The following is a 72,089-nucleotide window of genomic DNA, read 5'->3' on the forward strand; positions in this document are numbered from 1 at the left end:
TCGTTGTCTACTGTTACTCCGCCTCCGGTCACCTTGACCCATTGGCACTTGAACAATGGGATCTTCAAAGTAGGTGCATATTCTAGTTCCCATATTTCATCTATGCGTCCATAATATGTCTGCTTATTCCCATTCGGGTCTGTGGCATCTATGCGGACACCACTGTTTTGGTTGGTACTCCTTTTATCTTGGGCTACTGTGTAGAATATGTTCCCATTTATCTCGTACCCTTTGTATGTGACGATATGCCATGATGGTTGCATAGCCAATAAATACAGTTACTCATGGATGCTCTCATCACCTTGACATTTTTTTCGCAACCAACCGCCGAAAGTTTCCATGTGCTTATGCGTAATCCAAGCTTCAGTCTTCCCTGGAAACTCGGATCGTAAGAGATCCTTGTGTGTTTCAATATACGGATCTACCAAAGAGGAGTTCTGTAGAACTGTGTAGTGCGCTTTATTGAAATAATCATCATCCGTACCAATATATGTTTTCCTCCCTAGTGTCCCCTTTCCGCTTAGTCTCCCCTCATGTCTCGATTCAGGAACACCAATCGAGTCAAGGTCGGGAATAAAGTCAACACAGAACTCAATGACCTCTTCTGTTCCATAGCCCTTGGCGATGCTTCCTTCTGGGCGAGCACGGTTGTGAACATATTTCTTTAGGACTCCCATGAATCTCTCTAAGGGGAACATGTTGTGTAGGAACACAGGACCGAGAGTGAAAATCTCCTTGACTAGGTGAACTAGGAGGTGTGTCATAATATCAAAGAAGGAAGGAGGGAACACTAACTCAAAGCTGACGAGACATTGAACCACATCATTCTGTAGTTTAGCTAGATCAGTTGGATCAATTGCCTTCTGAGAAATTGCATTGAGGAATGCACATAGCTTTACGGTGGCTAGACGTACATTTGGAGGTAGAATTCCTCTTAATGCAACTGGAAGTAATTGCGTCATGAGAACGTGACAGTCATGGGACTTTAAGTTACAGAATTTCTTCTCTGTCACATTTATAATACCCTTTATATTCGAGGAGAATCCAGATGGTACCTTGATGTTGTTTAAGCATTCAAACATGATTTCCTTCTCCTCTTTGCTTAGAGTGTAGCTAGCAGGACGTAAGTAATGGCGTCCATCATCTGTCTTCTCTGGATGCAGGTTGTCTCTTTCTCTCAAACAACGCAGGTCCTGTCGTGCTTCAAATGTGTCCTTAGGCTTTCCATACACACCCATAAAGCCTAGCAGGTTCACACAAAGATTCTTCGTCAGGTGCATCACGTCGATCGAGCTACGGACCTCCAGGACTTGCCAATAGGGTAGGTCCCAAAATATGGACTTTTTCTTCCACATGGGTGCATGACCGTTAGCGTCTTTCGGAATAGGTTGGCTTCCATGTCCTTTTCCAAAGACGACTTTCACATCATTGACCATATCGAGTACATCCTCACTGGTTCGGTTGCGAGGCTTGGTCAGGTGGTCTGCTTTCCCTTTAAAATGCTTACCTTTCTTTCTTACGAGGTGATTTGCAGGAAGAAATCGACGATGGCCAAGGTACACGACCTTTCGACATTTTTTCAAGAATACACCTCTAATATCACCGAAACAGTGTGTGCATGCATTATATCCCTTGTTTGACTGTCCTGAAAGATTACTTAGAGCAGGCCAATCATTGATTGTTACGAACAACAATGCTCGCAGATCAAAGTGTTCCTGTTTGTACTCATCCCACACACGTACACCTTCTTTATTCCACAAAATGAGAAGTTCATCAATAAGTGGTCTCAGGTACACATCGATGTCATTGCCAGGTTGCTTCGGGCCTTGGATGAGCACAGGCATCATAATGAACTTCCGCTTCATGCATAACCAAGGAGGAATGTTGTAGATACTTAGAGTAACAGGCCAAGTGCTATGACTACTGTTCTGCTCTCCAAAAGGATTGATACCATCTGTACTTAAAGCAAACCTTAAGTTTCTTGCGTCATTTGCAAACTCCGGGAATTCTCTATCGATTGCTCTCCACTGGGACCCATCAGCAGGGTGTCTCAACATATTGTCTACCTTACGGTCTTCTTTGTGCCATCGTAACAATTTTGCATGTTCTTTGTTTCTGAACAGACGTTTCAAGCGTGGTATTATAGGAGCATACCACATAACCTTGGCAGGGATTTTCTTACGTGGACGTTCGCCCTCAACATCACCAGGGTCATCTCGCCTGATCTTATACCGCGACGCATGGCATACCGGGCATGCATCCAATTTCTCGTACTCTTTGCCACGGTATAGGATGCAGTCATTAGGACATGCATGTATCTTCTCTATTTCTAGCCCCATAGGACAGACAACTTGTTTTGCTTCGTAGGTAGTGGCGGGCAATTCATTGTACTTCGGAAGCATCTTCTTTTGGATTTTTAGTAACTCTCCAAATCCCTTGTCAGATACACCATTCTTTGCCTTCCATTGCAGCAATTCTAGTGTGGTTCCCAACTTTTTCTGCCCTGCATCACAAGTTGGGTACAACAATTTCTTGTGATCTTCTAGCATCCGCTCGAACTTGATCTTCTCCTTTTCACTTTCACATTCTCTTTGTGCATCACGAATGACCTGACAAAGATCATCAGCCGGCTCATCTTCTGCGGCTACCTCTTCTTCAGCTTCTCCCATTGCAGTATCATTGAAGCACGCACCATCAGGAATAATATCATTGTCGTCCCATTGTTCTTCTTCATCTTCTTCCATTACAACACCGGTTTCTCCGTGCTTTGTCCAACAAATATAGTTTGGCATGAAACCCGACTTGAACAAGTGTGAATGAAGAGTCCTTGAGCAAGGATATTCCACCGTATTCTTACATATGGCACATGGGCAGCACATGAAACCGTCGCGTTTGTTTGTCTCGGCCGCACGTAATAAAGAATGCACGCCGTCAATGAACTCTTGTGAGCGGCGATCAGCATTATACATCCAATGACGGCTCATCTGCATTACATGACATAAATATCATATTAAAACCTAGATCATAATTAATTATTTATACAACATGCGTGCCACCACAAAAGATACAAATTTATGAAAGCATCGCTACAATGTAGACAATCCCAACTACCACTAAAAGAACTAAAGCTAAAATACATTTCAGGAGCACAAGGATTTCGCGACCAATCTCAACTAAAACAGACAGATCCCCCGATTGTGCAACATCTTTGGGCTTCTTCGGCTGGATCACTGCCTCATTAGCCGCCGTATCTGCCTGTTGTGCAAGATATTTTTGCACGAGTTCAACATACTCTTCCTCCCAGTAGAAGCCTGAACATCGTCCACTGCCATCCCACTGAAATTAAAACAAAAAACTAGAACTTTAATCACAACCATCATGAAAATAGGTATAAACTAACCATAATCATTAAATACGATAAAATAACTCACATTGCGATCCGGACACTTGTAGAAGATACGATCCTTGTTGGGACCCTCCTTCTTCACTCGGTACTCCATCACAATCTTCATCTCATCACGACACTTGCCGCATGGAATGAGAGGAAGGCCCGGCCTAAGTCGCTTTGGAAACCCATGAGAGGCCGAGGACCCGGAAGCAGTTGCCATCTACTCTCTATACTCATTTTTTAATACACTATAAATTTCTTCTTTTATAAACAAATAAAATTAACAAACTATAAAATTATCTAGATCTCTAAACAATGATATTTTTAATGGTCATTGTGTTCTCGTCTTTTACTGCGGCAGGTAAGTAATTCATATGATATTTCCGCAAATTAACAGAAGAATGGGAATGTACACACATAACAGACTACTACGACGATATCGGGACGTGTGAATAAATAACCATCCGTACTAGTTGACCTTGCTTACGTGATCATCTCGGCGAGCATTTCTCCACCGGACAGCACCGTACTTGGTCAAGGAAGAGCTCCGATTCTATGAGGAAGGGAACACGGTCTCCCACGACCGTTGTCGCTCTCCCTCGTAGAATCAAAGCTCCTCCTTGATGTCCGTTATCGCTCGACAGAGAACATGCTTGCCGAGCTGAACACGGTCCGCAAGTTCAACTAGTACGGATTTTCTATAATTTTCTAACTATTTTCTAAGTTTTTATTTATATATACTACGTTTAGGTACGGTGATTGACAGACTACTACGACGATATCGGGACATGTGAATAAATAACCATCCGTACTAGTTGACCTTGCTTACGTGATCAGCTCGGCGAGGATTTCTCCACCGGACGGCACCGTACTTGGTCAAGGAAGAGCTCCGATTCTACGAGGAAGGGAACACGGTCTTCCACGACCGTTATCGCTCTCCCTCGTAGAATCAAAGCTCCTCCTTGACGTCCGTTACCGCTCGGCAGAGAACATCCTCGCCGACCTGAACACGGTCCGCAAGTTCAACTAGTAAGGATTTGCTATAATTTTCTAACTATTTTCTAACTTTATATTTATATATACTTTAACCTTCTTTCATGTAAATATGCAAGCTTAAAGTGATTTTGAGCTCAAATTGCTTACAAATGAAAAAAAAACCACAATAAAGAACCATAAATATATATAGTGAATAAAATGGCATAAGAAAATGGTAAAAAATGAGAGTATGAGATTGGTAACCTTTACAACTGAAGAATCGACGGAGGAATCGAAGAATGGATGGAGGAACAATGGAGGGAGGGAGGAAGCAAGAACACTACTGCAGTGAGCTTCAAAATGTGCTGAGCTCGGGCTCGGGGAGGAAGGAGGAGACGGCCGATTTATAAAGGGAGAACATTTAGTCCCGGTTGATAGATCCAATCGGGACTAAAGGTAACTTTCCAACCCCGGGCGCAGCCACGACCCGGGAGTAGACCTTTACTCCCGGTTGGAGCCACAAACCGGGAGTAAAAGTATACCTTTAGTCCCGGTTGGTGGCTCCAACCGGGACTAAAGGTCCCTGCCACCTCTGTCTGGCGCAGTAGCCGTTGGGCAGGGACCTTTAGTCCCAGTTGGAGCCACCAACCGGGACTAAAGGTATTTCTAGTCCCGGGGGCAAAAAATTCCGGGACTAGAGCCCATTTTGGCCGAGGATCAAAGGTCTGTTCTCTACTAGTGGGTACTTTGTATACCGGTCGTCAAAGTTGAGAGGTTTGTCGTTTATATGTATTATATACATATGCTACGCGTTAGCATCTTAGCGATAATAGGTTTTGATGTAACTTGTAAGCTATGGCTAGCGATCAAAGTTCGGGCTTGTCAGCGCCCGGACGTCCGGACGTCCGTGCCTGCAGTCTGTTTCCCACGCCATTTCACAAGTTCACACGAGGCATGCGCCGTCCTGAACATCACCAGCATCGAGAAGAGGGAAAGGGGGCGATGCATGCCCAACCAGCGCTAGGAGGAGGAGGAGACGCCGAGGCGAGGCCGCAGAAAGCGAGGACGGAGATGCAACACCCGATCTACTTTTACTTTGAAACATTAAGATGCAACACCTGCAACATACGACTGAAGGCAGATGAAACACTTGAAACATGCATCTAAAACACTTACAAAAACACCTGAAAAACAATTGAAAACAATTATAAAACAAATGCAATATCCAGATAAAACACTTGCAACATATGTGTGAAACATATACATCATCCAAATAAACACACTTGCAACATATGTCTGAAAAACAGATGAAACATAGAGAACAAAAGTTCGCGACATACGAGCACAACCATTGCAACATATGCAACATCACGATCTACTTTTACAACATCCGTATGAAACACTTGCAACATACCTAAGAAACATCTTAAACACTTAAAACATACGCTTGCAACATGTGTTTTTCATCCTCTCGTTCTTCTTCCGGACGACGCAGAGCAGAGCGAGGAACGACCGGTTCCAGCCAGCTGGCGGCCAAGGATTGTGGCACGACCTGGCAGTAGCCAGCTACGCCTGAGCCTGGCTTGGGCCCGGCCAGTGACACCCCCCTCTTCTAGCCGCTTGTCCACACACGGCGGCCGGAAGGAGCCGCCGATCTCGGCGAGGTCGGAGAGGATGCCCGCAAGGAGTGACGGGGACGGTGGTGCGGGGACGGGGAGCGGCGCGCGTGATGGTGGCCCGTCAAGGTGGGAGGTGGGGAGGCGGTGTTTGCCAGGTTGAGGAGCGGGTGCAGGAAGCAGCACGTGTGCTCTCGTATGAGCAGGCAGCCGCTGTGTGTTTCCCGTCGGCCCTGTTCGCTTATCTTATAATCCGTCTTTTTCAGCCGGAACAGTATTTTTCTCTCACAATAAATCAGTCGGAATAGTGTTTCGGCTTGTTTTTTCAGCGAAGCGAACGAAGCCTAAAGGAAGGAGAAGAGGAGTTGATGTTCGGGCCCACGTGTAAGAGAGAGGGAGGGAATAAGTGGGGTGGCCGGTTGGGCTGATGGCCATTTGGCCTAGGCAGAGGGAGTGAGCGCGGAGCGGTCTGTCCGGACGAACTACCGCTTCGTAGCATTACCGATCAAAATTTGAATCCTTCGTCGTTGTTTTCAGATCTGAAGGGAAAAGACGAAGTACACACACAAAACGAAATTTGGTGCCTGCATGATGCTTTGCTAAAAGCATGTTATTACAAACTCACATTTCCTATTGTGTGACTTATGACTTTCTGCTGGTAGCCAAGATCATGCTAATTAATTATGGATTAAGCACTTGCCAAAATTCATTTTTTTAAACCCAATATATACACAGGTGCTCACATACACGCACGTACACACACCATATCTCTATAGCACCTCCGAAGAATTGAGCTAGAGTAACAAATCTTGAGATTGACAAAATCACCATATACATCTCGCTGTTAACGCATTACCACTAAAAGAATAGCGCCATCAAATCCTAGAATAAATTCATAAAATATTAGCACTTGCGTCAAGTCAAGGATTTAAACTCAAGTGAGCAAAGTCTACCACAAGGTACCTAACCAACGCAAGCATGCTTGTGGTGGTATTTAATTTTTATTTTAGGTGTTGTTTCTCGGCTACCTTGGTTTTGCATCGAACCATTTGTAATCGACTGAATCTCATAAACTTGTCCTGTATTCTTACATTATATATGGACGTCCAAAAACTCTCAAATTACATATTTATTCACAACTTAAACTTGTTATGGGTGTCCTGATATATCCAAACTGTTATGATCAGCCTATATGTGGTATGCCACTGATCTTGTGGCTTCATGACCAAGTTTAATGTTTCCTTTATTTTTGAAAATAGAATTCAGTTGATAGAATAATACAGATAACTATGGATAGGTTATAAATATCCAAAAGAGCCTAAAAAAATTCTAGAGATGTGTTAAGATGAAAGGAGCTAAAATAAAGTATCCAAGCTCAATAGTAAACATGTATTATAAGATTCAAGCAGTAGCAAACCCTAGCGCTCGAATGGAGTCTGGACAAAGCTCAAGGCACTGACGAGATCATGTGTTTTTAAGCTTGTAGCAGAGCGCGATATGATGAAAACCTTAGTGTGCGTCAGTACCAAAGCCTAGGTGGGCATCCCGGGTCACTGAGCTCCATGTCCGCGCTACTGTTTCAAACAGACCCACAATATAAGTAGGAAAATGGAAGCTCCAAATATACAAGAATAAACTATAATAATAATAAAAATTTAGGAATATTGTATTTTGTCTGTGGCTAATGGTAAATGTGGAGTGGTATTGTTGATTGAAGTAAGATCCAATTTGGCACGGCTCTGGCTCCTTGCTACATTGCGTGGAGGAGTTGAAGCCATGCAAGAGTGGCACACTGCAATGTCTTGGTAATGCAATTTGAGAGTTTGTGACCCCCTACCTCACACCCAAAATGACAAGCCAAAACAAATTTAGGGATCACTAGTTTCTTAGCAAAACGTGCTAGAATTTTTTATTTCTTTTTATTTTTTTAAACTAGCTAGGGCCTTTGTTTCTTATGGATATATGTGTTGGATTTATTATGGGCTAGGCCCATTTATATATCTAATAAATCAATAACTCTATGGCTTGTAATTGTGGGTATTATTATTTGTACCGGATTGGAAGTTAAAAGGACGTTGACTCAACTTAAATGATTGGAATAGATCCATCTAATTTGAGAAGTTGAGAAACGGACAAGGGCGTGCCACACGCGCGCGCGCCGCCGCCGCCGCCGGCCGGGCCGGGCTCGGGCCGGGGCGTGGCAGGCGGGCAGGCGTGGTGTGGTGTGTTAATTTTTAGCACCCACTAACTCGACCTGACGCTTGATCTCCTGAGACTCTCGATCTTCCCGACGCATGCCTCCGAGGCTTCTCGGCTTCCCTTGCGATTCTTCCAACTCCAGATAAAAGAGAGACTCATTCCAGAAACATAGTTCAGTTGTTCGAAAGCTTTCCTCATCTTGTAACTCTACGCGCACGGAGGAGTGAGAGGGCAGGTGCCTCCGAAGCCCTTGTCGTTCGGGACCTTGCACGGGGGATCGGCAATTAGGTTTTTGGGGAGCGTCTACGCGACTGCCCAAGAGTCTCCGTCTCCGTACGTCGTCTTCTTCCCAATCACCGTCATCGAGGATTCTTCTCCGTCGTCTTCTTCCCGATCACCGGCATCTCCTTTGTCGAGGATTCTTCTCCTACAGCATGTCGACTTCGGAATCACGGATGGGAGGGTATGATCGTTTCATCTTCTCTCAGTTTGTTCCATATGTCCAGTCTTACCGTTTTATAAGATGTCTTATGTCTGTTTCTGTCAAATATATGCTCCATGTATGTGCTTTATTGTTACAGTCATGTTGCTTCATATGTAGCCTTATGCTTGTTGCAAATATGAGATGTATATCATGCCAGTTTCTCTCTGTTATGATTTATGAATCAAGTTCATATGTTTCTGATTTTCATATGTTTCACATGATACATGATCTAGCATGTATTTTCACCATGGATATAATCGATATCATGATTTCAATGATTAATATTTCTTTATATGTCATCATCATGCTGTTAAATTATGGAATTAAAATGATATGGAAATTGTCTATTATTCTAACAATCCAAAAACCTAATTATAGGCATTTTTCTATCAGAGGTTTTGCTGCTGTGTTAAAGCCTGATCCTTTTGATGGTAAAAACTTCTTGGTTTGGAAAGCTAAGATGGAATTGTGGCTCACTGCAATGTCATGTTATCATATCTCTGATGGCAAACCTGCTAACTTGTCTCCTGAGGATGAGGCTAAGTTTAAGGCTGATGACAACCTCTTTCGAGGTGCAGTAATTAGCGCACTTGACCCAAAATTCCAGAAAAGCTATATCATCCTTCCTACAGGGAAAGAGCTGTGGGATGCACTTGTGGGAAAGTTTGGAGTTACCGATGCTGGTAGCGAGCTATATCTCATGGAACAGCTGTATGACTACAAGATGGTTGAGAACCGATCTGTAGTGGAACAGGCTCATGAGATTCAAGCACTAGCTAAGGAACTTGAGCTCTTTCCATGTGTCTTACCTGACAAGTTTGTGGCTGGCGGTATAATCGCCAAGTTACCACCTTCTTGGAAGGACTTTGCTACCTCACTCAAACATAAGAGACAGGAGTTCAATGTTGAAGAGCTCATTGGTACTCTTGATGTTGAGGAGAGAGCGAGAGCAAAAGACAATGGAAAGAGTGTTGAGACCTCTACTGCTAATGTGGTATAGAAGAGAAACTCTGAATTCCGCAAGTATAAAAAGAAGAAAAACCAGAACAAGCAAGAGAACACAACTAAGCCTGTTCAAACAGCACAGTTTAAAAAGAAGAACAACAACAAGAGAGATGGAGGCTGCTTTGTTTGTGGCAGTGAACAGCACTGGGCAAGTGAGTGTCCTGAGCGCAAGTTTAAGCAGGAAAAGAAATCAGCAAATGTTGTCACTACTGATACTGGAGAAGGAGCAACTAGGTATGGTAATTCTTTACCATTTGTTCTTTTAGTATGTAATTCACCTGAGTGGTGGATGGATAGTGGTGCAAATATTCATGTGTGTGCTGATGTTTCTCTGTTTTCTTCCTACCAGGTCGAGAGGTCTGGCGCCTTGTTGATGGGAAATGGGTCGCGTGCTCATGTTCTTGGTGTTGGTACGGTCATTCTGAAGTTTACTTCGGGAAAGACGGTGCCATTGAAGAGCGTGCAGCATGTGCCCTCCATCAAGAAGAATCTTGTTAGTGCATCTATGCTATGTCGAGATGGCTACAAAATTGTTCTAGAGTCGAATAAATGTGTTGTGTCGAAACATGGTTCTTTTGTTGGTAAAGGATATGATTGCGGAGGCTTGTTCCGCTTATCACTGCATGATGTGTGTAATAAAATGGTGAATTGTGTTAATAATTCTGATGAGTCGGATTTATGGCATTCACGTTTCTGTCATGCAAGTTTTGGCTATCTTATGCGGTTAGCAAATCTAAATTTAATTCCTAAATTCAATTTGGTCAAAAAGTCTAAGTGCCATGTATGTGTTGAATCAAAACAACCCCGCAAGCCTCACAAGGCTGCTGAGGCGAGGAATTTAGCACCTCTAGAACTTGTCCATTCTGATTTGTGCGAAATGAATGGAATTTTGACTAAAGGCAATAAAAGATACTTCCTCACGTTTATAGATGACTCAACCAGGTTTTGCTATGTGTATCTCTTAAAAACAAAAGATGAAGCGTTTAATTATTTTAAGACCTATAAAGCTGAAGTTGAGAACCAACTTGAGAGGAAAATAAAGCGGTTAAGGTCCGATCGAGGTGGAGAATACTTCTCTAATGTCTTCGATGAGTTTTGTGTGGAACATGGTATTGTTCATGAGAGGACACCGCCATTCTCACCACAATCCAATGGGATTGCTGAAAGGAAAAACCGCACTCTAACAGAGTTAGTGAATGCCATGTTGAGTACAGCGGGATTATCTAAGGAATGGTAGGGTGAGGCGATTTTGACAGCATGTCATGTCCTGAACAGAGTTCCAACAAAGAACAAAGAGATCACATCATTTGAGGAATGGGAAAAGAGAAGATTAAATCTCTCATATTTGCGCTCTTGGGGTTGCTTGGCTAAAGTAAACGTGCCAATCAACAAAAAGCGTAAACTTGGGCCTAAAACTGTTGATTGTATTTTCCTTGGTTATGCATTTCACAGCGTTGGTTATAGGTTCTTAATTATAAAATCTGAAGTTCCTGATATGTATGTTGATACAATCATGGAATCTAGAGACGCTACATTCTTTGAGAATGAATTTCCAATGAAGAATACACCTAGTGAAACAAGTCATGAGACTATAATTCCCCATGAACATGAACTGTCTATTCCAACAGATCATGCTGAAGATTCTCATGTGCACATCCCTGAGGAGGATGACACTATAGTCACTCGAAAGAGCAAGAGACAGAGGGTTGCAAAATCCTTTGGTGATGACTATTTAGTGTACCTTGTGGAAGACATACCAACCACCATAAGAGAGGCATATTCTTCTCCTGATGCTGACTGGTGGAAGGAAGCAATAAGGAGTGAGATGGATTCTATTATGTCTAATGGAACTTGGGAGGTCGTTGACCGTCCTTATGGTTGTCAACCTATAGGTTGCAAATGGATTTTCAAGAAAAAGCTTAGGCCTGATGGTACAATTGAGAGGTACAAGGTAAGGCTTGTGGCCAAAGGATATACTCAAAAAGAGGGTGAAGATTTCTTTGACACCTATTCACCAGTTGCTCGATTGACTACAATTCGCACCTTAATTGTTGTGGCTGCCTCTTATGGTCTTATCATTCATCAGATGGATGTTAAGACAGCTTTCCTGAATGGAGAGTTAGAAGAGGAGATCTATATGGATCAGCCAGAAGGGTTCATTGCGGATGGTCAAGAGAACAAGGTGTGCAGGTTGTTAAAATCATTATATGGCCTAAAATAAGCACCTAAGCAATGGCATGAAAGGTTTGGTAATACTTTAACATCTAACGGTTTCTCTGTGAATGAAGCTGACACGTGTGTGTATTATCGATATGGTGGGGGTGAAGCTGTTATGCTGTGCCTATATGTTGATGACATCCTGATCTTTGGATCAAATCTCAATGTGATTAAGGAAGTAAAGAAACTTCTATCGAGCAATTTTGAAATGAAAGATTTGGGAGAAGCTAATGTTATTTTAAACATCAAGCTTATTAGAGAAGGTGAGGTGGGGTAACTCTATTACAGTCCCACTATGTGGAAAAGGTATTAAGTCGCTTTGGTTTTAGTGACTGTGATCCTGCTCCCACGCCTTATGATCCTAGCATGCTATTGAGGACAAATCGAAGAATAGCAAGGGATCAACTGACATACTCCCAGATCATTGGCTCACTCATGTACCTTGCGAGTGCGACAAGGCCTGACATCTCATATGCTGTGAGCAAGCTGAGCCGGTTTGTGTCAAACCCGGGAGATGATCACTGGCGTGCTCTTGAGAGAGTGTTGCATTATTTGAAAGGTACTATGACTTATGGTATTCATTATACTAAACATCCAAAAGTGTTGGAAGGCTATTGTGATGCCAACTGGATTTCTGATACTGATGAGCTGTATGCCACGAGCGGATATGTGTTTCTGCTTGCAGGTGGCGCTGTTTCCTAGAAGTCTTGCAAGCAAACTATCTTAACAAAGTCTACAATGGAAGCAGAACTCGCTGTATTGGACACTGCTGGAGCTGAGGCTGAGTGGCTTTGTGATTTCCTGTTGGATTTACCGGTAGTTGAAAAACCGATACCGGCTATTTCAATGAACTGTGACAACCAGACTGTGATCACAAAGGTCAACAGTTCCAGGAATAACATGAAGTCCACAAGGCATGTTAAAAGAAGATTAAAGACTGTCAAAAAGTTAAAAACCTCCGGAGTTATAACGTTGGACTATGTTCACACGTCGAATAATCTGGCAGATCAATTCACTAAGGGACTGTCACGAAATGTGATAGAAAGTGCATCGAGAGAGATGGGTATGAGACCCACATGAATGTCTACTGTAGTGATAACCTGCTCTATGTGATTGGAGATCCCGTGAAGTAGAGTGGTGAAACAAGCTATAAGTAGATTGAGAGGAAAGTTCTCTATGAACCTATCTCTGATGCATATCTTTCTTTCTGTAAGGTAGGATGGTGTTTACCTTAATGTATTTCGAGAGTCTAATAAAGATGAGATGTTGTCCTACAGAACATCTTTTGAGAAGTACACCTATATGAGTCAGACTACTGGTCACAGTCTATGGGACCTGGGTTATCCCTAAACACTCATGAAAGGTATAGAAGTGTGACTTATATGCTTCAAATAGCGGGGATGCTTGTTGCAACCTAGTACCAGCAAAGAACTTGAGTGAATCTCACCTCACACAAAACTGTCAATTCAAGGCATAGTCCATTGTTCAGTTGTGACTGAGTGAAACTCTTGTTCTAGGTGGATGTTCAACTTAACAGTCTCCATCGAAACACTGGTATATCAAAGAATTGTGATTCTGGAACTATATAGTTACAAACCCTAGAGTTTGGTGGGGATTGTTAGATTTATTATGGGCTAGGCCCATTTATATATCTAATAAATCAATAACTCTATGGCTTGTAATTGTGGGTATTATTATTTGTACTGGATTGGAAGTTAAAAGGACGTTGACTCAACTTAAATGATTGGAATAGATCCGTCTAATTTGAGAAGTTGAGAAACGGACAAGGGCGTGCCACACGCGCGCGCGCCGCCGCCACCGCCGGCCGGGCCGGGCTCGGGCTTGGGTCGGGCCGGGGCGTGGAGTGGCGAGGCGAGGCGAGGCAGGCGGGCGTGGTGTGGTGTGTTAATTTTTAGCACCCACTAACTCGACCTGACGCTTGATCTCCCTGAGACTCTCGATCTTCCCGGCGCATGCCTCCGAGGCTCTCGGCTTCCCTTGCGATTCTTCCAACTCCAGATAAAAGAGAGACTCATTCCAGAAACATAGTTCAGTTGTTCGAAAGCTTTCCTCATCTCGTAACTCTGCGCGCACGGAGGAGCGAGAGGGCAGGTGCCTCCAAAGCCCTTGTCGTTCGGGACCTTGCACGGGGGATCGGCAATTAGGTTTTTGGGGAGCGTCTACGCGACTGCCCAAGAGTCTCCGTCTCTGTACGTCGTCTTCTTCCCAATCACCGTCGTCGAGGATTCTTCTCCGTCGTCTTCTTCCCGATCACCGGCATCTCCTTCGTTGAGGATTCTTCTCCTACAGCATGTCGACTTCGGAATCACGGACGGGAGGGTATGATCGTTTCATCTTCTCTCAGTTTGTTCCATATGTCCAGTCTTACCGTTTTATAAGATGTCTTATGTCTGTTTCTGTCAAATATATGCTCCATGTATGTGCTTTATTGTTACAGTCATGTTGCTTCATATGTAGCCTTATGCTTGTTGCAAATATGAGATGTATATCATGCCAGTTTCTCTCTGTTATGATTTATGAATCAAGTTCATATGTTTCTGATTTTCATATGTTTCACATGATACATGATCTAGCATGTATTTTCACCATGGATATAATCGATATCATGATTTCAATGATTAATATTTCTTTATATGTCATCATCATGCTGTTAAATTATGGAATTAAAATGACATGGAAATTGCCTATTATTCTAACAATATGAAGTCTCTTCACTTTTTATTATGCATGCAAGACCTTTTATTTCTATCTCACTGAATGCATGCATGATCCATTGATGAGCTGAGGGAGGGATCTGCCGACCAAATCCCCAATGGGGCACAGGGGGAGCTCAATATGTTGTTTCATGGGCGCTTTTGTTCCACATGCTGCGTGTCTAGCTTTACGGGTTGGCAATGGCGCAATAATGCATTGCATGCATGCACATGTTCTCCCCCGCGCGCGGCGCAAGCGAGCGAGCTTGGGAGAAGTTTCATGCATGCCTGCTTGGGTGCATGCTGTGCGAGAGCTTTATTGGTAGGCCTAGGTTGTCCGTCCTGTAAAAAAGATAGAAACCACGCACAAAGGTAAGCCGGGTTCGAAAAGTGATGAGGGAGAGAGAGATGAAATGCACTACTATTCGGCTACAGGCAATGGGCCTTCTTCTTTGGAGCTTGCCTCGTTGCCTTTGCTCTTTTGCAGCTTCGATCTACTGCTTTGCGTATTGGGATCATTCACTAATTGATGTGCGAGTGGTGTTCTTGTTTGTCTCTATGCTTGTTACCGATGGATCTGCTGGCCGTGGCTCTAATTAATCTCTGCTGCTAACTTCATGCAGAACAGAATTAATGAACAGCAGCAGCAAACAGTAGACAATGATCTGCTGCTAACTTTTTGGAATGTATATAGGCCCTGTTTGCTGGGCTGAAATTGGCTGAAAAAGCAAGCTAAAGCTGAAATGTTGTGAGAAAAAAATGTTAGGATTGATCTCCCACCAGTTAGGCCCAACTGGGCCTTATCCTCGCGCCCTGATCGGGGGCGCCCAACCCTACATGGTTGGTGGGCCCCCGTCGCACAGCGCTATAAAGGAAAGGTGGGGGCCGGGGCTCGCAGTACGAGGTTCACCGCGCCGCCAGTCACTCCACCGATATCCTATCCCTAGACCCGATCTTGAGAAGGGGTGCTGCCAGCGACGGGAAGCACCACCGACGCCAGCAACGCCACCCGACGCACACGCCGCTGCTGAGGACGCCACAGCGCCGACTCCCTCTGCACCGAACGTCGCTGCCGGCACGCAGATGGCGTCCGTCAACAAAACCCCGGCCGGAGCTTCGATAACTACGGCATTCGATGGTTTGCTACCTATCACCTCTCTCTCTCTCTGCCTCTCTGTGATCCTGAACATCTATTACTACTACGCTAAGTATCCCGATCTGATGAATATACGTAAAATGAAAGCTAACAATGGTATCAGAGCCGTGGTTCAACAAGAAATCAGATCGGGGAAGTGAATCCGACCGATCTGATGCGGATCGGGAAAGAAAATAGAAAACCGAACCCTAAGACCTAACCCTAATTCCGCAAATCAAATCTGAAGAAGGGATTGAAGAAGGGAAAAGGGGAGGGTCGGATTCCGAGAACCCTAGACGCAAATCCGAAAGAGAGAAAAGGGGACGAAGACAGAAAGAAGGGTCGAACCCTAACCCTAATCCCAGTTTTCCATTCGGATGAACGAAAAGAAAGAAATCAAAGGCAAAGAAAATGAATCGGCAAGTACAAACCCTAACCATAACCCTAGTTTTTTCCCCATTCGGATAAACCCGAAAAGAACAACTCAAAAGAAAGGGGAAAGCAGGGCTAGGGTTAGGGTGCATCGGATGAACCTCTTCGCCGGCGCGGGAGAAGAAACCGAGCCAGGGGTGCGAGCTCGCCGAGCTCGGCCAAGGAAGCGCCACGGCCAGGCCGCTCGACGGCGGCGTGCTCACCTGTTGGGGAGCACGCGCGTCGGCGAGGGGGCCGGCGACGGCGCCAAGGCTCGCCATGGCCGCCCGCTCTGCTTTCCTCGCTCGCGGCTGCTCGGTGGCGGCTGTCTCCGCTGTGGCTGAGAAGAGAGAAAGAGCGAAGAGAGAGAAAGGGGAAGAGGCGAATGACCTAGGGTTTCAGGCCCCCCGCGCGGCGTTGGTTTTGATCCGGCCGAAGACGGCGCGCGACCGTCCGATCAAAACCAACGGCCACGGATCCACGGGCCATCGCCGGTCCAGGCGGGCGCGAGGGCGCGCGGCGCTTTGCCGGCCCAGGCCCAGGTTGCGGCCTGGGTGCGGCCTGTGCGCGCAAGGACCGCTGGGCCGAGCCGGTTTCAGCGCGTTTTGGGCCGCGCTGGGCTGAAATAAAAGAAGGAAGAAAAATGAAATTTTGTTATTATTTTCCAGGAGTAATTTTAAATGCATATTTTGATGAATTTGAATGATTTTGATACAATTTTTCTGTGCAAATTTATCCAACGATATTTTGTTCAGAAAACAATGAATTTTTTTTTGCTTCTGGAAAATAATAATATGAAAGATTATTAAAGTTTCCGCTGTGCATGATAATTATTGTTCTCTTTGATTAAATTTGAACTAACGGGATAATTTAATTTTAAGAGAAATGAATTTCTGATAATTTTGATGCGATTATGATATTGTTATTTTCTGACCAACGTTATTAATAACAATATTATAATTTTTTGATCCATGAGAAATTATGCATTAATTTTACTTCTGCCCAACGGTGATGTAAAATGTTTGCATAGATGAATTAAGTTTTAATTTGACCAACGTTGAGTTAAAGCATGGAATTTTATGTATAAATGTTTCTTACTTACTCTGGTGTGATTTTAGGAGGCAAATGCATTGTGAACATTGCCAACATCCCGACACTCAACGGAACCAATCACTGTGTGTGGCGGGAGAAGTATGAATTAGAACTTGCGTTGGGAGAGGTCGATTTTGCCATCACCTCACCGTGTCCTACTGAGCCAGAGGACCCGATGAGAGGTGACAATGAATCTGACGCTGATTTCGCTTCTCGAAAGCGTGATCATGCTGAAATAAGAATAAAATATAACCTTGAATATAGGCAATGGACTCTCTCCAACCACAAGTGCATATTGGTAGCCAAAGCCACCATAGAAGAACAGATAAGGGGCTCAATCCCTAAATGTGCTACTGCCAAAGAATATCTTGAGAAAATCAAGAGTCAGTTTACTGGGTCTACCAAGGCCACAGCAAGTTCACTGATTAAGAAGCTTGTGAATGAGAAATTCACTGGTGGTAGCATAAGAGAGCACATTTTGAAGATGAACACCACGGCATCTAAGCTAAAAGAAATGAATTTGAAGGAGGAGGATTTCCTGATTCATTTGATTTTTGCTTCTTTGCCAAAAGAATATGACACCTTCATTGTGAACTATAATATGCAGCCTGAAAGATGGGGCATAGAAAGACTCATCTCAATGTGTGCTCAAGAAGAGGAGATGATAAAGTCCTCACAAGGTGAATCTGCTCATTTTGTGAAGGACAACAAAAGAAAGAACTTTAATGGCAAGAATTCTAAACCACAAGGGAAACCTAAGTGGGATAAGACCTCTTCCTCCAGTTCACAGGGAAAGAAACCCCAGGATTCTGAGAATCAGCAGTATGGTGAAGCTGAAAAAGATCAGTGCAAGCACTGCTTCAAGAAGGGACACTACAAGAGGGATTGTCCAGACTTCCTGAAATCTCTGCTAAAGAAAGATGATGAATTTATTACATTTATAGATGAATCCCTGTATTTATGTTATGATAAATCCACTTGGTGGATTGATTCAGGAGCAACTACTCATGTTGCAAATTCCTTACAGGGGTTAAGTGGGACGAGAACCTTGCAAAGAGGAGAAAGAACGATTAAAGTTGCAAATGGACTGCAAGCCAATGTTGAAGCCATTGGAGATTTTTCTTTAGAATTGAATAATGGTTTTGTACTTAGACTTAAAGAAGTACTTTATGTTCCCTCTTTGCGTAGAAATTTGATAAGTGTTTCGAAACTTGATGATGATGGAATTGATTGCCATTTTGGTGATGGCAAGTGTAAGATACTGGTTAATAATAAATGTGTTGGTCTTGCCTTCTGACAAGACAAGCTTTATTTATTATCTCTTGCTGAAAATACGAACAATGTATGTGATGAGAATGTGAATGATTCCCCATCTATGGATGTAACTAAGAAGCGGAAGAGAATTGATACTATCTCTTCAAAATTATGGCATTATCGCTTGGGCCATATTTCGAGGGGGAGAATGGAACGATTGGTTAAGGAATCAATTCTCCCGCACTTAGAATTTTCAGATTTAGAGCAATGTATTGATTGCATCAAAGGAAAGTATGTCAAGAAAAATAAGAAAGATGCCAAACGAAGCATAGGAATTTTAGAAATAATCCACACAGATATATGTGGTCCTTTTCCTGTGAAAAGTGTGGATGGTTATGATTCCTTTATAACATTCACAGACGACTACTCTCGTTATGGCAATATTTATCCAATTAAAGAAAGATCGGAAGCATTGGATAAATTCAAAATAGTTAAAGCTGAAGTTGAAAATCAGCACAATAAGAAAATCAAGATAGTACGATCAGACCGAGGTGGAGAGTACTATGGGCGACATACCCCATATGGCCAAATTCCTGGACCATTCGCAAGGTTCCTACAGGAAAATGGCATAGTTGCTCAGTACTCCACACCGGGGGAGCCTCAGCAGAATGGAGTGGCTGAAAGACGTAACCGTACCTTAATGGATATGGTAAGAAGCATGATGAGTTACTCCACATTACCGATTAGTTTATGGATGGAGGCACTGAAAACTGCCATTCACATACTTAATCGAGTACCAAGTAAATCGGTGCCTAAAACACCGTATGAATTATGGACAGGAAGGGAACCCTCACTTAACCATTTGCGTGTGTGGGACTGTCCAGCTGAGGCAAAAGTGTTTAACCCAAACATAGGAAAGTTAGACTCCAAGACAGTCAGCTGCCATTTTATTGGCTATCCAGAAAGATCGAAAGGATATCGCTTCTATTGTCCTGACAGACATATGAAGATTGTAGAAACAAGACACGCTGTGTTCTTGGAGGATAACATGATCAGGGGGAGCATGGTAGAATGAGAAATCAGCCTACAAGAGAAGTGGGTATATGTACCCACTCCGATGGTTGAAGAACCATTCTTCACGCTACCTGCTGCTGTTGCACCGACAGTGCAGGACACTGTAGTGCCAACACCTGTTGCAAGTTCTCCCGTGGCGACAATGAATGAACATGAGGAACCTATCCTTGAGGAATCTATCCTTGAGGAACCTATAGAACCAAATGTTGCACATGAGGAAGAACAACAATAGCCAAATGTGGAACAAGTGCCAGAGGCACCTAGAAGGTCTCATAGAATAAGAAGATCAGCTATTACTGATGACTATGAAGTTTATGAAACAGAAGAATGTCAGATGGGGGATGATCCCACCTCATTTGAAGAAGCCATGAGAAGTGACCACTCATCAAAGTGGCTTAAGGCCATGGAAGATGAATTGAAATCAATGAGTACCAATAAAGTTTGGGACTTAGAAAATATTCCTAAAGGAGCCAAAACAGTAGGCTGTAAATGGGTCTACAAAATAAAATATGACTCCCAAGGGAATATAAAAAGATTTAAAGCGCGACTTGTGGCGAAAGGCTTCACGCAAAGAGAAGGGATTGATTACAATGAGACATTTTCTCCAGTCTCATGTAAAGATTCCTTTAGAATTATAATGGCACTTATAGCCCACTATGATTTGGAGTTACATCAAATGGATGTAAAGACGGCTTTTCTAAATGGGGATTTGGAAGAAAATGTTTATATGGCACAACCGAAAGGTTTTGTCGTAAAAGGAAAGAAAAATATGGGATGCCGCCTGAAGAAATCAATCTATGGATTGAAGCAAGCTTCAAGACAGTGGTATTTGAAGTTTGATAGAACGATAAAAGGTTTTGGGTTTGAAAAAAATGTTGAGAACAATTGCGTTTATACAAAGTTCAGGAATGGAAAGTACATATTCCTAATTTTGTATGTGGATGATATCTTGCTTGCTAGCAGTGATATCAATCTACTAATGGAAACGAAGAAATTCTTGTCCTCAAACTTTGATATGAAAGATCTCGATGAGGCCTCGTTCGTTTTGGAAATAGAGATTCACCAAGACAGGAGAAAAGGGGTTATAGGATTATCGCAAAAGGCATACATAGAAAAGGTCCTGAAGAAATTTAGTATGCATGCGTGCAGTCCTTCACCTGCTCCTGTAGTCAAGGGCGATAGATTTGGGGAACATCAGTGTCCCAAGAACTAATATGAAATTGACCGAATGAAAACGGTACCGTATGCTTCAGTTGTTGGAAGTTTACAATATGCTCAAGTGTGTACACGCCCTGACTTAGCTTTTGTTACCGGGTTACTTGGCAGATATCAAAAGAATCCAGGAATTGAACATTGGAAATTAGTGAAGAAAGTCCTGCGTTATTTGCAGGGTACGAAAGGCCTCATGCTTATGTATAGAAGATCTGATTCCCTACAGATAGAGGGGTATTCAGATTCTGATTATGCGGGAGATGAAAGAAAATCCACGTCATGATATGTAATTACTCTCGCAGGAGGGGCTATATCGTGGAAAAGCTCCAAACAAACCGTGACTACATCCTCGACAATGTATGCCGAGTTTGTAGCATGCTATGAGGCAATGGGGCAGGTGAATTGGCTGAAGAAATTCATACCCGGATTGAAAGTGATTGATGATATAAATGAACCACTGAGATTGTATTGTGATAACAATCCAGCGGTACAGTATGCTCACAATAATAGGTCAAGTGGTGCTGCCAAACACATTGACATAAAGTACTATGTTGTGAAAGATAAAGTTCAGGATCATATAATAAATCTTGAGCATATAAGTACAGAGAAAATGCTCGCGGATCCACTCACAAAGGGCTTACCACCCAACGTGTTCAGAGAACACGTAGCCGGCATGGGTTTAAGAGAAAGCCTATGATTCCCGAACATACGAAGGGCCCAAAGAAAGTTTACATTTCAAAACGGAGAAGTGTATTGTGGTTGTTAGTCCAACGGCACTAATTGCTGTGACGATGGGACAGTTCTACGCACTAATCTATGATGAAATAGGATGAAAGCAAGAAAAATATGAATTGAAAGTTTTGAGTATGAAATTAAAGAACGAAGAATAGATGAGAGATCAAGGGGGAGAATGTTAGGATTGATCTCCCACCAGTTAGGCCCAACGGCCTAACTGGGCCTTGTCCTCGCGCCCTGATCGGGGGCGCCCAACCCTACATGGTTGGTGGGCCCCCGTCGCACAGCACTATAAAGGAAAGGTGGGGGCCGGGGCTCGCAGTACGAGGTTCACCGCGCCGCCAGTCACCCCACCGATATCCTATCCCTAGACCCGATCTTGAGAAGGGGCGCTGCCAGCGACGGGAAGCACCACCAACGCCGGCAACGCCACCCGACGCACACGCTGCCGCCGAGGACGCCACAGCGCTGACTCCCTCTCCACCGAACGTCGCTGCTGGCGCGCAGATGGCATCCGTCAATGAAACCCCGTCCGGAGCTTCAACAACTACGGCATTCGATGGTTTGCTACCTATCACCTCTCTCTCTCTCTGCCTCTCTGTGATCCTGAACATCTATTACTACTACGCTAAGTATCCCGATCTGATAAATATACCTAAAACAAAAGCTAACAAAAAAAACACTGTTCAAGCTGAAAAAAGAATTCGAATAAACCGGCTTTTAAGGCCGAACGGGACTATACGGAAAAGATAAAAAAAAGCTACTACTATGTATGTATGTATATATATATATACTAGCGTATGTATATATAAATATAAAAACTTCTCTGCTGGTTGCCCAAAGTGGTAGAGACTGCATTGCCCCCAGCTGTTAACTCACCACTCTTGCATTGCATCGATCAAGGTGATCGATCGACGATGCTAGTAAAAAATCAACAAGCCCTGCGGCGCAGGGGCCATAAAAAGATGCATGATTCTATTTTCCCTGGGGATCTCTGCTGCATGCTACACCGGCCGTGTGTGTGCTCTTGCTACCTGCATCTGCAGGGTGGGGTTGCGTTCTCCTAGAGAACACACCTTAGTGGCGAGAAAAAGATGGAGGGTGAGGTGACCCCAAATCAGTCACTGGCTAACGGCCCGACTGGCTGCTGGCGCCAGAGCCAGACACCGTACCTGCATGAAATCATCGCATGGCGTCTGCATGGGGTAAAGCAGCTGCCTCTTTTTGCCCGGGCGATGACATCACCATGTGTAGGCCTTGTCTGCCATGGGATTTTGGGAGGGATCCTCGACCCTTGTGGTGTGTTAGCAACCTTACAAACCTCAGCTCAGCTGATTTTGGTGAGACCCTCATGTTAATTAGCTAGCTAGGGATCATGAATCTAATTAAACCTTTTTGCAGAAGTACGGTTTGTCAATTCCGATTCAGGCACATATATGGTTCTCAGACATGTGTGGATGATGAGTGCGAGTGTGGGACCATAATTTAGTTATGTTGCTGATGAAATTGAGAGAAATTAAATGAAACTGATCTATTGTTCGAAATAGATTACAAAACAACTCTGTTTGAACTACCAAACAGCGAACTGAAATAGAGTACATATATACTTTTTTTTTGTTATAATGCAAGACTTTATGGGCTATATATATCTTTATGGAAGAAATGTACTACATATAGGGGGTCCGAGGTCCTGTCAAGATCTTACTGAGCAAATAAAGTGATATCGTTGGTTATCAGATTATAGAGAATATAGGTCCGAGGTCCTGTCAAGATCTTACTGAGCAAATAAAGTGATGTCGTTGGTTATCAGATTACAGAGAATATAGCATGCCAAATCCCACTTTTGGGTGCACGCAGTAGCTTTTGGTGGAGAGCATGGTAAAAAGAAGGCAGGGCATGCAGGGTAAAAATTAAAAGGGAAAAAGACTGCACAAGATCCAACAAGTACATCCGAGTGCGTGGGTTTTGCTTTATGTGGGGGAAAAGCTGGGACCAAAGGGGACATGGAGCATGTCAGGCCACCATTAATATGGGGGTGTTTGGTTGCCCCTCCTAAATTTTACTCCATATCCTATCGAATGTTTGAACACATGCATGAAGTATTAAATATAGACTAATTACGAAACTAATTGCATAGTTTGTGACTAATTTGCGAGACGAATCTTTTAAGCCTAATTAGTCTATGATTTGACAATGGTTGCTACAGTAGCATGTGCTAATGACAGACTAATTAGGCTTGAAAAATTCGTCTCGTGGAGTACTGACAGATTATGTAATTTTTTTTATTAATATCCAAACACCTCATGCAACATCCTCCCGACACACCTCCTAAATTTTAGTAGCAGGACCCAAACACCCCCTATATGTATACATGCATGCATGTAAGCTCTACCAAGGTCAGCTTTTTTTTGGTTTTGGGGGGGGGGGGGGGGGGGCCTTGTGCTCTCCACTAACTTAATTCTAGCCTGCTACTACTGTTAGTCTGCTACTGCAATATAATGCTGCACCAATATATGCCACTGCTACTGATCTTACCATATGCTAACCAATGTCACTGCTACTCGTGAGCTGGTTATATATACTGGTATATATGAGAACCTGAGGCAAAGAGCCTCTCCTTTTGGACAATGATTTATGCATCATGGTCCTTCAACGTTGCCCAGCAGCAGCTAGACGCCTAGACCACACCCTGTGAAAGAGAAAGGAGAGCCTTTCGCCATTAGCGGCATATAGCATGAACCAGAGACTCCGATCTACATGACAAGGGTTTTTGCCCATTTCCATCTTGGTACTGTTCTTTCACTTTCCTATGCCTAGCTCTCTCTATCCCTTGCTTTTTTGCGCTTTCAAGGAAACCACTGCTCCAAAGTCACTACTTTGGGCACATCACAAGACTGCACAGTACAAGTTCCTGTGTGAGTTCATGTAGGGTGTGGTGTGTTGTCAACATTTGCAGGCTTCACAGTTGCTCATTTCATTGGAAAAAGGAAGAGAGATGCTGACCTTACACCTGTCTCAAGTTAGCTTTATATATATCTTAACACATGGGCGGACCTACAGTTGTGCCCTAGGTATTCCTGGGCATACCCAACATTTTTAAGAAATTTTTTAGTAGTTCTTGGAGGTATATACATGTACAATATAGTTAAGGTCTCAAAATTGTAATTCTTCACTATTTTCTCGCTGTAATTCGCGTCTAACTGAAAGCAGCCCATAGGCCACACCTAGCCGGACGGCCCAATGGCCCATCTGGCCTTCCCACTCCCAAATCCCCAATTTCCCACTCCTCAAACCCATCAGGCTGTCTGTAGGGGTAGGGCAGCCAGCAGCTGGACCGTTCGACGGACGCGGAATCGCGCCGCGGCGCCGGCGCCCCCCTCCCCCCTGGTAGCTGCGGAAGCCAGAGCTACTCGCTCGGCGCAACCCGACTGCTCCAATTCTCTGCTCCGAAGTGCGACTGTCCGACCTCGATTTGATTTCTTCGTTCAGAGGTAATCAAAATTCAAATCTCTTTTGCCTTTGCTATGTTTTGTCAAATCTAGAGGTGAACTTTTTATGTTGTTCATCCAAATATTTTCTTGCCATGGGCATACCCTACTATAAAATCCTGGGTCCGCCACTGCCTGAGTAAGGGCCAGAATGCTGGTCATAGGGAATGTGCAATATGTCACGTTCAAGCGTTGGGCAGCCAGCTCTTATATCCTAAAGCCTGATTTGAGAAAAGAATTGAATATAATACATTATCACGATGAAGGTAGTACGTATTACACCACATAGTACCTAATTACAAACCAAGGTTGGCACAACAAACAGAGGTAACAGTGAAAAATATCACTACTACATAATAAACAACCTTTAATTTAGTGCCTCTACCTTTTTTTCCCAACAACGGTTTGATCAAAACAACACTCTTGGCTGGGCGAGGCGAGGCGAAGCAAGGCCAACCTCGCTCACAACCAAGCACGCCCTTAGTTCATCCATTTCAATATCAATAGTTTGGTACTTGGATGTTATTAACTTGTACGGTCAATTACCTTCTCGTGGATAGTTAGTGGTCTAGGTTAGAATTTGTAATTTTCAAGGACAGCCATGCCTGGATAGGCTACAGTGTGGACCATGCCATGCATTATAGTTGTACTATGCAAAGATCAGATGCAGTGTCTGTCGTACCAGTTGAACTTTCAAGTGAACTGCTTACTGTGAACAGAACATATATCATATATATCATTATACCTCATACAATTCTGTTTTCAGCAACATATATAAAATCCCTCTAGTTGCTCACAACTTGGCAAAAACATTGGGTTTTTTTAGCAACCTGCATGATTCAATTAATCAAACGAGCCAGCAAGGTCGCTCGGCACGATATATATACAAAATACAGTTTGGCTCCGGCCATTGCAAATGTAAAATAAAATCATCATGGAAAGAACTTCCTAGAGCTGCCAACTCGTGCTACAGCTACAGGTGGGACAACCACTAATCCCACTGTAAAACTTTCAAGTCATCGCCTCCTTCAGTTCATGGATCAGCAACGCCCTTTCCGATTGTACGTACAGCATCCTTCTCTAAAATAATACGGAGCACATATGTTTTCCCCGTCTCTAATATGCATCTTGAACCATTTTTTATGTTTGGTTCTGTCATAAAGCATGCTGCTTCCAACTCAACCATTGCTTCGACCCATTTCGGTTATTTACGGTGAATGTCCATCTGTATTAGCCTTGTTTTTTTTTCCCGCGACCGTACGTATTTCATTAAAAGGAAGTAGAAAAACATTACAAGCTACCCAGTCAATGGTTCAGGACGCTGCCACTTCTGTTTCTGTTGCGCCTACCCAAAAGTTCAGATGCCACTTCTGTACAAGTCTTCTATTTCTGCAGCTTACCTACATGTTATATGTGCAATTTCAGACTGGTTCCTTCCTTCGCCTATCAGCTTCTATGATCTTGTTTCGTTCATGCCACCAAAGTCTCAGAAGGAAAGAAGTCTTGAGCTGTCTAGCATCGAACAATGAAGTAGTTATAGATAGATTCTTTTTTCGATTCAAAGGTTTATTTAAAGATTTGATTTGATTGAAACAGAGATACGAGAACTCAAGAAGGCCATATCAATTCAATTCAAGATGCCAGTCCAGAAGCCATTATGGGCTGACTGGGCTTTCTCTTGGGCCTAGCCCACTAAAGCCATGGAGGAGGAGAAAAACGACGCCTAAACACCGCGGAAAGAATAGGAAAAAGAACAGGAAAATTAACGGCTCGTCGGCCCTCCACGAAAACCAAGTCCAGTCCAGCAGACGGACGCGAACCGAGAAAAATCTCACGAAATCTCTCGTGGCCGCGGCGACCGGAAGAAGACGACGACGACGACGGACGCGGCGGCGATGGCGTGCCGCGCACTGGCCCTCCGCTCCCTGCTCCTCCCCGAACCGCTCCACCGCCTCCCGGCCGCGGCGCCGCCTGTTGTGAGGGCGCTCCGCGGCGGCCGCCGTCCGCACCTCCGCTGCTGCTCCGTAGGCGGCGGCGGCGGCGGCGGGGACCCCGGGCAGCCGCCGCAAGAAGCTGTGCTGGAGGCCATATCCAGTGAGTCGTCATCCCCCACTCCCCCACTGCTTATTAGTACGAGCTATTCCATCTTGCTTGTTCGCCGCTTCAGCTAGTCGCTTCGGTCGGATTCTTGCTCGGAGGTTTGGTAATGAATGATATAATAGTTTTAGGCATCGGGATACCGAATCACTGGATTATTGCGATGGTTGGATTCGGGGTTACCTTCGGCTAGGTAATATTAACCGTTTGTTTTTTTTATGGAATTAGCGTACAATGCGATGCTTCCGTGGCTTGGTGTGATTTAGCCAAAAGGTAGTTTCGGCTACAGTACTTTAGTTTCGCATGGTTTGTTTACTTTCCATATATTATTCTGTAATAGACAAATAGGGTAATCAGGATAAGCCTCAGCATAGAACTGCTCAATAGGCAATAGCATAGATGAATTGGAGTATTGATCAATGCAAGGCCCTGCATGTTTCAGCATGTAAATTGTGAAAAGCAACTTGCAAATTGTAACGATCTACAAGCTTGTGGAGCAGATTGTTGGATTGTAACAATCTGGCCTGTGGATTGTTACAATCCAGGTGAGCTGCTTGTTTGTTTCAACTTGAGATAGTAAAAGCTACAATCCACAATCAGAATATAAAACAAACAGCACCTAAGGATGTAAAGTTACATATCTGCTTTGCAGGACTATGTTTAGTTAGTGCCTACTTTGCCAAATTCGTGAAATTTGTGTTCATGTATGCAAGGATTCATGTTTTCACTGAGCCAAAACTTCTGCTAGGGTTTATTCCATGCTCAATTCATACTGTTTTTTTTTTTTGAAACCAGAGATAGCAAGGTCTAAAGGAAGGGTTGCACTCACAACAAATATGGTCATGGGTGGTACTGTGACGGACGATGCAAGTGATGAATGGCTTGTTCTGGATCAGAAGGTGTATCTCATTGTCCAGCTTTGTCCATCTGTGTTACAACTTGCATAAAGATAGACTTACAATGGGCACTCTACGAAATAGCTGACTCCTAAATTTTGAGAAACGCAATGAGAACCCTTTATATATTTGAAAAGCTCTTGTTTTACCAATATTCCTTCTGGAAGCAGTAGCTTGGTAACATTAAGGTATGATTTATCACGTGTTCTGTTTTCGGGAAATGGTAGGTCATGGGAAGCTATAGGTCACATGACTTTTAACTTTGTGACACTCATTTGTGGTATTCTTTGTATGTTCTGAATACGATATTTTACACCATGTCCATAGTTTTTAAGTCGTCGCCTAGGCGTCGCCTAGTCGTCCAGGCGCTGAAAAAAGTCTGGGCGTCCTCGACGTCACAACCAAAACCAGCAAAATGAGGGAGCAGGGGAGGGAGGAGACACAGGAAGAACTGGAGGAGGACCAGGCAAGGCTAACCACTAATCTCTGCTCCCATCCCCATCAGCTCTGCTCCCATCCCCGCCAGCTCTGCTCCCTAGTAGATCTGGGAGGGGCTCTTGAAGGGCAACAGCAGGGGATCTCGCACAGGGATCTAGAAGGAGGGCGGCAGCAGCAGTGAGGAAGGGGAGAGGAGATCTAGAAGGGGGCGACAGCAGCAGTGAGGAAGGGGAGAGGAGATCTGGAAGGAGGCGGCTCCAGCAGTGGATACTGAGAAGGTGTTCGAGAGGGAGAAGAAGCGCTTGGAGAGGAGCAGTGGCAGCCCTAGATAGTTCAGGATAGTTGGGGAGGGCTTTTATGGGCTGTCTGCTGGACTGGGCCTTTTATGTTCCTTGTCATTCTTCTTTTACTTTTTCATTTTTCTTTTTTATCCCTTCTCCATTCTCCTGCCTTGAACATATGGCGTCGCCTTGCCTCGCCTTATGATCGCCTAGGCTATTGGAAGGGGGTGACTTGCCATGTCTCGCCTTAGCGCCTTAATAACTATGACCATGTCACCATCAATGGTCTTCAACCTTTTACGGGGAACACAATAGTGATTGAGAACATCTCATGCTCTTTCATTTTTGGCATGCTTTTATCATGATTAGTATGGCTGCGTGATAAACTTTAATCAGTTTGTGTGCAACAAAGTTCATCTCTGCTGTATCCTTTTTGAATTAAAAGTTAGAATGAACCCTAAAATTGTAAAGTCTATATTTTGTTTTAGGCATTGCTTAAAGCTATGCTGTTTTGCTTGACAGGTAAATTCCTACCCCACAGATAGAGGATTTACAGCAATTGGCACTGGAGGTGATGATTTTGTCCAGTCAATGGTAGTTTCTGTTGAATCTGTTCTTCAAGAATCAATTCCCAAGGTTAGTTTTTACAGTTCTTAGAATTTGTTTGTAAACCTTGTAGTTATCGACAGGAAGATGTAGTTAGACTGCTAGTGCTTTGCGTAGAGCCAATACTTCCGTGAAATGGTTTCCACACTAATAAGTTCAATATTCTTACTCTGATTGTACACTAATCATTTTCACTTTAATTATTTGTTTTTTATGCTTCTTAGATGGCAGTAGACTAATACTTCCGTGAAACTTTCCTATGTGAAGATGAAAGAAAAAGCTATGCCAGGAGACATATTCCAATTTTAGATTGTAGTTGTCTCTGTTAGAAAGGCATTGGACCTAATAGCAGATCATATCTGAATCTACATTTGTAGCATTGTATTGATTAGGCTAGATTAGAGGACATCATAGGATTTTAATTCTTTCCTTGCATGTACACTCATGGCTGTATATGTGCAGCCTGCAGCAATAGAGAAAATCATTCCCCTATATGCTATATTCTTTCAGTCTCATTTTACAATCATTCCGTTGATTTGTTTCTCTGATGCTATTCATATAATCATATGTATCTTGAAATGGTTTGCACAGGGCCGGATATCTCAGAAATTATCTTCAAGAGGAAAATATGTTTCTGTAAACATTGGGCCAATTCGTGTTGTTTCTAGTGAGCAGGTGATATAAAGTTTCCCCTTTATGCAAATGTCCCAGGAAAAAGATGCCTCTTTTCTGAGTTTGTTTTTTTTCTGTTCATTTTATTTTATATATACATAAAGTTTACCCTTTTGTTGAAGTCTTGCCTGCTGCTTTTCAGGTCCAAGCTGTGTATCGTGCCATGAGAAGAGATAACAGGATGAAATACTTCTTATGAAGTGCAATTGCATGTCCTGCATATTCCCTAGTCCATTCCATCTTGTAACATAAGGAGTCCTAGAATGCATTTTCGCCATATTTGTAAGTACCAAATCAACAAATGGAAACATTGTGTAGATTGCCTGATTTCTAGTTGGCCCCTTGTGATGTCAAAGTTCCGCTGATTGTAGGGAATGCAGGCTGGACCTCTGGTGAATTCCAAAAGGAAATGGGAAGACTTTTATGTGCCATTCAAGCCCAAACTGTTGAAGGTTCTTAAATAATCTGCTACAAAACAATTTATTGGATTCAATTACGTTATGTAGTGCAGCGGGCTGCGGGCGTATATAGCTACTATGTATGTTAAAGATGTATTTTAGTGTTTCATATTAGATGCGTTTTACTATTTTATAAACAGTATGAATAGCAGTATAAGTGTTCCTAAATTATCGATGTGTGTCTTCAAGCCTATAAAAACTACGAAGCTTGTTCGCTGGTTGGTTTCTGGGCTGATAAGTCCGACTGGTACTGATTTTTTGTGAGAGAAAAATACTGTTGGCTGGCTGATAAGCCCTGGCTGAAACCAATAAACGAACAAGCTATATAAGACGACTGATCATGTTGCCATTGCCTGCCGTTTCTTTCTTTTTTTTTATCAGGTAGATGTATACAATCCACACCCTTCGTACTCACACCACGTGTGCGCATTGGGAGGCTAGCCTCCAATACGTGGAAACGCGCAATATCACTGGACTTGCACGTGTGTGTACCCTGAAATTTATGGAAAAAATCCATAAAAAGTTGCAACACTAGGGTTTGAATCATGATGGGTAACATTCCACTGGACAGCTTTGCCAATGGACCACAAGCCTATTTGGATTGCTTGCCTTTTCAATGCAATTACTCCCCTAAAAACAGGCTAAAAGGTACCTTATGGAGGTATTTCTCCCTGAAACTAAAGCATACACTACATGTCTACATGTATAACAATGCTCATTTTTTTTATGATTGTAAATTAGTACCTCTATCCAGAAAAAGGATGCAGTTCTAGTTCTATGGTTTACTAGAAAAGAGTATCAATATTTAAGACACCAATTAGGTATACTATAAAAATATTATTTAGTATCATAGATATTGATATTTCTTTATATAAGATTGATTGAATTCAAGATGATTTGGCGAATCTAATGACACTGCATTCTTTTAAGTGTTCACCATATAGAAAGAAAGGAGATCAGCTGCCAAACCGATTACGGTGAATTGTCAAAAGCATTGTTGCAAACAGAACGTGACCACCGGTTAGATTGTATTAGAAAAAAGCCATGCCAGGAGATAAGTTCTAACGTTAGATTGTACTCCCTCCATTCCAAATTTCCAAATTGTAATTTTTACATAATTTTTATTACCCACCTAGATATAACATCCTTATAACTACAATGTATCTAGAAAAGCAAGAACATCTTACAAATTAGAACCGAGGGAATAGTGGAGAACTGGAAGCGCATGCCAAGGGAATGGTTTCAGCAATTGCCCGTTGTATATACAGATCACGTCCGTTTCCATCAACCTGATATGGCCATTGGTATATTTATAACAATGGTTTTTAATTTAAAGGTTTCCGGAGAAAATGCTCCTAGTACAGTGACAGGGGTAAACAGTGCTCTGGCATAACGAAAGCCCCATCAAGCTGTCCTGTTTTATTATTAGACTGGAATCACAAGTTCGGGATTACTGAAACCACAGCAGAGCAGTAACGGAAGCAGAGAAGACATGTATATATGTGTTCTTCAGGATACTGCGCTACACACCCTTCGATTACAACTCTAACATAAATACGATTGGTTCTGCATCATGTCCGGTGGCAATTAAGCCATGGAAACGATCCGGCTGAATCCACAGGATCAGACGTCAGCTGCTTCCTTCACTTGTCCTACCAAAGGTAAACATGTGATTTAGGAAAATTCATGTTAAACATACGGAAAAACTAATGCTTGTACGAGTCTTCTAGCCTACACTGGCACCCGATTTCACCACCGTCCAATTTTGTGTTTTGGTACATTCTCATCCTCGCCCATCCAAACTCTGCAATGTCTGTGTGGTTAGGATTCAGCGTTGAGGGCGAGTTTGCAAAGCTAAAGAGAAGCCGGTGATAGGCTGGCCTGATGGCGGTGATGGATTCCACTGTTGAGCACGGTGAGGCAGCAGAGGGATCGCTGCCTAGGGTGGTGGGTTACCAGTTGTGGGCCACGTTGATTTCGGGGAGTAAGGGACATGATGGTAGTGGTGGCAGGAGGGAGCAGAGAGGAGGCTGCTTTGCAGGTAAGCTAGGACAGTGAGCAGCAAGGGTGTGTGTGTGTGTGTGTGTGTGGTGTGTGTGTGTGTGGGGGGGGGGGGGGGGGGGGGGGGGGGGGGGGGGGGGGGGGGGGGGGGGGGGGGGTGTTACGGATCGAAGCCATGGTCCTTCCTGAGGCCCAGTAGACAGAATCTAAACACGTCTGGACTAACAGAGTATAAGAACAAAAGCATCCTAACTCACCACTTGGTATTGTTTCTCTTCTTTATGATAGCGGCTGAAACCCAATGTATCCTTGATCTCCTGAAAAGATGGCAAGATGCTAGGTGGAGGTACACCGCCGTCTTTTATCGCAGCTAGAGCATCCTGCATGTCAGAGATTCTTGTGTTATGAACAATAAGTAATGCTTCTGACATCATCAGAATGAAACACCTGTTGAAAATGGCAAGGCTAGTCAATAGTAGTTGTGGTTTGTTAGCACCAACAGAATCTTCAGAAACTAGGACACATTATAGTTGTCTATTAAATATACATTGTTGAATGATTATGTGCGAGGTGAAGGATGAAATGAATGATACAATATCGTGAGTTCAGGAAGGGGGAAAACTAAAATAACATAAATGATTGCCTTAGAACTTAGAACTGACAAAATAATAATAATTTTTTTTCTCAAACAACACAGGAGAGCTGTGTGTCATTAAGAAGGAAATAAGTACAAACTGCATACAGTAAAGGGAGAGGCTAATGAAAGCCCCTCCCAAGCACACCGCACACACATGAGACTACAAGTGGATACGCCAAGCTAAGGGACACAAAAACGACCACAACCAGCCCACCTCTAACCACCCTCAAGGGTCAGGGACCAGAGAGCTAATGAGGAGCTCATGACGAGCAGAGGCACCACCAAAACACCACAAGCTGCTTTCATGAGCCACTGTGAGACGGAGAGTCTGAATGTTTAGCCTGGCTCCTTCAAACACAATTGTGTTCCTATGTTTCCAAATCTCCCAGTTGACTAGAATGATTAGAGAGTTAAGGCCCTTGTGCATCTCCTTAGGGAGACCTCTAACAGCACAGGTGCACAGCCCACCACTGAGAGAAGGTTGCAGAGATATGTGGTGCTACTGCAGACAGGTTAAGCTTCTAAAAAAAAAACTTTTCCAGGCCTGCCAGGTAAACAAGCAGGAGATGAGGGTATGCTGAATTGTTTCTTCAACCTGGTCACAAGGGGCAGGCCTACCGATGAGGCATCCCTCGTTTGGCAGGACAGTCAACTGTCCAACACCGGTTATCTATGACTAACCAAATGAAAATTTTGCATTTGAGAGGAGCCCAGCTTCTCCAAAAAAAATTTCCATGGGGCAAACTAAGTCCCCAAGAACAAAGTTTGGTATGATGGATAAGTCTCATGTGTGGCTGGTCTTTGTGGGGCTATGATGCTCACATGGTCATGGTCCTTGTGGCTGTTTTTCTGTTTTTAGGACAGCATCTTAGACTAGAGGACAGCATCTCAGAGGACAGCATCTTAGACTAGAGGACAACATCTTAGCTAGGACAGCATATTAGCATCTTAGACTAGCATCTTAGACTAGCATCTTGGCATATGTTTGGCTGGCTAGCAGCCTATAAATATGTAACCCCAACCCCTCAGGTTGGTATGGCATTTGTGTGAGCTTAAGAAAATTGCCCCAACTCCTAGTGTCATCCTTTCTCGATGAGAGTAAGAATTCTCCTACTACCAAGAGTGAGAATTCAGCGACTAACAGCTGGTATCAGAGCCGTATTATCCTGTAGCCTGAGCATCTCTTGCTCATCTTCTCTCCCAGCCCCACAACAGCCCCAGCTGTTGGCAGCAGCAGCTCCTCCGGCCGCTCCTGTTCACTCCTCTCCTAGCTCGTCCGAAGCAGCTCTCTCCCCACGCAGCAGCCCCCCGGTAGCGCGTCATGTCCGCAGGGCAGTCTCAGCTGTTGTAGGAACGAGAAGAGAGTTTCCATCGGTGTTGACCTGGGACATCTTGCTGAAGGACCAGGCCATCTACTAAGTCCCCTTTATCCGAGTGATACAAAAGATTCACCATTCCTACCGTAGATGAGAATGCTAGTTGCTAGTATCAAGGTAGGTGCTCCCACCACGTCACAAATAAGAAATGATAGCTTAGGATGTCAACATGATTCACTACTCACTAGACATAACTCTGACCTATTTATGTTGTCATATGTTCACAAATCTAGCAAATTATACTATGTGAAAGTATTGTCAAGACACATCTACGCATACCAAGTTGGCATGTCCAATCAAGATATACGGATTGGAAGGCTATGAGTAGGGGGAGATTTAACTTTTTACCATTATAACAATTGGCACCTCCTTAGATAGCATCTCAACGGTTGCCGCTACATTTTTACCAGCAAAGACGGAAAACAGATACAAAAATGCCACTTTTGCTTACGTGGCACGCCAGCCCTCACGCCAGCAGGAATCCAAGTCAGCATACGGGCGTCAAATGTCTCTCCTGCCCCTGCTCTCTCCTCCACCTCTTCCTCTCTGTCCACGCATCCAGGACGAGGCCGGCGTGCGCGTCTGAGCTGATCTTGGCGCGGGAGCCGCCAGCTACGTCCACTGCGACGTGACCAACGAGGATGACATCGCGGTCGTGGTGGACCACGCTGTGGCGACGTTCAGTGCGCTGGACATCATGTTCAACAACGCGGGCGTCAGCGGGCCGGTGTGCTACAGCGTCCAGGACAGCGGCAAGGCTGACTTCGAGCGCGTGCTAGCCGTGAACCTAGTGGGCCCGTTCCTTGGCACCAAGCACGAGGCGCGGGTGATGGTGCCCGCGCGCCGCAGCAGCTACATCATAGGCACGTCGAGCGCGGCAGCGGCGGTGACCAGCCTGTCCTCGTACGCGTGCGCGAAGCGCGCGCTCGAGGCGCTGACGAAGAACGCGGCGGCGGAGCTCGGCCGGCACGGCATCCGCGTCAACTGCGTCTCCCCCGCGGGGGTCGCCACGCCGCTGACCATGAGGTACATGGGCCTCGAAGCGGAGGCGTTTGAGCAGGCAATGGAGGCCATCGCCAACCTCAAGGGCGTGGGCACCCTGCGAGCAGACGACGTCGCCGCCGCCGTGCTCTTCCTCGCCAACGACGACGTGCGCATCATCTCCTCGAGCTGACGTCGAGCAGGGGCAGCTGGAGACCGTTGTCAACGAGGAACGCGAGCTGCTCCTACAGCTGGAGCTCGTCGAGGAGCGGGTCCCCGGCGAAGAAGGGTGACGGCGGAGGACCTTCTCCCTACCCATCTTGTGGAAGGTGGGGGAGCCCCACCCGACGTCCTCGGTGGCCATCCTGCTGCCCATGTCGAAGACGGGCACGCCCCGGAAGTAGAGCTCTCGGAGCAGCTTGGTGTCCATGGCGCCGACGAGGAGGTTGTCGACGCCGAGGTCGGTGAGGTGGCGCACCCAGGTGAGGATGAAGTCGAGGAAGGCGTAGTTGCCGAAGGTGACGCCGTCGCGGGTGCGGGCGGCGACCATGTCACCGGTGAGTCGGAACGCGCGCGGAGAGGGCATCCGCGCTCGCCCAGGCGGGGGCTTCCAGATGGGGCGGTTGTACATGGTCTCGGGCTGGGCGGGAGTGGGCGCGGAGAGGTTGGCCCCGGCGATGGCGGCAGCCGGGAGCGGGAGCGTGGGCGCAGAGAGCGAGGAGAAGGAGGAGAGCAGGAAGCACTGCCGAGCTGCGAGAGAGAGGGAGAGTGGAGGGAGAGAGGCGCGCTGTGCGACGAGGGAGAGAGGGAGCCACGCCGTGCGACGAGAAGGAGAGAGCAGGGGCAGGAGAGGCATTTGACGCCCGTACGCTGACTTGGATCCCTGCTGGCGCGAGGGCTGGCGTGCCACGCGAGCAAAAGTGACATTTTTGTATATGTTTTCCGTCTTTGCTGGTAAAAATGTAGCGGCAACCATTGAGATGCTATCTGAGGAGGTGCCAATTGTTATAATGGTAAAATGTTAAATCTCCCATGAGTAGGGCAAGCAGGAACACCAATCGCTGTTATCCTTGGCTCTCCACTCATGCTTAGTGAGACAGCTCTCACCACTGCACAATTGCTGTAAGGGGAGGTTGTGTGGGATCTGGAAAATTGGAAGACACCAATTATTTATCTGGTCAGCAAACTACATTTCACGAGGAGTTCAAAGTATGCCTTATATTTCATTTAGGAGGATAGAACTGCACTAGAGTCTCCAGTACACATAAAGACAACTTACAGTTAGTGGATTGGTTGGACATTTTTTTTAAAAAAAAAATGCTATGTAATCATACCATAATACATAACCTTTATCAATCCATAATGTAATCCACCGATAAAGAATACACAGGTACAGAGAATGTGTAGTCAGCTAAAAGTACAAGAAATCAGAATTCAGATGTACCAAGGAAATGTAGTTCAGTATGGAATAACTAACTGGAGGCAGCAAAAGGATCAACAAGAACTAGGACTACCTTGAGCTTGTGTTCAAACGAATAAATATACACGTGATCTCTATCAGCAGTTTGACACTCATTACCTCAGCTTTGATCAATATAGATAAACAAAGAAATGAACAATGCCACATGCTTCACATAATAAGTAAGAAAACAAACCTGCATGGCACGCATTGATACCCCAACTAAGGATAAAGGATAGACTACAAGCCTGAAACCAATTTCCTCAAGTTCAGCAGGGCTCAATATGGGAGTTTTACCACCACCTTCTAACATGTTTACCTGAACAGAGTGTAAATGTACTCATGTGTCATGTCACTGCTAGAGAAGGGAACAACTTGAAGCAAATGTTAATAAATGCAAGTGGACTAGTCGTTGCCATTGGTAACAAAATATGAGCAGTAAAATTTATTTGTACTGGCATGCTTTCCAATTCAGACGGGGGAATATGAGAAAATGTTCATTGTGTAAGCAAACTAGTTCATAATCATATATGCACTAAAGCTGAGTCCAAATGGTGACATTATAGATAACCTAGGGGAATATGAGAAAATGGTAATTGTGTAAGCAAACCAGTTCATAATCACATCACCCCATTTTATCACTACTATCCTATATTCAAATCAAAGAGAAACAAATAACCTAGGGAGACATTATACTATACGTTGACCCTAGCATAGTTTCCAAGGAATACTAAAAGCATCTAGAATCTAGCAAGGTATTACCAAGACTGAACCAGCAAAAGTGGATATAGCCATGCACATAACATTAATTAACTGGTCCACAATTTTTTTCCAAGTGCTTCCTTTGATGACTAGTAAAAACAAATTTTCACTAGGAAACTGTAAGACAATTTCCACAAGAAAAGTGTGATCAATTCTAATTTAGAGAACAATAATATGTTTTTTGGTGTACATGTGTCCTTTTGATACCCTAGTCAATTTCATTGGAAGAAGGATTTAAAGGTATGACCAACATGACAGGAAGTGAGGACTGTTATACTGAATTACAATCTGGATGAATGCAGAAACTACCATAACCCTTGGATATCACAATTCACGTGTAATTAGAAAAGCAACAAAAACAAAGAATGCAACTAACCATCTTTGGAACTTCTGGTGCAACCGCACAAAATGCTTTCATCTCTTCTACTGAAGCAAGGGCATCAATAAACAGAACATCTGCTCCAGCATCAGCAAATGCTTTCACCCTCCATAATGCTTCATCGAGAGAAATAGCTTGGCGAGCATCTGACCTTGCTACAATAACAATGTCAGAGCTACTCTCCTTCCTAGCATCTACAGCAGCTTTGATGTGCATGATAGCTTCCTCCCTTGATATAACTTTCCTTCCTTCAGTATGTCCACATGCTTTAGGTGCCACCTTAAAATGTGGAAAGTCATTTTTTTTCAGGATAAACAAAAAGATTAAATACGAAACTGAAAGACTTCTTTCCATATTTTCATATAACCAAAGTAAGAAAATATAAAAAGAAATAGGCAAGCATCATACTATTGCATCCTGCGAACATAGAATAAAACAAGTTAACGGCATTACTTTTTTTGTTGGGCAGTAGCAGGGGGTATTTATCCAAAAACAAATTATTGCAAACAGTGTCAGCTAAATATGGCAAAGACCACATGATCTATTTAAGTTAGTTAAAGAGTCAAATAGATAATGATTGTGTTGCAGCCATATGATCTCTGCTTTAACTCTCCTAGATTTTGATTACACCAAGTGCAATGCAGTAGAAGTTCAATTGCAACATTTTTTAGAATACAACAAAGATAATCTTATCAAGAGATTGAACATTTGAGCATATACATAGCAGTTGCACTTTTCAATTAGGTTAATGCAACATTAGGAAGGTATCCAGTGAGACTATATTTAAAGGGCGTACCCAGTGCAGAGAGCTTCCGCTCTGTGCGGGGTCGGGGGAAGGGTGTCAATGGCAAGCCTTACCCTCGCCTGTGCAATGCGAGGAGACCGCGACTCGAACCCGGGACCTTCCGGTCACAGGCGGTAAGACTCTACCGCTTGCACCAGGCCCGCCTTTAAAAAAAAAATGTCTAGTACTCATTGGATATATCAACAGTCCATCCATCCAACGAGACCAAGAACAATCTGATTTCATCTCATTGGATATATCAACAGTTCATCTGATTTCCTGTTGACATAAATCTATTCATACAAGCTATTCATGTCAACAAGCAGCATCATCCACTAACATGCATTTATTTGTCCACATCAGGCATACCACACCATCCACTAAAATTTATTTATAATAGTTTATCCCTTCATTCCAAATTATCCGCGATCCCCGCAGCAACGCGCGGAATATCCTTCTAGTGTTTATTATTTGTGAGAAAAAGTAGATTTTGAAATATATACATATGAAATAGATATTAAAATGAGCTCAAAGAAGTTCGAATAAGCACAAAAAAGGGCCAAATTTATTTTTTCTTATAAAAAATACTTACTAGTGTTCTTGGTAACACCAGTTATATATAGGTATTAAATGCCAAATCTTTTTTCCCTGTTACTCTGTTAGCCACTACAGAAAACATATCTTCATGGCATATACGCAATCTTTATTGGCCTGCGATCTATAGTATACAAAATGGGTCCAGTGACTAATATGATAATACCCTTTCTCCAAGTTGAAGGATGGCACCTGCTAGTTATATACCCTTAATATAATATCCTCAAGGAGGGGTCCTAATCCTAGCCACCAATAGGTCTTCAAGTATTCATATTACTTACGGAAACATGGTTGCAGGACGTATGCACAATACTCAGGAAATTGTTGGTAGTTGAAGAAGCAGACATGGCAACTAATTCCAATTAACCAAGAAACCATAAGGTTAACCGTAAGAAGAATTCGCTTGTAGTGTAACATGTCTTATTTGTCAGAACTATGAGCAGTGATCGTCAACACAAGTGGAGCTGGTATCTGTGCAAGGATGAATTGTAATGACTTGGACAACGCACCTGATCCTCAAGCATAATTCCAGCAAAACCAGCATTGATATACCCTTTTATGGTTCTCTTGATATTCATAGAGTTTCCATAACCGTTGTCTCCATCACCAATCACTGGGATTGAAACAGCTTCATTGATTAGACGCCCTTGGTCTACCATTTCTCCATAGGAAATGAGGCCAACATCAGGCAAGCCAAGTCGCGCGGCAGAAACACAGAAACCTGAAAAGATAAGAAGACTCCAATGTATGAGATAACTCAAATATCTCCAGAAGGTTTCTTTTGGACAAGCACAGCAAGCAAAATTTTGAATGAGGTTATTTCTAAGCCCTATAAGAAACAACAGAACAATAGCCCCTGTCACAGATTAAATTTGCCCGAAGAAATGCTGGCCACCTGAACTACATTCCACAGTTCTAATGAAACCATTTTACCTTTTCACACGGAAACATTCAAACACCATTGCAGCACGTAATCAGAAAAGTAACCACAGAACATCTCAAGCCCAAGACAGGATGATTGTCAGTATCATACCCTTCCTCTTGAAGTTGAAATTTTAGTTCCAATGACGCACGCAGTTCAATTCAATTTTAAATCATCGTGATGAAGTTGTGAGTTTGCTTGGTTTGAGCAACAGATTTAAGGATAGTTCCTCTTCCTCCCTACAGTTTATGTGACTTCATCGGTGGAAAAGCACACGATATGAATTGGGATTCAGTAAATCTGCTCCGATTGGAACTATACAGCGTGAAGCACTGAAGCCTACCGATTAGTATCTCGGCATTCTCAAACAAACAAACTAAACCCCATCGAGAGCGTTCTACGACGATCGACATCACATAAAAACAGGAGGACAAGGACGCATAACGGATAACAAACCCCGCGTGAGAGTGACCCAACAACGGAAGCGCACGCACCGCCCATGAACCCGATCGGGAACCCCGCGCGCTCGACGAGCCGCGCGCCGAGCGCGTCATAGCAGCAGGGCGCCTGGTGCGCGCCGGGCGTCGAGAGGATCCGGCGGAGCGCCGCGGCCGGGGACTCCCCCGAGCGGATGCCGCGGGAGGACTCCTCCATGGCGAAGTAGGGGCAGCGCCCAGCCATCCCGGCGGTGGTGGCGGAGGAAGCGGAAGCGCGGCGAGCGGAGGGCGGAGGCTGGAGAGTGGAGAGGGATGGGATCGGAAAGGGGAGCCTGTGGTGTGTGAGTGACGACTGACTTGGCGTCTACTGTACTTGAGTCTTGAGCTGCGCCAACCTGGAAGGCAGTCCGTTACGGGGTGGGTCACGGCTATTCCGTGAGATTGTGACTCGCAAAGTTGCGTGGCTTTTTTTCTTTGGGGAGGCAGTTTTAAGCATACGCAGAAGGTATTACGTGAGCGTAGCGTTCCGGTGCGATGGTGTAACCCACTCTCTCTCCCTCTCCCTTCCGTGCTCTTTTCCTATGTGTCTCTCTCTCTCCCTCTCCCCCTCTCTCTCTCCCTCTCCCTCTCCGTTCCACGACCACCCGTGCTTACACTCACACCCCACCGGAGAAGAAAAAGAAATGGCAGTGGCTATGGTTTCAGCGGGTTAGGGTTTTCATCTCTAACGGCCTTAGAAGACGGGTTTTGGGGTGGAGGCGGACGAGACAGCGACGGGGCCAGACGGTGGGGGCACCACTGAAAGCCCTAATTTAATTTTGGCTATTTGACAAAACCTAATGGACTAACCCTATGCTTTAAGTGTGTATTTGAGATTACTTGGTCCAAGTCCAAGTAATGGAGCTAGATGGCACTCATGGTGATGAATGTGGCCAAAAATGGTGAATCAAGTGCTCCAACTCAGGGGCAGATTTGCAGCCCAGGCCCTAGTCGTGGCCCAATAATCCTTAGGACCTCATCTAATTTTGGTACATGAACACAGCTCGTCAACAATGGCTAGGTGAAAGGACCTCGATGTCACCTAAAGGAGGGGTGAATAGGTCTGTTTAAAACAAATTTGCAGCGGAAGTTAAATTCTAAGTGCGGCACTGCTGCTCCCAAGGTGCAGCACTACCGCACTAAAAATATAGCACTGTTGCGCCTACAGACAAAGCTCGAACTATAATTCAAAAACTGCCCAAGGAAAAGTAGGTCGAGCAAATTACTAATGTTCCCGGGGTAGTATAGAGCCTATTCCACCACCTAAATGTTGGCGGAAGTGCACGAGCAAGTAGACCGGGACCAAACCCTAGAATCACTACAAATACAAGTATAGCAATGCAAATCACAATAACACAAGTGAGACACCGATTTATCCCGTGGTTCGGCTCGTCACCAAGGCTTGCCTATGTCCATGTTGTTGAGTAAGCCACTAAGGCTTTGGTCTCTTTCAACCTTATCCTCATTCTCAAGTCAAAAGAATGAACTCTTGAGATGGGGGATGATTTCACTAGATAATTGGGGTGATTACAAACCTTCCGGGGCTGCCACTGTGACAGAACCGCTCAATTTATACAAGATCAAGTATGGTTGTCCCCGCTAACACGTTGACACACCCATACTTTCACTCATATAAACCCGGTAGTCCACCGAGTGTCCCAAAAAACCTCGGTAAATCAACATCCCAACCAAGATCGCGTGATTAAGCAAATACACATCACATACACAGGGTTGCAGCGGAAATAATATTACAAATGGGTTCACAAATAAAAGTACCAGTTTGGGTTTCAAAACCGCTTAGTGAAAACAACATAGCTTTTAAATGATTACATTAATATAAGTTTCAAATATATTGCTAGCTTAAGTGACATCATCCGACAAAAGCATATAGATGAGAAGTAAGTATAGAATCATCGAGCCCACCGGCGGTTAGCCACCATCATCAACAGGTCGAGAACATCACCTGCAACAAGGTGGGATAAACCCTGAGTACTCGAATATACTCAGCCAGACTTACCCGTCTTAAACCAAAATAAAGCGACACCAAGGATTATGTATGGCTTTCTTTAGTGGGCTAGCTGACTTATTTGTAAAAAGCATAAGCTATCATGAAGAAACCATTTTAAGTACTTTGCATTATCTCTATTATGACCTATCCATCTAGGTAAGCACCTGTACTATAGCAATCACTTGATTAACCAATAACATCTAGTTACCAATTTAGATTTAGCATATCCCATACCATCCAGATAACCATCATTGTTCCATAATAATTACTACGATGCCGTAACTCGAGTCAAGTGCTCACTATCCAGGAGCGATGGCGATTCGAATCGATTCCTAACCAGCTGATGATTTATTCCTTACACAAACCTTACTCACCCGCTAAAGTGATATATTGATCACCGAATCAACTATCCAGGAATCTCGAGTTTGCCAGAAACCACATGTACCCGGGGGCCGACCGACTGCACTTTGGTCTTATCATCTCGCCCCCGTGTCCTACCACACCTGCTCCGGCATAGTGCGCTGCGGGCAATCTACTCGGCCCGAATAATCTCTCAGCTTCGCGGTCAGAAGGTACTTTATCCGGCCAGCTAAATGTAAGGCATGCGTTCAACATGACTCGAGGGCCAATAACGGTCGGTCCTTAATCGACACAGACGGAAACTAACAGCACCCCAGAACCCTGTCTGGTTGCCTCCAACTTTTTCCGTCCGGTCTCCAATTATCCATCACACATGGTTAATTCCAGGATATCATTCTTTCCATAGCTAAATTCTTCTAGTAACCACCTATAATGTAGGTGACCGGATATCACCGATCACTACCGGTCTAAGCAAGCCTAAGCAGTTATTCGATTCCGACCAAACAGGGTAAAAAGGTAATAAGGTAGGCAAGGATAGTACTAAATGCATCAACGATTTCAATCAACTCCTACAACTTAATGCAACAATATATAACTCATATATAGAAAGAATTGTTTTTATAAATTAGGAGACTTATTAATGCTCCGGGGCTTGCCTGGGATCCGTCACAAGTCAGTTCAGTTAGCTTGCACCGTCCTGGTGATGTCTCAGGTCCTAGCATTCGCTTAGTCCTTCCATCTTCGGGATAGATCCTCCATACACCGTCTTCGGGTTCGGCTCCAACATCACGTCCTTCACGTGGTTCATCTAGCGTACCTAGATGAGATGCAATATGCAAGTGCATAAATATGAAGAATAGTACCATGAGACACATCACAGAATAGCAAGCAAGACAAGCATAGTTTACACTAACACACTTAAGTACTTTGCGATGCTTAACTTAAACATCACACAATCTATCATGCTAAGATGGCAAAGAAGACGACAACACCAATCATGACACAAGTTTCCCAAGATCTCAAGTGCTCTAACTCAGTCATCATTCAAGGCATACGTTACACTTAACAATATACAAGCAAGCACTATAATTGGAATCTGCCAATTTCTGGACATGCAAACAACAGCTACAAGATTTAGCTATAACTGGAGTTACACAAATCCAAATGACTTGCAAGAAGACATTATGGAAATCTTATGAAATTTTCTACAATTCATCTTTAATCATCTTAGCATGATTCTCAAGTTAACTAAGTCAAATATATCCATTTATAAAAACTGGTCCACAATTGACAGAAAGCAGCCATTTCTGAAACCCAACTTTAAACAGCTGTAACTCTTAAACTACTTGGCCAAATGACACCAAATTTTAATAGAAGCTAGATACATGAATTATCTACAACTTTTGTATAAATAAGTTTCACAACAAAGCACATTATCATGAAGAACTTTGCTAAGTTCCCAGATCTATCCATAAACCACATCGGCAAGAAAATAATTATTAACTTATGTTGCAAATACATAATTGGGCAAAACCAACTTTACCAACATTTCACACATGACTAAAGAACACCAGAAAACCTAGTGTCCATGACCAAATAAATTCTTTTAATGCATTTCTTAATTTATTTTAGATAACAAGGTGACTTAATGAATATATGCCAAAAGTATACAATAAATTCTACAAAAATTACAGTGGCTCACATATCCTCTCAATAGTCTACTGTATAAATTTCACTCCATTTGAATATGTATAGCAACCTCTATGAAAAAGACAAGTTCCTAAAGCAAGAAATCATGTGAGAGCAAGATAAACCAATAACTCACTCATACTTCATCCAATACTCATGAAATTTTTACCACACATCAACTATCACATGAGTAGCATGCCACAAAAATTTCACTTCATTTGGAGCCCTAGATCTACAGTTATGAAAAATAACAAATTCAACTAGCATTACAACCTTACTGCACAAATCTATTTTTACCGCAAAATATTTAAACTAAAACATGCATATTATAGATCTACTGCATAGATAATTTCACAAGGATTCCAAAAAGTCCTCATCTACTATTTTACGAATTTTCTACGATTTACTATGAATTTCCAAAGTTCCTGCAAAATAATTACAAACCAGTCCTTATGGTACTATTCACATGAGTCACATGTTCTGCAGAAAGGCCCCTGCTCTTCTTCGAATTGCTGTACGAGGTCCCTGACGCGAATTTGAACAGAGGACGCTGGGGAATCGGCCGGTGGTGGTCGGAGAAGGGCTGGCGGTGGCGGGGGAATGGTGGGGAAGCACCAGGAGGTTGGCGCGCACTCGTAGGTGGCCACAGCTTGCTCCGCGGAGGCCCGACGTGGCCTGGCCACGCACGCCGATGGCCTGGGCGACGGCGGGAGGCGGCAGCTTACCGGCGGCGGTGCTCCGGTGGTCGATGGCTTGGGCGAGCGTGCGCGCGAGGTGCAGCACGACGAGGCAAAGGCGGTGGTGCACGTGGCTGTGGCCGTGGGGGCTTGGAGCAGCGAGGACGCGGTGGCGGCGAGCTCGGCCATGGCGGCCATGGCTGCACGGGAGCGAGGAGAGCGCGAGAGGGAGCGAGCAGGGAGTGGAGAGGGGGAAGGAGAGGACGTGCTGGTGCCCCTCCTCATCGGCAGCAGGGCGCAGGGCGCGTGGCCGGAGGTGGGACGCGCGGCAGCGGCGGAGGCGCATGGCGGCCACGTTCACAACACGCGTCGCCGTTTGGGCATTTCCCCGAGCACGTGGAGGGCGACGTGGGGAGCCAATTTGGGCCACTTCTAGGCCGAATCAGTCCTTGGGCCAAAAATGAAGTTTGTTCACCTCGGCCTGCTCTACATTTTTCATTAAGGCACTCCAGTCATTTGAGCAACATAACCATGGGTAATTTAATCTCCAAAGTGGCATTGTTAGTGCATTGACGGTGATTAACAAACTCCAAAATTGAGGGCCATAACAAGGTCAAACGAGTGCCATCCTTTTACATGATCTTCTCCATGAACTTAGCTCGAACTTTTATTTTTGGACCAACTCAAGTTGCTTAACGAATTTCGGAGAACGCGGAATGCCAACGTCATTGCTTAGCGAAACTTCAGACTTAGAATATTTATAAGTGCTGAAGACAACAGCAAATTTGATCTTGTGACCTTGATTTGACTTACTTCCAAGCTGATCTAGCTCTTAGTCCAAAAACAAAGTTTGTTCTACATGATATGGACTATAACTTTCATTTAAGGTCCAACCTCAAAACTGGTATAGAACCTACTGTTCTACTTTGACCAAAGTAGGATCACGATGAAGCTTAAATTATCCTTTTTGATCCATTGGAGCATTTTCTTGGCATTTGCCCAACATGAACCTTTCATGACTTTTGTTGTAGAGTTCATCTAGAGTCATTTTGGCAAGGTTGCAAGGTTTGGTTGACATCTCATATTCTCATTCACTTAATAGTGCAATTCAAGCACTTAGTAAAATCATTCCAACAAGGATATAACTTATCATTTTATGTGACTTTTTGATTCCAAACTTCATGAAACTTTTCGAGTGTCCAATATAGATGGGTATTGATGTGAGACACATGAAGATATCCCAATCACACCACCCAAGCATATATCTTGAAAAGGGGTCTATAGGCGAGCAAAGGTGCAATATCCAAGTTTAGGTTGGGGCTCGTTTCTATAGGTTTGACCTTGACATCTTCATCATCACTTAATATATCATGTTTTAGCTCAAACCCATTGCTTAACTGGTGGCAAACACCTAGGGTGTTACAGCCCTCCCCCCTTAAAAGAATCTTGTCCTGAGATTCAGGACGAAAGACTATAATGGAAGAGAGACATGCTACCAGTTTCCAATATCAGCCAGAGCTTTAGGCTACATAGCTTCAAGCATAAGAGAGGCTAATTTGGTCAAGACACTTTTTGATACTTGTCCTTTGTAGTAAGTTTTGTCTGAAGAATTTCCTTTGTTGGCCTTCATGAAGTATTATTACTTTGGGAGGAATCCAAGATAGCAATGTCCTACGTACTTCATCCTTGATGTACGAAGAGCGATACAAACGTAGACTAAATACTTGTAGCATCTACTTCCCTAGTGGATATAGCACAGACCTTATGGACTTTGCACTAGACCGTAGTCGGTTTGATGGATATTCCTTGCAACGGTGCTATATTTGCTCCCAAGGTTTGAAAAACAGTTCTCTATTAAAGTGGCTTGAGCACAACTTTTCGTAAAGGATGTAATCATAAATGGGTAAATGTCCCTTGAGGGTATGAGAAGCTAGTTAACCAATATCCAAACTGGTTGTAGCGGTGCAATCACTCAAATGTCAACTGATGGAAAGCTACATAATGTTCCATGTGCGTAGTGCTCTTTCTTTGATAACAATATTGTATGGTCTGAGTCTGCTGAGTGAGTGGTAAACATAGTAGCTGACTCTGTCGGCTCAACATTCTCGATGATCATTCCTTAGGGAGCCTTTGGATCCAAGTTGCAACAGTGATTCTGGGTGGAATATGATGCAACCTCTTGGGTAAAAACACATATAAGGTACCAAAGGCATGTCAGCATTAGAGAACCATTGACACAGAAGGATGTTAGCGAGGCTTGGAGGACAACACAAGTTGCAAGTAATCACAAAACTAGGGACTAGTTCACTACCAAGCAGGTTGAGTACAATTTGCCTTCGTGGTGCAGTTGCACAGCAAGTTGGGTTGACTTGCATCGTAGCAAAACCAGCTTTCTTACTACATTTGTCGTCGAGGCTTCCATTCTAAGGCCAATCAATATCTTAAAAACCATAATCCAAAAATCTACGGTTTGACACCTTTCCCATTGCTTTCAAATTGCAAGGGCACAAGTTGACTTGTAGAACATCTTGACTGCTCAACTATTATCGATATGAGAGGACAAAGGTACGGCACAAACATGGGTGCAAGGAGTCTTCTCTAGGGCATGGAGGGTTGTCTAACAGCGATACACCTACAAGTTGTAATTTCTTGGCATGAATTACAAACACAACTGTTTAATGCAAATGATGATCGCAGTCACAGCGAAATTGCAGATTCTGTACCCTTTTGTTTTCTATTCATATCTCACAAACTACTGCTCCAATATGCACAAAATTTGGTGGGCTTGTAGACCATGGGTCTTCTAACTACTCACCAAAAATCAACTCAAACGGACACCGTTTGACCATCCAAACAATTCATCTACCAAAACTGTTGTGTTCTGAAATGGCAGCAAACTGAGCCGACAAGATATCTCTCAAATCCGATGTTTTACTCAACCAATACTCAAACAAACTTGAGGCATCGACCTGTCCTAAGTGAGGAATGAGGTCACTAAATTTTAGGCCATTCCAACCATGTTTGAGTCACTAATTGCTGGCTCGAAGATAACCAATTTTTTGTGTCACAAAAGCTGGACAGATTTCTTGTTCTTCCTTTTTTTCGCTCCACACGTTGAGGTGTGTGTTTTGCACTCTCTAACTTTTCTCGTAGCAGCAGCAGTCTTTCTCTAGCTGAGGATGGAGGCTAGAGTTTTCCTTACATGCTTCTCTGGTAACACTTCAACCATCGTTCTAGACACCAACTTGATTATGCACAAGCATTGGACTTGTGGACTGTTTTCGCAGGGCACAAAACATTATTCCACATGTAGGACATTTCTACATTGACAAGGAACCATTCCTATATATCCTTCGACACTTCATCCAATAGAGTCCGGACACATGTGTTAGTGGCACCTTGGGGCACAAAGATGCTGACTAAAAACTAGGGACGTGCTTTTGCTAGCTCCTACCTAGCCGATACCACGTCTTGTACTATATACGTGATTGTCCAAGATGGAATTGACTTGATAGCACATTTGGAGAAGAAGTAGCACTTGCATTGCGGGGCTAGGTTTGCGGTTTCCTTGATCAACATTGTTTTGTGAGATCTGGCCTTCATAATTATCAAATAGTCGTTACCTAACTGAAGACTAACTTTCCTACTAGTAACAAATCAGTTGTCCCTCAACACTTAAAAAGGTTCCAAATCTTCACTCTTGATAATAAAAATTTTGGTCGAAGCCTACAGATGGTCGCCATTGAAGTCAGTAGAAAGGGGTCACACCAAAGAAGGTCGGTTCGTCTATGTCATCCTTATGCACCTAAAGATTGAGAACTTGGACAGGAATCTCATATATGCCAGGTGACCTATTACAGCACATAATCTCCTGGTCCATTTATCATCCGACTGATAACTTGTTCAACCTTAAGTGTGGTGCACCTTTCTGATCCAATGAAAATGACATAAGTTGCTCACTAGATGATCGACGTCATTACAGGGACAGTCACGTCGAGTAGAGTCACTTGTCTACCCTCTTGCAGTCTGTTTATGTTCCTGTTAGTGACCTATTCTTCAAAGGTTAACCGTTGGACTACTCCAGAAGGAAGTCCTATTGCATCTAGTTCGACATATAGATCTCTTGACATGATAAGGAGAGATAACCAAGGAAGAGCTCACATGAAAATAACACATCGGTGCAGTTCTGTGATGGATCATGACTAGAAACCTCGATACCAGCGCGTGCTGAGCAGCACAGCCTTGTGTGTGCACCCACAGGGGCTCTCGGTTTCGTCGCGGCACCAGAGATCGCTAATCGTGGCACCATTACTGAACTGACAACCAAAGTGAAATTTCCAGTGGCACCAATTAGATTGTAAGAACAAGCATTGTGCAAAAGAGGGATAGCAAACAAGGATAGTCACAAGGTTAGGAATCAACAAGGAGGCGATCTGAAGATCAAAACATAGCGCAAGAGAACATAGCTTAATTGCCAAAGACAACTAAGTAGGAGATTCTTGATTAAATTCCACGCATGCCTCACGTCGACCAAGGTGATTACCAGATGAAAGATTATCATAAGATCCGGTCATGTTGAGCAACAACATGATACCAAGACTGATAGACATCCCGAGACGTGGGAAGGTTGGAGACAAGATAAACAAGATTCAAGGGACAGAGCCAAGGCACTGACTAAGGATTCAGTTGAGAAAGCAACGACATGATCTACGAGGAAAAGGTTCCAAAGCAGGGTAGATAGCGATTAGCGTTGCACCAGCTCATCAGTAGAAGAAGGAGCAATGAGATCTAACAAGGATTTTTGAGCAAGGTCCTTCCACACAAGAGTGGGACAACCACGACACATGCAAGCAAAGAAGGGGGCTAAGCTTGGGTCAAAGGTCAAGCAAAGGCAGGGATAAAGGTCTTCGTAGCGCAATGTTCAAGGGCTAGCAACCACATGCACAGGCTCAGGCTCCTAAGAGAGAACTTAATTGAAAATGACAACCATGAGATTACCAAAACTTGGACGTGGTTCTAAGATAGCGCTCTTCAACCCTCGTATGCTTACCGAGGACAAAAGGGGTGATAACTATGGCACTAATTAGATAACAAGCATACATACCCACCACTTGGCTAAACTAGAGGACATTATAGGTTAAGCATGTAACCACAATTATTTCTAGCAAGGCTAAGCACACACTTTTCTCAAGCACTTCCTATTCAAGCAACAGGGAACAAGGCATTCTTGTTTAACTCCACACAAGGAAGATAGTGCAATACATCGACCACAAGTTACTTAGTACTTAGAACAAAGGAAGGGAAGCATATTTATGCACAAGCACAATCATGATGCATGCTCGTCCTATTCGTCCTCATGAAATTGCCAGCCTAAGGTGGCAATCACGTTCTATGTCGGTGGCATAACACGTACTCTCTCGATATATAGCTAGTCATCAGCTACATTCAATCTATGCATTCGTGGTTAGCGTACCTACAGGCAAATTCATTGCAGCCCATCCCCACAAGAGATAAATAAGCGCACAATGAAAATAGTGAACTAAGATACTCTCCATATATACATCCCCAGATGTATATACTTCGATATCCATAGCTACCCGATAAATATACCCGCAATTAAGTACCTTCATATATACATGTGTGTAACATGTAAATATTCCAGTAGCCATAGCTAACTCTCCCTTAGACCAACAGTTGGACGGTCATGCTCTCACAACTCACACTTACCTGGATGTAGAGGCAATTGATCCATACATCACCATTCAAGCGAATGGCATCCATACAATAGCACGCCGTATGGATGACGAAAGTAAAAATTTCAATAAAGTACATCCCCCAAAGTTAGTACTTAGATAGCCACCTAATAGTCCTTAATTGGGCATAAAGGAGGATGTCGCTAGCATAGTTTTGCAAATAAGTTTTGACAAATTTGCCTGTAGCTAAAGTTTTAGTTAAAATAGACCTTTTAAAACCAAAACTTGGCTTTTAAAACTATGTACCTGACAGTATTATGCTTAATCTCGCTCTGATACCAGTTGTGATAGAACCACCCAATTTATACAAGATCAAGTACAGTTGTCCCCGCTAACACGTTGACACACCCATACTTTCACTCATATAAACCCGATAGTCCGCCGAGTGTCCCGAAAGACCTCGGTAAATCAACATCCCAACCAAGATCGTGTGATTAAGCAAATACACATCACATACACAGGGTTGCAGCGGAAATAATATTACAAATGGGTTCACAAATAAAAGTACCAGTTTGGGTTTCAAAACCGCTTAGTGAAAACAACATAGCTTTCAAATGATTACATTAATATAAGTTCTAAATATATTGCTAGCGTAAGTGACATCATCCGAGAAAAGCATATAGATGAGAAGTAAGTATAGAATCACCGAGCCCACCGGCGATTAGCCACCATCATCAACAGGTCGAGAACATCACCTGCAACAAAGTGGGATAAACCCTGAGTACTCGAATGTACTCAGCCAGACTTACCCGTCTTAAACCAAAATAAAGCGACACCAAGGATTATGCATGGCTTTCTTTAGTGGGCTAGCTGACTTGTTTGCGAAAAGCATAAGCTATCATGAAGAAACCATTTTAAGTACTTTGCATCATCTTTATTATGACCTATCCATCTAGGTAAGCACCTGTACTATAGCAATCACTTGATTAACCAATAACATCTAGTTACCAATTTAGATTTAGCATATCCCATACCATCCAGATAACCATCATTGTTCCATAATAATTACTACGATGCCGTAACTCGAGTCAAGTGCTCACTATCCAGGAGCGATGGCGATTCAAATCGATTCCTAACCAGCTGGTGATTTATTCCTTACACAAACCTCACTCACCCGCTAAAGTGAGATATTGATCACCGAGTCAACTATCCAGGAATCTCGAGTTTGCCAAAAACCATATGTACCCGGGGGCCGACCGACTGCACTTTGGTCTTATCATCTCGCCCCCGTGTCCTACCACACCTGCTCCGGCACAGTGCGCTGCGGGCAATCTACTTGGCCCGAATAATCTCCCAGCTTGACGGTCGAAAGGTACTTTATCCGGCCAGCTAAATGTAAGGCATGCGTTCAACATGACTCGAGGGCTAACAATGGTCGGTCCTTAATCGACACAGACAGAAACTAACAGCACCCCAGAACCCTGTCTGGTTGCCTCCAACTTTTTCCGTCCGGTCTCCAATTATCCATCACACATGGTTAATTCCAGGATATCATTCTTTCCATAGCTAAATTCTTCCAGTAACCACCTATAATGTAGGTGACCGGATATCACCGATTGCTACCGGTCTAAGCAAGGCTAATCAGTTATTCGATCCTGACCTAACAGGGTAAAAAGGTAATAAGGTAGGCAAGGATAGTACTAAATGCATCAACGGTTTCAATCAACTCCTACAACTTAATGCAACAATATATAACTCATATATAGAAAGAATTGCTTTTATAAATTAGGAGACTTATTAATGCTCCGGGGCTTGCCTGGGATCCGTCACAAGTTAGTTCAGTTAGCTTGCACCGTCCTGGTGACGTCTCAGGTCCTAGCATTCGCTTAGTCCTTCCATCTTCGGGATAGATCCTCCATACACCATCTTCGGGTTCGGCTCCAACATCACGTCCTTCACGTGGTTCATCTAGCATACCTAGATGAGATGCAATATGCAAGTGCATAAATATGAAGAATAGTACCATGAGACACATCACAGAATAGCAAGCAAGACAAGCATAGTTTACACTAACACACTTAAGTACTTTGCGATGCTTAACTTAAACATCACACAATCTATCATGCTAAGATGGCAAAGAAGACGACAACACCAATCATGACACAAGTTTCCCAAGATCTCAAGTGCTCTAACTCAGTCATCATTCAAGGCATACGTCACACTTAACAATATACAAGCAAGCACTATAATTGGAATCTGCCAATTTCTGGACATGCAAACAGCAGCTACAAGATTTAGCTATAACTGGAGTTACACAAATCCAAATGACTTGCAAGAAGACATTATGGAAAGCTTATAAAATTTTCTACAATTCATCTTTAATCATCTTAACATGATTCTCAAGTTAACTAAGTCAAATATATCCATTTACAGAAACTGGTCCACAATTGACAGAAAGCAGCCATTTCTGAAACCCAACTTTAAACAGCTGTAACTCTTAAACTACTTGGCCAAATGACACCAAATTTTAATAGAAGCTAGATACATGAATTATCTACAACTTTTGTATAAATAAGTTTCACAACAAAGCACATTATCATGAAGAACTTTGCTAAGTTCCCAGATCTGTCCATAAACCACATCGGCAAGAAAATAATTATTAACTTATGTTGCAAATACATAATTGGGCAAAACCAACTTTACCAACATTTCACACATGACTAAAGAACACCAGAAAACCTAGTGTCCATGACCAAATAAATTCTTTTAATGCATTTCTTAATTTATTTTAGATAACAAGGTGACTTAATGAACATATACCAAAAGTATACAATAAATTCTACAAAAATTACAGTGGCTCACATATCCTCTCAATAGTCTATTGTACAAATTTCACTCCATTTGAATATGTATAGCAACCTCTATGAAAAAGACAAGTTGCTAAAGCAAGAAATCATGTGAGAGCAAGATAAACTAATAACTCACTCATACTTCATCCAATACTCATGAAATTTTTACCACACATCAACTATCACATGAGTAGCATGCCACAAAAATTTCACTTCATTTGGAGCCCTAGATCTACAGTTATGAAAAATAACAAATTCAACTAGCATTACAACCTTACTGCACAAATCTATTTTTACCGCAAAATATTTAAACTAAAACATGCACATTATAGATCTACTGCATAGACAATTTCACAAGGATTCCAAAAAGTCCTCATTTACTATTTTACGAATTTTCTACGATTTACTATGAATTTCCAAAATTCCTGCAAAATAATTACAAACCAGTCCTTATGACACTATTCACATGAGTCACAGGTTCTGCAGAAAGTCCCCCTGCTCTTCTTCGAATTGCTGTACGAGGTCCTTGACGCGAATTTGAACAGAGGACGCTGGGGAATCGGCCGGTGGCGGCCGGAGAAGGGCTGGCGGTGGCGGGGGAATGGTGGGGAAGCACCAGAAGGTTGGCGCGCACTCGTAGGTGGCCGCAGCTTGCTCCGCGGTGGCCCGACGCGGCCTGGCCACGCACGCCGGCAGCCTAGGCGATGGCGGGAGGCGGTAGCTTACCGGCGGCGGTGCTCCGGTGGCCGATGGCTTGGGCGAGCATGCGCGCGAGGTGCAGCACGACGAGGCAAAGGCGGTGGTGCACGTGGCTGCGACCGTGGGGGCTTGGAGCAGCGAGGACGCGGCGGCGGCGAGCTCGGCCATGGCGGCCATGGCTGCACGGGAGCGAGGAGAGCGCGAGAGGGAGCGAGCAGGGAGTGGAGAGGGGGAAGGAGAGGGCGTGCTGGTGCCCCTCCTCATCGGCAGCAGGGCGCAGGGCGCGTGGCCGGAGGTGGGACGCGCAGCAGCGGCGGAGGCGCATGGCGGCCACGTTCACAACACACGTCGCCGTTTGGGCATTTCCCCGAGCACATGGAGGGCAACGTGGGGAGCCAATTTGGGCCACTTCTAGGCCGAATCAGTCCTTGGGCCAAAAATGAAGTTTGTTCACCTCGGCCTGCTCTACATTTTTCATTAAGGCACTCCAGTCATTTGAGCAACATAACCATGGGTAATTTAATCTCCAAAGTGGCATTGTCATTGCATTGACGGCGATTAACAAACTCCAAAATTAAGGGCCATAACAAGGTCAAACGAGTGCCATCCTTTTACATGATCTTCTCCATGAACTTAGCTCGAACTTTTATTTTTGGACCAACTCAAGTTGCTTAACGAATTTCGGAGAATGCGGAATGCCAACGTCATTGCTTAGCGAAACTTCAGACTTAGAATATTTATAAGTGCTGAAGACAACAGCAAATTCGATCTTGTGACCTTGATTTGACTTACTTCTAAGCTGATCTAGCTCTTAGTCCAAAAACAAAGTTTGTTCTACATGATATGGACTACAACTTTCATTTAAGGTCCAACCTCAAAACTGGTATAGAACCTACTGTTCTACTTTGACCAAAGTAGGATCACGATGAAGCTTAAATTATCCTTTTTGATCCATTGGAGCATTTTCTTGGCATTTGCCCAACATGAATCTTTCATGACTTTTGTTGTAGAGTTCATCTAGAGTCATTTTGGCAAGGTTGCAAGGTTTGGTTGACATCTCATATTCTCATTCACTTAATAGTGCAATTCAAGCACTTAGTAAAATCATTCCAACAAGGATATAACTTATCATTTCATGTGACTTTTTGATTCCAAACTTCATGAAACTTTTCGAGTGTCCAATATAGATGGGTATTGATGTGAGACACATGAAGATATCCCAATCACACCACCCAAGCATATATCTTGAAAAGGGGTCTATAGGCGAGCAAAGGTGCAATATCCAAGTTTAGGTTGGGGCTCGTTTCTATAGGTTTGACCTTGACATCTTCATCATCACTTAATATATCATGTTTTAGCTCAAACCCATTGCTTAACTGGTGGCAAACACCTAGGGTGTTACAGCCCTCCCCCCTTAAAAGAATCTTGTCCCGAGATTCAAGACGAAAGACTATAATGGAAGAGAGACATGCTACCAGTTTCCAATATCAGCCAGAGCTTTAGGCTACATAGCTTCAAGCATAAGAGAGGCTAATTTGGTCAAGAAATTTCCAATATCCCCCTTTATAGTATGACTTTTCCTAAACACACATTCAAAATATCAAGAAATGTAAACACCTTTGAGTTGGTCACCGCATCTTTTTATAATTGGGGGCTCCACCATCAAATGTATTGTCCTCATTCCCATTATACCTTGAGCATGCGACTTGAACCATTTCAACACATGTGAGCTCAATCAATGGCTTCAAGTCACTTCCACTAATGATTTGATCCTCAACACAATATGACTCCTCATAGCCTGATTAGTTCATCGACTCAATGCAAGTACTCTCTTCTTCACCTTAGCCATGGTACCTCGGTCCTCAAGTCATCGCTTGCCCTTCACCTTCGCTTAGTTCATTGAAGCCCTTTCCTTGCTATCTTCACCCTATCGAGTCATACTCAAGCCACATCATATTAAGCATCCATTGAAAAACCATTTCTTTAATATTATGATCCTTGCTTGAATATCTTCTAGATATGAATATTAAGATCAATCAAGCTTCAGTTGGATTCACATAGATTGAGATATATGAATCAACATCAATGTGGTTAAGCCAATTCACAATTCCTTATGTCCTTTTTATTTTGGCTTGACACTCCTAACACTCACTTCAATATCTATCTTCATACTTCTAGCTTGATTAAATCAATGCAAAGTGATTTTCCAAATCTATATCTATAGAATCAAACCAACATAGAGACCCACTTATATCTAATATGAGTTGTGTCCTTTGTCATTTAACCTTTGCTTGGTATTCCTTCACTTATGCATTCTTGACTCATTCTTTAATCCTTGATCAAAGCTAGTCCACTATCCAACTCTTCTTGTTCATGCAAAGGAAGCCATTATAGAGACCAATCCAAAATCATCAACTTATGTCTTATTTGCCATTTGCCAAATATGCTTGCTCTCATATAATGCTATGATATCCCACAACATAAGAGCCATTTCATTGATTCCATTTGCATTGTTGTCTTGTGCTTGAACTAGATTGTTTTCATAATCTTTCAATACGACGATATACAATTTGGCCTTCATTTCAACACTATGTGGAATATCATCAAGTTTGCCTTCCTGTTGAACCTATGTACACTTCTCATTTCACAATTCGCAAGTGTATGCAATAAACTCAATTTTGTGTTCAGCACTTAGCAAACTTGTTAGACCTTTAATGGTGTTGTCATTCAATTCACCAAAACCACTAAAGGGCTAGATGCACTTACAATCTCCCCCTTTTTAGTGATTGATGACAACACAATTAAAGCTTACAAGAGATTGATAAATAATAAGATTTTGAATCCTATGATATAGTGAGTTCCCCCTAAATGTGTGCATAGAATGGAATTTCAAATATTAGCCTCAAATGCCAAATACACATATTCAAGGTGAAGTGTGAGAACTCTCCTATATCTTAGCATCCGTGGATTGTAAGGTGTCATTATGATAAATGTGATGCTTATGGTAGTTCATGCACTCAAAAAGTTTCTGAAGCTGTCATGTGCGGCACTTCCACGAGTGCACGTGGCACTGCCGCACAGTGGTAGTCAGAGAAAATAAGCAATACACCATTCAAGGCATGAACATCACACTAGCATAAACGGTCCTTATCCAGAGCATCAACTTAAACTATCCTTGCACACACCACATAATAAAAAATTGAAAAATCATATATGCCTCCCTTTTACCCCTTTAAATCCACATATCAATCCCTTCTCCCTTACACTCTCTCCCAATAGTTCTCCTCCTTTGGCACTAATCTCCAAAAAGGATCTCTCCACCAAAAGGATGAAATAATGGTAGACAAGTGAGGGCAAGACGTAGGTAAAAGTTTAGCATATAAGACTTCTCTCCTAAGTTTTCTATCAAACAAAGTACGCAACACTTTAAGTCAAGATTTTTGAGAAGTTAGCATATTTGGCTCATTCCTCACTTATATGACGCTTTTAACATGAGACTAACTCATGCCTCACCACAAGAGATATCAACCAAATATCTAAAGAATTCTCTAATCATCACCACAAGAATAAACTCATGGTGTGACTCAAAATATTACATACACATGCACACATAAGCATGTAAGGGCCTAGATGCACAAAGGTAGTACAAGAGTTCATGGAGCGATATACCTTTGTTCTAAGACTGATAATCTCCACCGTGATCATGAAAATTTTGAGTTTAGTGCTTTGATGGGCTTGGCACAATGTAAAAAGACTTCATTTGTGCCCATCTCTCTTGATCATAGGAGATATCACAAACTTGTGCTTGATTTCAATTGAAAGTCCATTGCTAGCTCTTGTTGTCATTTTGAGATACCAATTGAAGACATATTTCTTGATATACCAAATTGAGAGATTATCCACCAATACCAATTGAAATATGATCTTCACAATTTTGACACCAATTGAAAGAGTCTTCATAAGTTGATACCAATTGGAATGGATTCTTGTATCTCATAATGTCACCTAGGGAATGCTCATAAAGACAAGAGATATCATTAAATTGCACAAGCTAGAGTTTCACAACTAGTGATCATTTTGGATGTGGAAGGTAAGTGGATCACTAATTGCAAAACCTCATAACATAGATTAAATTCCCCTTTTTGATAGTGCATACATATATATGTGGAAGGCAAGAACATATGCACTTTTGGTTAATTAAGTCCAAACAAGGGAATTTAAGCTATATTATGGAGAATAGCTACTTAAGAGATAAAAATGCAATCCAAATAAATATGAGAGATAACTTTACCAATTTAGATTGAGTCAATGTAGCATACCCATGAGAAACTCATTCTCACCATGAGACTACACAAATTCACTAGAAGAAAAAGTTAGTCTCAAAGACACAAGACTTAGAATGGGCTCCCCCTTAATATGTGCATCAAGTACTTGAATTACTTGTGAAGTGCACTTGAATCGGTTTAAGAGTCTAGAGGAGTTCATCCTATATCTTGGTCAAGGCATAACAAATTTGCAACAATTGAAATTATGTCAAAGAAAACATACCACCACCAAGCTAGATATATCACCACACAAATTTTCATTGACATGACCATCATAAGCGAGACTTTAATGATTTGGATGGCCATAGTTCTTACTTGATGACTCGTGGTGAATTAGAGCTCTTATGATCATCCAAGATCCATATTAGGTTACTAGTTCTTTCTTTACCTAAAGCAACTCATACAGAGAGCAAAAGGTAAATTTCATAAAATTTGCAAATTGTGAACTAGAAGTTACCATTATCTGTTGACAAGATCCTGGGTGATCAATGGGATGGATCCTGTACACTTGATGAGCTCTTGAGAGGAGAAATAACAATGAAAGTCCACTCTTTATTTCTTTTCTCAAACTCATTCAGATTTGTTTCCACTAAAGGATTAGGGCATTCAACATTAAACCGGGAGCACTTGGTTTATAAAGACCGAGACTTCCTAGGATAATTGTGAAGCACTCAGAGAATACAAAGGAACCATCCATCCTTATTTTTCCAATGTGTGAGACAACACAATCATAAACTTGAGACAAACCATTTATCCCACGAGACGTAGACTAAACTCCCCCTCAATTTGTGCATACAAGAGTACATGAAGTACACTCATGCATATCAATAACATGAGGTCAAGGGAGAAGTTTACACTATATTCCAACTGATTCAAACTCCTTCAAGCTGCTTGCAGTCCAATTAGTTTCACTGGTTGTAGTTGCTTCCAATTGATTTCAGCTGCTATTTCTCCGCAACTGATTTCTTCTAGTTCCAACTACTTGCAACTACTTGCTGCTGCTTGTAATTTGATTGCAACTCCTTTCGACCCTTGTGTGATTCTTTCTCTTTCATTGCAACTCCTTTAGACCAAACTTATGCTTCTCATATTGATTGATTTTTCATGACCAACTTGAGAGCTAACTTAATCTTGCTGCTGCAATGCAATCCAATTCCAAAAAGTGACTTTTCAGATTCTATCTTCCTTGGAGAACAATTCATATCTCTCATAATACTAGTCCACTATGCATGAAATTTGGTAGAGATGTGAACTCATGAATCCTCTAACTGCTGTAAAAATTCCAGCTCATTTGGACTCCATTTTGTTAGTCAAATAAATTTTCTACCAAAATTGCTAAGGTCTGAAACTGCAGTGCTGAAGCTGACAGAATTCTACTCAAAACTGACTTTCTTCTAAACCAATCTTCATGCCAACTATATAGCAACAAGTACTATATGCGTATAGCATGCTCACAAAGTTTTAGACCAATTCATCAGTATTTGAACTTCCAAATCCATGCTTGAAGGCAGCCATCTCAGATTTTTAATTTTCTGGACCGAGTTGATAATTCCTAATTCTTCCAATATAGCTTATCCAACTCAACCTCAAACTTGTTTTTATTCAATCTCAGATTTTTTATCTCTTTAGCTTCTAGCAACCTCATCTTACTTTAGGTGAAGAGTATCCTTCAGACTTGTGATTTATTCAATTAAACAAGCACAACCTCTTCTTCTTGATTTTCTATAAATGAGCTCAACATAAGAGGGCATTAGTAACATAAGCACTAGTTTCTCATTTAGTAACCCTTTATGTGTGGAAGGCAAGTGGGTTACCAAATAGAGAAACCTCATAACATGGAATAAATCTCCCTTGATGCCTCATGCACACCCTTTTGAGTGGAATGGAAATGTGAATGTGTATGATTGGTCAATTAAGTCCAAAGGGCAGATTTAAGCCATATTATGGTGAGTGGCTAACATCGATGAATCAATTCCAAAATTAACTAAAGAGAATACATCACAATGTTTTAGATTGATCGCCTTCATATGATAGCACACTCCATTTGAGAAACACATTCTCATTTAGTGAGACTGCACAAATCACTTGGAAAAAGGTTAGTCTCACAACTCTAGTCATAGAGTAAATTCCCTTTTGATAAGTGCTATAAGTATTTGAATTTCTAATGTAGCACTTTATTCACTTAAGAACTTGGGATTTTCACTCTATGTCTAGATCATAGCAACAATAGAGTAATCACATTGAACTATGCCAAGAAATACTTGTAACCGTTAGAGCAAGTATATGGCCATAACATGAGAATGATAATTTAGCAATCTACCATAAGACAAGATTCCATCAAGTAGAGAGTTCTTGAATTGTGAGTGATAAGTGCCTCTACTTGAGCTTGAATATTTATTCTTGGCTTTCTTGAATTTTTTCATTTGAAGTCCACAAAGGAAACTCAAATCATGTATGTTGCTTGGTGTAGATGATCAATTCAATTCCAATCATACTTCTCTTCATGACCAACAACCAAAGTGTATTCTCAAGTGCTTCCTTTACCTAAGTGACTACACAAGGCACAAAGGAGTAAAATTCAAAGATAACTTACACTTGAGATTTAGTTGTTACCACCCTTTTTGAATATAATTGATGAGGTGGTCTCTTCATCTTCATTTTGCTCAAAGATGGGTTGTAGGTTTTGTCCATGAATTGGACTGATGTCAGTTGCTGCTGTCTACATGGGTGCGGTAGTGCTCCTCCTCCTATGCGGCACTGCTGCTGCCCAGCACTACTACTTGTGTGAGCAGAACTGCTGCTCATACTTCAGCAATAGGTTGTAGATCAGCTACGACATGAGGAGCCTCCACTTCTGCAGCCTATACTTCTTGCGGTCTTATATCACCAATAGCCATTTGTTTGATTGCCTCACAAGATGGTTCCTCATTACCTATAACATGAATAAGATCTTGCTCTACTAGAGAGCCATTAAAATCATCATATGGCAAATGATTCATTTAAACTTGAAGTATTCTATCCACTCTTAATAATTCACAAACACACACATATTTGTGAACTACAAGAGACTACACAAGTTAAGTGGCTAGCTAGCATGGGTTAGGTACTAGTTACCAAGGTGAGTATGAAGTTAGAAATATATCCATGAATTTATCCTTAGGTCAATCTTGAGAGAATAGACAATATGAATAAGATTGATAGCTTGAGATGATATTTTCAATTAACTTGCTCAAGCACCCCAAAGCTTCATATCACCTTCAAGTACCTACAACACTTATCAATCACAACTTAGTACCCAAAACATGTTGGTTCCATCAAGGTTAGTCACAAGAGACTTAGGCACCCAAATGGCCTTTGTGCTAGCATGTGGTGAACCAATCACCCTTCTAGCATAAGTGTCATTTTTGGGTTTCCTAAGCAAATTTGAAGTAATTGAAGAGTTGAGCTTAGGAGTGTTACCCATGGGACAATCCATACTTAGATGTCCCTTTCCTTGGCAAGTGTAGCAAATGTGGCGCTTGATCTTGTAAGACATCTTCTTATCTTTCTTCTTCATTGCTACCATGCTAATGGGCCTCTTTCTTGATGACACAAGGCCTTGACTTTTCTTGTTTGGACATGAGCCAATTTCATGTCCCTTCTCATTGCATCCATAACACTTCCTCTTGATTTTTCTTGTCTTCTTGTTGGGAAGTGTTGCTTAGTCATCAACCTTGTTGGAACACATAGAGGCATTGTGTCCCACATTGGAGCACTTGACTTGAGCCATCTTCTTCTTCTCTTGGATCTTGCTCATGCCTATGTCTTCTTTCTTCAAGGAGCAATCTCTTACATGGTGACCCTCCTTCTTGCACTTGAAGCAAGTGGTGGGAGTCTTCTTTGGTTGAAATGGCACCTTGATAGCCTTGGGGGCTTTGCTGTTCTACCTAGGTGCGGCACTGCCGCACTGGGAAGAGGCACTGCCGCATCCTAGAGCCTCTACAACCTTGAGTGGAACTATTGCATTATGGATAGTTTGCACTTCTCCAAATTGTCCCTTAACTTTGCCATTGTTGGACTTGTGACCTTCTTGATGGGGCTTGATGCATACTTCAGTTGATCCCTTCTTAAGCTTCTTCACCTTGTATTCACAGTTATCTTGAGAAGGTTGAGCATTGCATTTTCCCTTCAATTGAATCAAGTCCCTTTTTAGCCTCTCAACCTCTTCCTTGAGCTCTTCATTTTCTTTTGTAATGGAATCATCACAAGTTTATACAAGTACATGCTCAACGGAAGGTTGGCTTGCTTGAGAGAAATAATTGTTAGCACATGATAAAATATATGGAACTTGTGTACATGTGCACTTGTGAGTGTGAGGTTAGTATGATTTTACAGCTGTTACCACAACCTCATGAGCAATTTCTAGCATGAGATGATTATCCATAAGCTTCTCATGAGAGCACAAGAGCCCATCATGACTTTCTTGCAAAGTCTCAGTCTTGCTAGTAAGCCTTTCCACCTTGTCCTTGAGCACATAATTCTCATCTTCTAATTGAGCAACGCAAGATAGAGAGTTAATAGTATGAGTTTGCTCAATAGACAAGTTTTCATACCTTTTGACCAAACTAGCATGAGAGCACTTAAGCTTTTCATGCTTTTTGGTCAACTTCTCCAAGCATTTGATCTTGTTGATGAGAAACTCTTCTTGGTCGTGAAGTGTATCTTCTTGCTCTTGAATTTTCTCTATGAGCTTGAGCACCATCAACTTGTCTTTCTTGTTTAGATGTGCCAAGTGTTGATTGAACTCATCATCATCACTTTTATCTTCACTGTCACTCTCACTTTCACTTCCACTTTCACTTTCACTCTCACTCTCACTTGCCACATTCTTCTCTTTCTTTGCCATGACACCCATATAAGAAGTGGCATAAAGAGCTAAGCTTCTTGGTGAGGTGGATTCATCATTTGGCCTCCACCGATCACAAGCTTCTTCTTCCTTCACAATGTTAGTCTCACAAAAACTAGAGGTACCACATGTAAAAAAATTGTTCTCACCAACAATTTCATTTCCTTCCATTAAGTCATATGTTGGCAAGGAGGTGGATGTGGCATGATCTCTTAGGCCTTTTTGGAGAATCACTTGAGGCTCTTTATTTGGTGGTGAAGTTGGGCACTCCTCAAGTGGTTCCTCAAATGAGAGCAAGTTCTCATCACATTTGGACTTGTCATATCTTCCTTTGAGCGTGGTCCAAATGAGATGAGCATCCTCAAGCGGTTCACCATCTCCAAATATGATGCATCAAAAACATCTTCACCTCAAAGCACTAAATAGGACATTAGTAGCTTGAGCATTGTGTTGTAAGCATTTCACTTTCTCTTTGGATAAGATGGCCAAATCATCACTAGGAGGAGAAATGCTTACATCTACAATCCGCTCGATCTAAAAGTAGAAGTTCTAGAGATACCTCCTCACTTGTCGACATTGTCTCTCAAGGCGGTTAAGCCCGAAATTGAGAGCCTAGCTCTGATACCAATTAAAAGGATCTTGATGTCGCCTAGAGGGGGTGAATAGGTCTGTTTAAAACAAACTTGCAGGAAAAGTTAAATTATAAGTGTGGCACTGCTGCTCCCAAGGTGCAGCACTGCCACACTAAAAATGTCGCACTACTACGCCTGTAGACAAGCTCGAACTATAATTCAAAAACTGCCCAAGGAAAAGTAGACTGAGCAAATTACTGATGTTCCTAGGGTAGTGTAGAGCCTATTCCACCACCTGAATGTTGGCAGAAGTGCATGAGCAAGTAGATCGAGACCAAACCCTAGAATCACCACAAATACAAGTATAGCAATGCAAATCATAAGAACACAAGTGAGACACCGATTTATCCCATGGTTTAGCTTGTCACCAAGGCTTGCCTATGTCCATGTTGTTGAATAAGCCACTAGGGCTTTGGTCTCTTTCAACCTTATCCTTGTTCTCAAGTCGAGAGAATAAACTCTTGAAATGAGGGGTGATTTCACTAGATGATTGGGGTGATTACAAACCTCTCGGGGCTACCACACAAGTTGGCAAGCTCCACGGGCGACGCTCTAGATAGCTAGGAGCAAGCTCAACACAAAGCACCGGCTTGAATGTGAACCAAGTGCTCTAGGAGTTGAAGAACATATTAGTGAGCTCTCTAATGCAGTTTGGAGGGTCAAACTCTCATGGATTTGCAAGGGAAGCAAAGGAGAACCTTGAGGGGCTCCAATGGTGAGTGGGGAAGAGAGAGAGAGCTACTCTAGTCACACTTGGGAAGGGAATGGTTGATCTGAAAACTAGGTTACCGTTGTGAGGAAGAAGAGAAGGTATAAATATCCCCTGCTCCCAATGGCCAGTTAAGTCATTGTAGTTCCACGACTAAACTACGGCAATGCCTCACTTCGACCGTGCCTCACCTAAACTATGGTAGTGCCTCGCCTCAGTGCGGCTGTGCCTCACCTTCCAAGAAGCACAAAATATAGGATTGCAAAGCTTGCTGTCTTGGCTAAGGCTTTAAGGATATTTGGTGGGTAAATGAGCACTTGGTGTTAGCATTTCTTAGCGCAACCACCAAGTGAGGATGTTTTAAGTCCATCACTGGCAATGGTGGCTAAAATGCCTATTGGTATTTCTTAACACCATTACTAAGATTGAGTTAATCTTAGGGACACCGCCATGAAACACCAACTACGATAGTTCTTAACGATTATAGAAATATTCGCAAGCGCACGGATCTATCGTTGTAGTATTTTACACGGAAGTATTCAGGGTATCATTATTTATATTTTCCTAAAGGAGGGCAAGGTATAAGAGTCTAGCATGAGCATAAATAAGATTACATACTTGCATTAGTAAACCAATAGTTCATGATAGGGGTAAAAATGACATTTCAAGGATAGTGGACACACATCTGGGCCAACCTCAAGGATAAAAGGAAAATAGAGAATAAAAGAATATTCCTACATGGAACCGATATTGTCAAATATAGCCGTGCAAAGAACAGTTAATGATCATACAAGTTATATGATTAGACCTAGAACTAAGTTTCAGATGGACGGGGAGATCCTCGGGCACTGGTCTGCCAGCAAGCCATAGAGACTTTAAAACTCCTACACAATACCCGAACGTGGGGGATTACAAAGGGATAGACAGGGCTATCACCACCTACCACCTACCCCTCAACCGTGGGGCACCATCATATCCGAAGGTTCCCATGCACCTAAGCACCACACTCGTATACAAAGAAACTACCCATATCCTCCCGGGACTCTGACCCTACGGATCGACAAGCAAGAATATGGGCAAACCCGATGGAACGACGAACCGTCACCTCAACCCTAGCTCTACTTCTACTCATACAAATCATATGAATAATTAAGCATAAAGATGAACATGTTAAGATCATGACACACAAACTATATGCTAGTTCATAAATCATGATTATAACAAGACAACTATACTCTAGTTCTATAGCACAACTATATAAATGCTAAGAGAGCAAGACTTTGGAAGAACTCTTCATAGTATTATTCATACCAATATGTCACTCTTCTTCTAAGGAGACAGGCTCTCCAAGTAGCTCTTGCCTTGCTCACAAACTACTACTAAAAGCTAAAGAGTACAAGTAGAGAGAGATGAGGTGCTTGGCTCCAAATGATGTTGTGTGTTGAGTATGAACACCTCTTCTTCTTATACAGTGAAGCTTGGTCGATTTGGTGTAGGTAAATTAGGAAACACCTAGGAACTGACCAAGGATGCCACCATGCAACTGCCTACGAAGGCTAGGCCTGGACTGAGCCGCCAGGGTGCGGCCGCACCCTAGTTGGCTCACCTGGCCACCGCCTTGCTAGGTGGGCTGGTGGCTGGGCCTAGGTCCCTCCTATGCCTGTGTTCTGCCTAGGTAAGTTGCGTAGGGGGGCTTCTTTATGTATTTCCTTTGTGCATTTCTGCATTATGCTTTCTGCTTTGCGCCTTTTGCTTGGTTTTGTTTATTTTCCACTTGTTTTCGAATGTGTGTCCTGCAAAACATGTTTTCTCCAATACAAGTGGAACTATGTCGATAGTAAAGGCATATGTGTCAAAAGATTATTTATTTCTCCTATTTTGGATAATAATTGGCGATCAAATGTTGTCATTAGTGGCCGCCAACAAATCCCCCAAGCTTAACCTTTGCTCGTCCCAAACAAATAGCTAAGTACTTGGTTGTTGATCAGGAGGCGCTACTATGCTGTTACAATTCACAAGTGCCATGTCTATAACAAAGTATTCTTCCATAATTAAAATAAGTTAGCATTTTATGCACCCTTTACCTTGATCCCTGTGCAGCATATAGCTTTTCCAAGTTCTTGGGCGGTTGCAAGATAGAACGGTTATAATAGAATCACCAATCATTCATTCTTTGATTAACCATCTATCCGAATGTTTTATGAGTTTTGTAAAATAAATGTAAGTTCCTCAAATGATTCTCTTGATCGCTCAATGTGTATGAAACCTCACCAAGGCATTTGATATTTTGCCTTCTTTTTCATATCCTACCACTAAGGCTTTTGAGTGGAGTTTTGGGTAGGTATGAAAGTAGGGCCTACTTGCATCACATATTTTGCTAAGTCAAAGACCGGACCTCAAGGAGATGCAAGTGATACACATGGATCAAGACGTGCAAGTGTGTGGAATTTACATAAAGTCCTAATTCTAAATATTTTTGGTACTTTGAATCATGAATCTCTCTCTTTTTGAATGAATGCCTTTTATTTGAAAGTATGGGCTATCTTTATTTCTTTCTTTCTTTTTCTTTTTTTTCATGCTCTTTGGCATGCTTTTTTTCTCATGTCTTTTGGCATGCATATTTTTCTTTTTCCTCTTTTTTTAGCATAGCCCATACTATTCTTTTTGGCATATGAATTTTTTTGAGAGAGAGACATATGATAAATGAATGGAGTAATTATTTGGTGGACGAAAAAAGCATGTTTTTGCGTAACTCTTAGTGTAAGAGTCATCAGTTTTATTTGTGGGTGTACATGTGTCTTGATCATGGGTGCATGACGAGAATCTCAACAAGGGTTACAACAATATGACAAAGCTCAATGTTCAAACAAGTAGCATATGACTAAGGTTTGAATGTAACTAATGCCATATGGCCTTGGTAGGTATTCATAATCATTGAGGAACTTTTGATTTTAGTATTTTTAAAAATAAAATCCCCGGATGTCAAGTTTCTCTTAGACCAAAGTTATAGTAAATTCTATTTGTACCATATTATAACTCGCAATAACTTAGAAAAGGAGCATGTATTTGCAACCCACAAGTTTTCAAGTTTTCGGATGAGACATTTTAGCCAACAAACTTAAATCTTGGGGAATACTAAGTTATAACCTAGGTACAGATGAATTATAGACAGAGCAACTATTCATTATTTCAACATAGGAGAAACTAAACATTCTTAAAACACATATGAGAGTGGAATACATATTTTTGGTATTTTTATCATTTTTTATTTTTTATGACTAAAAATAAATGCAAGAAATATAAGTGATAAATAAAAGATACATGTTACCTTTGCGGGGCCCTCCCCCAAACTAGATCCAGGCCTATGGTCCGGGATTGCTTGGTGTTGACTCCAAAAAAGGTATATTATTTTTATTTATATATTTTTATTTTGTTTTTAATTCAACCATGTCTATACTTAGTAGTTTTTGGTTCAATGATCAAACTAAACATCATGTTTTAATTTGATCAAGTTTGGCTAAATAACCTAAGTGCCATGCTTAAATTTAAAAAGCCTATGAAAGAATGGTTGATGACTAACCATACTTCAAATCAAAACATACTTGTATAAAACATGGAGGGATAAACAAGGTTTATTTAAGTTGAAAAATATGGAAAGGTGAACCAACTGCTTTTATTTTTAAGCATAGTTTATAGTTTTGTTATCTAATATTTCTATGTTTATCAAATTGTAAATATAAAGGGTAACTACCAATTTACCTTCGGCAAGGGATCATTGTTTTAAGTTCAATGGGCGGGACTCTTCTCCCTTTAGTGCTTACTTGATGATGGTGCGCCCATGCCTGGAGAAGTAGGCGTGGATGCTGATCCTTTTATCTGCCATACCTGTTTGATTCCTTTACATGGCTGTTTCTTGAGTTGTTTGTTTTTAAGGTGTTTATGCATGTTAAATTCATTAAATGGGCATCTTATTGTTTGCCCTTGAATATGAAAGCAAATATGCCCTGATCCCATGTGTAAAACTGCATTGGTTGTGTTAAGAAATGGTCTTCCAACGAGGAGGGGAACTTCCTCTTTATGGCCCATGTCTAGAATGAAGAAGTCCATGAGGATATATGTGTCTTGAATTCTTACCAAGATGTCCTTGGCTAATCCCTCTGGTTTTCGTAAAGATTGATCTGCCATCTACAGTCGAAAGTGTGCGGTGGACAGAGGTCCACCTAGAATATTATCATATATTACCTTAGACATGACATTGATGCTTGCTCCAAGGTCACAGAAGGCATTGTGGGAGTGTAGGGTCGAGATGGCGGACTAGAGGGGGGTGTGAATAGTCCTTTCTAAAAATAAACGCGTCGGCTAACCGAGATAAATGTGGAATTAAAACTAACGGTCTAGCCAAGACTACAACCCTCTAGCTAAGTTCACAAACACCTTATAAAGATCCTAATTAGGCAACAAAGATGTTGGGCTAGCTAGAGCTCACCTATCCAATTCTAAGAGTAAGGTCACACAAACCTATGCCGCTAGTACTCAAGCAACCAGAGAGCTCCTACACATGCTAGTACGCAAAAGCACAAAGCCACCTAAGCTCACTAGCAATGCTCAATAACAAGGCTACACAAGAAAAATTATAGAGCGCAAAACACTTAGCTATACAAACTAAGCAATGTGACTAATAAGGTCACTCAAACCGAATTAGTCTCAGAAGGGAGCTACTTCTATGCTACATAAGCAAGAAGGTAATTAGCAAGCTACACAAGCTAACTAATTACAAGAGCAACTACACAAGCATAATGAATGTGAAAGTAATTACAAGCTTGTGTAAGGGAATTGCAAACCAACAGGAAGACAAGGATGACATGGTGATTTTATCCCGAGGTTCACGTGCTTGCCAACACGCTAGTCCCCCTTGAGACAAGCTCCAAGGTTGCCGCCGGTCCTCTTGCTAGTGGTTACCCAAAAGTCACACTCTCCCACATGGAGTGCTTACCATAAGCTCTAGCACTTGACCCGGCCGAACCACTTGTCGCCCTTCGTGTCTCGCTCTACTAGAGTTGCTCTTCGTGGCTCCCATAGGGTGAGCATAATCCCCCTCACAATCACTTCTCTGGAGCACCACACAATCTTCTTTGCATGCTTCAATAGAGACCACCGCCAAGCCATCTAGGAGGTGGCAACCTCCAAGAGTAACATATTGCAACTCGATCACCTAGTGCCACTTGATGCAATCTCACAATGCAACACACTAGAATCACTCACTCGCAATGGATTCGCACTTCTTGCAAACACAAGTGAGTTAGAGGCTTCTCAAACCAAGCACACACAAGGGTAACACATGCCCTAGGTGCTTAGCCTCAACCAAGCCCGAGCTCCATCTCTATTTATAGCCCCCAAGCCAAATAGAGTCGTTGGAGCCAAATAGAGTCAGTGGACATGGGGTGGCAGTGCCCCCCCAACGGTCGAATCTAATGGCTAGTTTGACTAGTCGTGGTCACCGGATAGGCGGCAGTGGCACTGGAGAGGGGGTGGTGGTGCCACCCTGGCCAACACCCCAAAAACCCTTGTCTCTAGAAAAATTGGGCAGTGCACCGCCGTCACCATGGCGGTGACCGTGGCGGTGACCCCTCGCCTCAGCACCGAACTCACCACCTTTAGGAAAAAAGTGGTGGTGCCACTGGACAACACCTAGAGGTGCACCACCTTGCACATGGCAATGTACACTATCACATCCGGTGATAGCCCTTCTGCTACTCAAAACTAAGTCCAGGTGGGCACCACCCTAGGGTGGTGGTGCCACTGGACAAGGTATGGCGGTGCTAGCTCCAACCCCTGCTCTCGCCCTTGACCAGCCATCACCACCACTTGGGTGGTAGTGCATTGAACAGGGGGTGGCGGTGCCCCTAGGGCAGCACCCCAAGCCCGGTTTCGCCTCCTTTCTTTACCTTTTGACTTCTCCTTTGCAAATGTGCTAACACCACCAAGTGATCACCACCTTTGCTCATGTGTTAGCTTTTCACAATAATTTTTCCAAAGGATTAGCACTCTTTTGTCAACGCCACTCGATCCTAATATGTTTGCAAAGTTAGATCGCTCAAGTGGCACTAGATGACCGATATGCAAGCAAGTTTGCTCCTCTTAATAGTACGGCCATCTATCCTAAACCCGGTCATGCACTTCTCTACATAACCTTTGACCGGTGAAATGAAATGCACTACAAGTTATACCTTTGCCTTGCACATTCCATTCCATCTCCTTTGATGTTGATGCAACACATGCACCAACCTTGATCAACAAATGATATGATCCACTTAATTTCATCATGTGGCCTTATTGGTTCATCGATCTTGACCTCACTTGCTCTTCACCATTGCCTTTGTCCATCAGCGCCAAGTCTTGCTCAAGCTTCACCACCACGCGGTCCATCGCTCTAAAGCCTCCAACTTGCCCTTCACGTTTGCAACCGATCCATCAAGCCAAGTCTTGTCTCAATCTTCTCCACCTTAGTCACATGACTCAGTGTCATGTCTCATATGTAATGAGCTCCTTCATCACATGTGTGAGGCATGCAACATATCCAAACCATTTTCACCGTCATGGCATGAGTTGCTCATAGAAGTGTACTTGTGGATTAATTACCTGTGTATCTCACTCAAACACATATTAGTTCACCTAAGGTTGTCACTCAATTATCAAAACCAAACAAGGACCTTTTAGGAAGACATGTGGGCCAATCGATCATGTG

General features: G+C 42.9%; 2 protein-coding genes across 2 annotated transcripts; one reads left to right on the forward strand and one right to left on the reverse strand.

Moving 5' to 3' along the window:
* Positions 1 to 26,764: 26,764 nt before the first annotated feature.
* On the forward strand, positions 26,765 to 30,618 carry LOC136495293 (uncharacterized). Its single transcript, XM_066491258.1, has 6 exons — positions 26,765 to 27,093; positions 27,892 to 27,995; positions 29,234 to 29,347; positions 29,909 to 29,992; positions 30,132 to 30,271; positions 30,361 to 30,618. Exons 1-5 carry the CDS (start codon positions 26,895 to 26,897, stop codon positions 30,186 to 30,188), a joined length of 558 nt encoding a protein of 185 aa, XP_066347355.1. The 5' UTR covers positions 26,765 to 26,894; the 3' UTR covers positions 30,189 to 30,271; positions 30,361 to 30,618.
* A 1,219-nt stretch (positions 30,619 to 31,837) lies between these two features.
* On the reverse strand, positions 31,838 to 41,136 carry LOC136495292 (uncharacterized). Its single transcript, XM_066491256.1, has 6 exons — positions 40,837 to 41,136; positions 39,930 to 40,141; positions 38,040 to 38,321; positions 37,098 to 37,220; positions 32,706 to 32,828; positions 31,838 to 32,099 (listed from the first exon to the last, which is right to left on the reverse strand). Exons 1-6 carry the CDS (start codon positions 41,021 to 41,023, stop codon positions 32,091 to 32,093), a joined length of 936 nt encoding a protein of 311 aa, XP_066347353.1. The 5' UTR covers positions 41,024 to 41,136; the 3' UTR covers positions 31,838 to 32,090.
* Between the last annotated feature and the right edge of the window lie 30,953 nt (positions 41,137 to 72,089).

Source organism: Miscanthus floridulus, chromosome 12 (genome assembly GCF_019320115.1).
Source record: "Miscanthus floridulus cultivar M001 chromosome 12, ASM1932011v1, whole genome shotgun sequence".
Lineage (NCBI taxonomy): Eukaryota > Viridiplantae > Streptophyta > Magnoliopsida > Poales > Poaceae > Miscanthus > Miscanthus floridulus.

Excerpts from the sequence above, each read along its gene's own strand:
- LOC136495292 (XM_066491256.1), bottom strand. The coding sequence starts at position 41,023 with ATGGCTGGGCGCTGCCCCTACTTCGCCATGGAGGAGTCCTCCCGCGGC. Across the intron at positions 40,142-40,836 it reads CCCGATCGGGTTCATGGGCG|GTTTCTGTGTTTCTGCCGCG; the intron begins GTGCGTGCGCTT and ends TTATCTTTTCAG. Across the intron at positions 37,221-38,039 it reads CACCAGAAGTTCCAAAGATG|GTAAACATGTTAGAAGGTGG; the intron begins GTTAGTTGCATT and ends CACTCTGTTCAG.
- LOC136495293 (XM_066491258.1), top strand. The coding sequence starts at position 26,895 with ATGGCGTGCCGCGCACTGGCCCTCCGCTCCCTGCTCCTCCCCGAACCG. Across the intron at positions 27,996-29,233 it reads GGCTTGTTCTGGATCAGAAG|GTAAATTCCTACCCCACAGA; the intron begins GTGTATCTCATT and ends TTTGCTTGACAG. Across the intron at positions 29,348-29,908 it reads TTCAAGAATCAATTCCCAAG|GGCCGGATATCTCAGAAATT; the intron begins GTTAGTTTTTAC and ends TGGTTTGCACAG.